We start from the raw sequence: 72,089 nt of genomic DNA on the forward strand, positions 1-72,089 counted from the left end.
AAGTCAAATTTGATCCAAATATTTCCTACAGATCCTCATTTCAGGTGAGGAGGGACAAGTTAATGCCAGAAATTACCTTTAGGTGGCTTTGCAAGAGCTAAAAAACACAACCAAGAGCACTCAGTTTTGCACAATAAGCCCGGTTCTCTGTACTTGAATATTTTCAGCAAGAGAGTTTATTCTTGAAATCCTCAAAATCCTCTTGAAATTCTTACATGTGCAATTTGTCACAACCCATCAAGGTTTTTTCCAATCATTGCTCAACACTTTGTGTTCAAGTTACTGGAGCTGGGCTTGGAGCAGGAAGAAAACTGAAATCTTCCTCATTGCAGGAGAAAACACATTTCAAAGCTCATTTTAAAGGAGAATAATAAAGTTATCCTGGAAAATAGTTCCTGAGAGGCAACAATCCCCACAAGGTTCTTGACCAATCCTCAGCTACCTTGCAACAAAAATCAACTGATCATTTCTTACTGAAATATATCAGTGCCAATTATATGAACCTGAAATGAATGGGTTTAATATAAAATTTAGAGCTTGGAAATTTTGGTTAAAAAAGTGGACATTTTTAGCAAAAGCATATTTTTCACTATTTGATATTGAGGGGGGATCCCTAAACTCCAAGGAAAATTCTTTGCCAAATCTTAACTTTCTAACTTAGAAATGGACTAGGATGAATATTCCAGTATTGGTTCTTGACAAACTTTTCTCCTGCCATAGGAGGAGAAAAAATAGCTGCAAGTATTCCCTTTTCAGCAATGCCTGCCTGGTTTTGTGGAAAGGAAGAGAAATGTCAGCTCACTTCAGGGAATGCTTTTTATACATGTCATCCCTCACCTGTGGAAAAAAAAAAAAAAAAAAAAAGAATGTTTAGGATCTAAGCACCAAGGTTTTTTCTTTCCTTCTCTTTCTAGTTTGTGTATTTTGGGGCTTTTTTTCCTTTGTTGGTTTTGTTGGAATTTTTAGGAAGGAACAGTTCAAAGACCAGAAAAAATATTCCAAGTGTATCATTCTCAGAATATTCAGTTCTTGACTATGTGATCTTTTCCTTGCTCAGAGCTACAGAGGCCATTCAAACATCTTTGGTGGGTCTCAGACACACACTTTAGCGTTATTTAAAATAAAGAGCAAAAAAGCACATGGCTGCAGGCTATAAGAAAAGAATTCCTAGATTTGTCTGGGCTCCTTGACATGTTGATTCATAACTCTCCTAAAAAGGATATTGTGCTAAGTGCATTTGTGCACTAAATGCTTTAATGGGGTGTTTATTGCATTATTAACTTTAATAACTCACTTCTATATGGAATAAATACATAGGCTGGAAAACAAGCAATCCTTCAGTTTTGGAACAGGCTTTGATCTAAGTTCAAGTGCTTCAGATTTTAGGTTGAAGATTGTAATTATGGTGAGGAGTGTTACTGACTAAATGAACCCACCTATCAAATCTAACAGGGGGTTTTAAAAGAAGCAGCATAGAAGTTAAATATAAAAGGTTACAAAATATGTTTGCTATATAATATTATTTAACCTCGTTATTCATAGTTGGAAAATTCATAACTTAATTACGCTTAAACTTTTTTGATAATCCATCCTTGCACATTTCCTGCACCAGCTATGGATGTAGCTGGATGTAGGAGATGTGTGCAGTACATGAACTGGCTTTCTGGTAAAAATTTCATTTATCCAGGCTTTGTCCCTCCATGGGTTTAAGTGGTGTGTTGTAGACCTTGTCCACAAGAAAGAAAAAAGGAAATCATACAGGAAAAATTAACTTTAGTGAAACATGACTCCAAAGCAGAGCAACAGCCACTGCCCACAGACCCAGGATGGGAGGGTTAAAACAAGCTGACGTTTAAGGTCCTTTCCAGCCCAAACCATTCTATGATTCTGTGACTCTGTGTTGGTAAAGTCATCATAAGTCCATTTATTGTACTTGTCATATTGTCATATCACCTGACTTGGTAGCAATATCCATCACTATATCTTGTCATTCTCTAGATTTTGTTTCAGTTTTCCAGCAGTGAATTTCACTAGCATCTTACAGAGCTGGAAAACTCAGCAGCTGGAGTTGAGTCTTATGGGGAATAATTATAGGCAGTGATGTCAGGTTTTTCCACACCTGTCTACCAGTCCTCTTTTGGCTGGACTAGGCCATAATAAAATAAGTATTATGCCCTAATTACATCTGGCCTGTCAAGTGTATGCATGGCTTTGTAATAGGCTTTTAGTTCCAAAAAGTCTGATTTCTTTTCTCATAAATCATTTTTATTTTCTCTGGTATTTCAGATAAAGCTCCTTTTGAATCCCCTTTGGGAACAATAAACTTTTTGCACCATCGTATCCTTGTCTGGAAATTCACAGCCATTAGTGTTGAAGACTGCATGGACTCCTCAGGTAGGCTTCTGCTGTTATTGAACTTATTCTAGTATTTTAAATTCTTTTGCAAAGGAAAGGATCCAGAGATTTGAAATTCAGCCTTTGCTACTTATTAAATATTTATCATATTTGCTGACATTTTTTGTATTACATGCATTTTTATTTACTAAGAACATACTTTGCATTTCAAAATACATTCTGTTTTCTTCAAATATATTTCTGGAATGGAGAATAGCATCAGATATTATTTTTTTCTCTTTTGTTCCTCTAAAGTAACATCTCTGAGTTAGGGATTTTCACCACTCTATTGCTGTTTTCCAGTTCTAAGGGGATTGTTCACCACTACCTTGTGTGACTAAAATAGCTTCTTTTAGAAAAGCATACAAGGGGTTTACAAGCATGTTGAAAAGGCATAAAGTTCATCTGCTTTTGACAGTTGCTTTTGATTGTATATAGAAAAATGAGTAATGGTGGGAAAAGAGTTCTCTGTAGTTTTCCTGCTTTACTCTGCTATAATCAAGTGATGACGTTAGGTGTTGTTCCCATTTGTGTTTCACTGTGAGTCTAGATTGGCCTTTGGACACGAAAGTCAAAAAGAATACCAGCACGTAATGAGAGAGCTACAGCACATTTTTCTCCTCTCATGTAATACCTACTGAACCAGACCACGGTTTAAAAAATGTCTGAATCTGTTTCTTGATCCATTCTGTTAGAAACTGGACTGTTAATTTAGATGCCTTTATTTAGGCAGCATGTAAGCACTCCCTATACTCAAAGGTATGCTTTACGTTAAATCTTCAGCTAAGAAACAAGCAAGCAGGAATCATGCAAGGACTTGATGCTGAACAACTTAATAGATCTAGGAAATACAACATAATTATCTACAAAGCTAGTAAATTTAAATATGGTTACATTCAGCCACCAGTGAAAACAATGTTGCAACATACTTCCATAATTGTGGACTGTCTTCTGCTCTTGTATTCTCAGAAGAGACTTTGTACCTTGCAGCATAAGTCTTAATATGGGAAGAAAAAAAAAAAAAAAAAAAAAAAAAAGAAGAAGAAGCTAAAAAATTTGTTCAAGTAAGAAGTCTAAACTGAGCTGTTGGATGCATCTTGTCTTCCATCTTGGGGTCAGTTTGAAGTAGTGTATGGCCAGACACGGTTATGGCTTCACTGTACACTCACAATCCGAATGTTCTCCCCAGATATTTATTGTATCTACATTAATGGACAAAATGGCATGTCAATGAATTGATTAATTAATGCTTTCACTTTTCATCTCAAGTTACAAAATCTACTGCAGTAGAATTTTCATATGACTCCTTGCATCATAAATGTGAATTTTATGAATTTTGCTTTTTCTCTTTTCGTAGTTCCTTTAGCAGCTTATAAATGGCTGGTTTGCTATCTGCTCCGAGGAAGTGACCTAAAAATGAATAAGGAGAAGCAGGCTGGACGAAGTGATTTTGAGGCAAAAAACAACTGCCAGGTAATACTTACTAATCTTTTATATTTTATTATTTATTTTCATCCAAGTCTGTCAGTTTCTGTTAGTTTTATCTCCTTGTGTCATAAAGTACAATTTCCTGAACCATAAAGCAGCAAGTCGAATAACTAATAAAACTTAATACCTGACAGTGGGCATTGGATAGAACATGATAGCACAAGGACGGTTACCATTAGCAGACATTTTCCAGGATATATTTCCCTTCAGAAAAGTTGCAGGCATGTCCTGTGTGATATCTGCAATTTTGATAGCACAACTTCTGAAGACTAAATCTGTGACTATTAAATACACTGCAGCATCTGATTATTACTTCTCCATCTGTGCTTATGGACAAATACATAGTGTAGGAAAGAATCTTGCTCTGGCAGGTAGGTAAACTAGATGACCTAACAGGTCTTTTTCATCTCTAATTCCTATAGTGCAAGGTATTCATGAAAGATACTAGACTGACAGCATTGGAACCTGAAAAGGAAACATTGACAATTTACATATAGCAGATCCACTGTCTCACCAGAGAGTTTTAACAGCTAGGAATGGCTTCACTCCATATTTCAGTATTTATCCCCAAGCTCACCAGATTCCTCTACTACCTCCATGAGAAAAATCGGCTCACATCCAGAGAATGAACTGTCATCTGTCACTGAGAAAGGTCAGTTCCCTGAAGATGGTCAGTGTCATTTACGTTATCTGCAAAGCTAAAAAACAGCAGGAAGGAATAGTCAGCATTCAACTCTGCACCTAGAGAGACCCAGCCTGGCTTCAACAGGGTATGATTTGTGTGAAACCACTGGTGAAAGGGAGGAAATATTTCCTGCTCTTACCCTAGAAGCAGCTTATTAGACAAACTCCTCATAGTCAAATTCAGAAGAGGAATTGCCAGAAACTCCAGCCTGATTGCCTGTCAGCCAGGTTTTGGTGAAGCTGGTACTAGGGACAGTGCATTAGAGAGAATGGTGAGCTCAGAAGTATGAAGTTTGTCTTATCTATTATATTTAAGATTCAAAGAGGTTCAGGCACACAACTGCTTTTGAGATAGTTGTTGATATACTTTAAGTCATTAGTTTTTCTTTTCTCCTAACAATTCATCTTCAGGACAGCAGGACCTTTTATTTTAAATGCCATGCCTCAAAAACATCTGAAAATGATTTACAAGTTGTGCTTTGAAGACATGTACGTATTTGATTTAAAACTTTCTGGGCATGAAGAAACACTTTTCTGTCAGCCCAGTGGTTGAATAATACAAAATATTTATTCATGCTATGGGGGATCTGGAAGAGATTCCTAGCCTATCCCTAGGTTATTTTCATTTGGGAGCAGCTTGATAGAAACACTACAGCAGTGCAAGCAGTGGTAAAGAGCAAAATGGAATTATAGGGGAGAACAACAGGAAAATAATTCTTAATGTTTCATTTGTGATGTTAAGACTTATTTCAGTCTGACTGGGGAATTATCAGATCTCAAAAATTCATCTAGTAAGGGGGCAGTCCTCCATAATGCTGCAGAGAATAGCTGATGCGTATTTTGCTGTTCATATATGAGTCTGAGTTTGGACATAAGTGTGCCACTGGGCAGCTGCTGTTGAGAGAGATAGTGATCTTTGGAATATGCCTTTTTTATGTGCTGCAGTGGATCTAATTTGCATTTGCAAGGATAACACAAGTATTTAAAAGGAAAGGATTAAAGCTAATCAACTAATTCTACATGAAAAAACTTAAACACCCAAACCTTAACACAACAAACTAAAAATAATACGTCATTGCAACAAGTGAGCCAGGACAGCAATGGCATGATATTCGCCTCCTGTTCAGCAGCAAGAATGTTGTCAGTCAGCAATCTATTCCATGGCAGCAGGCATAGCAAAGTTGAAGTATATAAATGTAGAGACATGTTCCTATGTAAGTACATAGAACCACTTAAGGTTTTACATTCTGCATTAACAGTAAATGGTGATTTGTCATTCTCATCAGGTACTTGGCAAGGACTAGTTCCATAACTCCTTCAAAATATACTGCAATCTATTGCAATCCATCAACAGAATCCACTCATGCTGACATAATCAGATCTTTCTTTATTATTTGAAGGAACGGTAATAATTTTTCAATAGAAAGATTGCATCCTCTGTATAAAACTCTGGGTCATATTAAATAAATATAAACGTACCTTTTTCTTCTTAGATTCGTGAAGGTTTCTTAACAATCCTAAAATCAGCAGACATGATTTTATATTGTCTTGTCTCTGATGTAGCTTCTTGATCCCATAAAGCCTGGGTGCAGCTGCCAAATTACACTGGTAATTGGTGCTCAGTCTTACTTCTAATTGGCATCTCATGAGACTTTTCAGAACTAACCTTTGCATAGACATTGTGGAAAGTGTTTTCTCCTACTGTTTCTTAGAATTTCTGAAGCTAGATCATCACACCTAAACCAGCGGAACTGCACTAACTACACCAGACCAGTGCCATTCTGCACAGGCTGAGGACTTTTTCTTTGTATTTTGTTACTCAGTGTCCTTCTCACTGTCTCCTAAGGTGTATCGCTGCCGTTCTCTGGCTCTTGCTTTCATTGAAGAAACAGCCTTACAGCGCTGCCATGACTACACACACCACCCCGGCATCCCAGCAGCTCTGCAGCCAGTGCTGAGGAATCTCAGTGCTCTCTATGGGCTCTGGTCCTTGAGTAAACACCTGGCTGTGCTCTACCAAGGTGAGATCAGCTCCCTGAATGTGCTGTGCATGCCACTTCTGTGAAGTTCTGACTTGGCCAGGGCAGGGACTCCTAGCAACAATTCACATTACAGCATTTTCTTACTGCTTGTTTAATACAAAACAATCATTCTTGACCAAATTTTCAGGAGCAGGAATCTGCAGTGAAAAATTAACCTAAAAGGCTCTCTCTTACCTCAGAGATGATGGAGAGGTCACGGGTTTTGCTGTGATCCAGTGCTTGTGTGAGAGGATGAGGGATAGACAGCAAGATGCTGTAGTGTAGCTCATCACTGAAAAAGGCTCTACATAGCTTAGATTAAGAGTTTTGCAGTCACCTCATTAATGAAAGACTGTCAGTTCAATTAAACAGGTGCAGCTACTTAGTCTCATGAATTAGCAAAAGTTTGTATCAGTGTAATCTTAACTGGTATTGGGTTCTCTGTGAATGTTTTTAAGGTGGCTATGCTTCAGGTGAACAACCAGGGAAATTTATTCAGGATGCTATTCTGGAGCTCTGCTACACTATGTCCCCTATTGTCCTCCCCAAAAACACTGATGTCTGACAGTCACTCCATTCTTGTGCCACTCTTACTGCCACTGTAGGTTTTGACACAAATTTTGAATCATATAACGTACTGAAAATCCTCCTTTGACTCAAGTGCATTTACAGCCAGAGGCTCCTTTTTTCCTTTCCTGGCTCTGGGGTTTTGCCAGTGGGACAATTAACATTGCCACAGGTGTGGCATTGTCCCCTTGAGTCAGAGGGTATGAGGTAGCTTGTGCCCTTCTCCCCTGCCTGGCAGGTGAGCATTCACCTTTCTGCAGCTCAGTTCCTCCCTGGGCACCATGTTTGAAATGGTTTCCCCAAATCACCAAAGACAATGGTAGAATCACCCTGTACACATAAATAAATAATAATGCAGCCTGTGAAAAAGCCATTGCCATTTTTCTTTCCACTTCCACCCCCTGTGGGCAGCTAGCAAAAGAAGGACCTCCCAAATGTCCCTCTGCAAGCATTGAGCACCCCTTATCCTGTTACAGATCTTCCTGATATTAGAAGTTCTACAAGCACATTTATCTAAATTTTGTGGTCACATTTGAAAAATCTAGGTACTCACAAGTTACATGTCTGTACTGAATTGCAGTGGAAGCATTACCATCATAAGAGGGGTTTTTCAGCATCTTAAAGGAGCTGATGACCTGGGCTAAGAATATATAAATTGATATTTTCTATGGCAAGATGCTTTTTTTTTTTTCCAAGATAAAGGTCAAGAACATCTGGAAGATATAATGGATGTGTTCTATAGAGACTACATCAACTATCTTGCTGCCAAAATCTACTATAAACAGGCACAAAGGGCCAATCTGCTGATTTTCCTAGCTGTCACTGGTTTATTTAAGGGGCTAAATCAGCTTTCAATTATTGTTCAGTTAAGAAAAAATGAAACCTATTGTTTAAGCTCTGTGCCATATTACCATTGCTGCATGCTATGATTCTTGAAGTTTTGAAAAACTCTATTTCTATTCTACTTATCTTCTTGGACTGTACATAATTATTAAATGGCACCTAAAATCTTTTAGCCATTTCACACAACAAATTAAACACCTTTATGAAATAATTATAGCAAGAAATCTGCTTAAAGTTGGACAACCATTCGCTGTCCCAATCCAAAACTGTCCAATGCACCTTTTAAATGTACCAATATTCATTTTTACTTTATTTTCAAAGTGCTAAACAAACTCACTGCAATCACATTACTCAAAACTGGCATAACTATGGGTCAAAAATGCTAGAGCACAAGTATAAGCAGGTGTGTGTATTGTGAACAAGAGAGATGCAGGACCGGGTGATAGGAGGCACAATGCAGACAGGTGCATCTAAAGCCCTGCTTCTCTCTGCAGCTAGTAAGTCCAATTCAGGATGGTGATGAACACCCAAGAGAGTGCAGAGTCCACAGCCCCCCTCTGTGGGTAAGGCTGAGCTTTTATAACCATGCTGCCAGCAAGGAGGTAACTAATTCAGAGAAGGTGAGGACAGCATCGAGCTCCCTTCTCAGCATGACCTGCATGATCTGGGCAGAACATTGCTACAAGTGACAGGAAATTTTCTTATTTATATGGCTAAAAGTTAAATCATTCTTATGGCAAGTGCATTTGAAAAAAAACAGATTACTTCTGTTTGAAGCTGCTCAGAGAAAGTTCCAGTGAGTTCAAAATAGGTAGAACAGGAAGATACAAAATATCAGAAGTAATTGTACAATAAATGACACTTGCCATGTAATTGCAATATCATCCTAATACAAGAAATATATAATTGGTGTTTTTATAAAGACACTAAAATAAGAAGAGTAAGATATCTTTTAGTCTTGAAAATAGATGTATTGCTATGTTCCCATTAATGCATTATGGAGCCAAACTTGATTGCACTGAAGCCAACAGAAGAAAAATCACACAGATTTTAATAAGATAAAGCGTCTGGCCAAAACAAGTCAGACTTAGAAATATCCATTTGAATGCATCTTAGTATGATTTTCTTGCTTTCAGTGCTGTTACAAAGGAGATTAAATTCATCTGTCGTCTCTCAGAGAAAAGATGAATATATTGCTAATGAGCCTAATCTCGTTCAAATTTCTGAAGTGAGGAGCAAATACTGAGCTCACAATGCCACCTGAGTCGCCAGGCCAAGAGCAAGACAATGGGGAGGAAGGCTTTTACATTGCCTCCCCAGAGACTGCTTCAGTGCCACCCCCCTAAACACCAGAATGAAGGAAGTGTGGGGGAACAGGTATGGCAGCAAGGCCTCCAATCTCACCTCCATCACCACCAAGTGCTGTCTTGCCACTGCCTTGTCTCTGAGACAAGGAGCCTTTCGATGTCCTCCCCAGATACTTTCCATTCTGCTGTCACTGAACCAGCTCAGTCCCTGTGACAGACAGAAGCTGTACCTTGACACACATTTCCATGAACAAGCCCTTCAGCCTTCTCTACAGTGATTCAGTAGGTACCAGTTTGTCACACATAGAAAATGCACCATCTCACATTTGCCAAATGCAAGGTCTGAAGAAGGAAGTAACTTTTATTTTAGAAGTTTATGAGAAATACCTCTACCCTAAAAAATGTGGCCACGTTTGGAATTTGCTGAGCTTGGTAATGTTCAGATGGAAAGAAGATGGCAAAATCCACTTTGCTCAACATAATTACATCCTGATTATGGCAAAAGTGAATAGAACATGGCTCAAAATGTACTGAACAGTGATAAATTAACCTTTTAACTATGTGATGTAGTGTTAATATTTGTAATAATTCTTTTAACTGCAGAAAAAAAATGTAGCTATCCAGGCAATCAGGAAGGAATCCCTTCCAACATGTAAATGAGAACTGAAATAAATGTCACTTTAAAATTTTTAAAAATATTGTCTGCTTAGTGCATTTGCCTTAACCTGTCCCCTACTCCTCTCAGAAAAGGGCAGTGGCACTGACCATAAATGGCCTCTCTGTGTGTGACTGTGAGATCAGAGCACTAAAGCTGGCCAGGTTCTGTCAGCTGCTGTGGCTGCAGACACTGGCAACCTGGGAAACAGCCTTGAAGGAGCCCTCACCGGGGGGGCGGGGTTTGCACACTAATGCACCTCCCTCAACATAAGTCAGCAACTTTAGAAGACTCTTCAAGGCTGTCTTGAACACACTGAGAAAGTGGGAAATATTTTTAGAAATCACTTGTGAAGGATGTAGACCATTTCGATTTAGAGCTGAAAGGCTAAATGCTGGGATGCTGCAATTCAGTGTAGTTACACTGGCTTCCAACTCACTGGTTTATACAAGATTTAAAAATATTAATAATCATCTATTGTATGAAAACCACACAAGTAGATAACAACAATGATCCATGGACACTTCAAAAGGTGCAAACCACCAGGATGGATGCCTGTAATTCTGTCCATTTGAGGAACATGGTGTTTCCTATACATTTAAGAAGTCCTGCTTTTCCTGGGAGGTAACTTTTACACCTCATCATAAGTCTGTGCTACACCATTAGCAATGTATTTCCAGGCATTACTGTTTCCAGACTGAAATCTTATCTGACAAATTATCAGCCTGGACAAATTTAGATTATATCAGCTTCCAACAGCAACAAGCTTGGCCTTATGCCTAAAAAACCCAAAAAAACCCCTAAGTTAATCATGAAAGTCTGTCTGTTTTCCTTTCAATTGCTAGGGTTGTGCTAATAAGGAAGGGTGTCAAGTCCTTTAACCTGCTTTTATCTCCCACTGGCATGTAATCAATTCCCAGTACTTGTCCTAAAAGCCACTTGCTTTTGGCAGAGGTGCCCAAACCTGGCTGCGATGAGGGGAGGAGAGCCAGGTCCTGCCGGGGCTGCCCCCTAGGACTGGGTGTGTGGACAGGAGTGGCCTGTCAGGGTGTGTTTGTGTGTGTTTGTGTGCTCTGCCCCTCAAGACCGGTCCCGAGGGTCCGTTTGGCTCTGGCCCCCCAAAATTAGCTGTGGGACCCCCAGCCACCTGCCAATCACAGGATATCCTGATCCCAAAAGTCCCCCACCCGGACAGGGGATACTAACCTGGTGATAATGTGAGGACCAAAACAGATGACGAACGACCCTATAAAAATACTGATTTTCTTGGTAGCCCGCTGCCTCCTCCTTTTCTGCTCCTTCAGACAGCGCTGCTTCACACTACAGAGGGAAAAGAGCAGTGAGGGTGTTAAGGCAAGAAGGAAGGAGGTGAGATGTGAGCCCAAGGCAGAGGGATAGAACCTTCTCCACTGCCCAAAGGCCCTGCGCCCGGGAAAGGAATGGGGAGAGGAAGGCAGCGCCCGGGGGAGAGGAAGGCAATCCCCTCGGGAAGAGGAGGGCAGCCCGGAGAGGAGGAGGATAGCCCCAGCGCCGCCGAGCCTCGGGACGATCGCACACAGCAAAGCAGTGAGTCCCGCTTGAAGGGAGCTCAGGCAAGTGGGATAACTGGAGAGCCCGATTAGCATTTAAACAGAGAAGGCTACAAATGCACAAGCCACCGTTCCTGGCACTGTAAGCAGGGTCTGAAACTAGAGGCAGGAGCGCTCGCCATGCGGCCGGGGCGGGCAGGAAAGGGTGCTGGAGAGGCGGGATATCTTTTCCGCCGGGGGTAACTACCACGAGTGACCGGGGCTGTGAAGCCGAACGCGCAGGCATTACCTGGGGTGGATATCCACCAGCAAAACCAGAGTCTGCATGGTAATAATGTCTATCCGCTTGCAGTGGAACCGGGCAACTTTGAACACCTTCAAATAGGTGAAGCACAAGATCACCAGAGACAGCATGAAACTGATGGAGTGAAAGACAATGGTGAACACCGTAAACCTCCGCTCCTGAGAAGTGTAAGGTGCAAGAGGCATAAACGCTGTTGTAATCTACCCATGAGTAAAACAAGGATACCAAGGGGAACGTGAGGGAGTGGAGCCACGAGTAACCCATCAGTATCACGGCGTCCTTCTACCGCATCTTGCTGGTGTAGCTCAGGGGGAACAGCACGGCAATCCATTTGTCGATGCTGAGCGCTGCCATGCTCAGCATGGTGTTGGAAGTCAGGAAAGTTTCCAGGAAACCCATCGCCTTGCAGACGGAGCCCCCGAGGGGTTGCTGGCTCCTCAGGATGCCCAGCAGGGTAAAAGGCATGTTCAGAACGGTGAGAAGCAGGTTGCAGAAGGATAAGTTCACCAGGAAAACCCCGGCGACCTGCTTGCGGATGTCCGTACTGTAGACGAAGCATAGCGGCACCAGGAGGTTGGAGAGCAGAGAAACAACCAGCACCAGCACGAGGAGCAACGCCAGCAGCACGCCTGCCAAGCCCATCTCTCAGCGGGTTGCCCGGAGCGGGCGAGGGCAGGAGGAAGGGGGCACCCGCTCCGGCCCCGCAGCCTCGCCTGCCGCCCTGCGCACGGTGCCGGGGGCAGCGCCGGGGGCAGCGGCCGGGGGCAGGGGGCGCGCAGAGAAGGGCAGGGCGGGGAGCGGAGTCGAAGGCGCTGAGAGACGGGACAGCGGACCGGGACTGGGCGGCTGGACGGGGCAGAGGGGGGAGGACAGGGACAGCGGGGCCGGGGCTCTCTGACAGCAGTCAGCCAGGGGAGGAGGGGAGCCCGGGAAGAGCGTGGCCGGAGCCGAGGGTAGGGGCTCCGGGGCACCCAGCGACCGGATCGGGAGATGGGGTGGAGATGGAGGTAGCCGAGGATGGGCTGCAGATCGGCGGCCCGAGGCGCCCGGAGCCCGGGGAGCGCGGCCGGGCGCTGTCCGCGGTGCTGAGGCGGGCGCGGCCCCGACGCCGCCCCGGCCGCGCCTTCGAGCCCCGGAGCGCGGCCCCGCAGCGCCCGAGCCCGCGCCCCCTCCGCGCCCCGCCGCGGCTGCGCTCCGCCGGGCCACGGCCCCCGCAGGCTCTGAGCATCTTCCCCCGCCGCCCAGCCCCTCAGACACTCCAGCCGCCGAGCCTCCCGCAGCCACTCATGCGCAGACCAGCGGCTGCGAGGCACAGGCTCAGCCAGGGATCGCGGCGTCGGGCTGATCCACTCCCGGATGGCAGGCGAAAGCAGCAGCAAGCCCAACTTTCCGCTGGTGTGCAGCTCAGGAAGGATCAGACCCCGAGATGAGTTGCTGGTAGTTTGATCCTTGCGCTATGCTCAGGCACACCCTGAGCGCACCAGCTGTACCTGAAGCTACTGAAACCTGTTCAAAATCTGGTGTCTGTGCCCTTTCGCAGGCTTCTCCCCCGTCTATCTAAGGGCTTGCTTGCCCTTTTCTCCCTACAATGCTTGCTATGACTGCCCTCTGGGTACTCAGACCAGCATCCTGCTGGCCAGCATTGAGGGATATTTCTTGGTTAGAGACTCCACTCTGAGTGCTTGGAACTCAGCAGCTGGTCAAAAAGTAGCCACATTAGGGTGCTGCTGGCACACTCTGTGGAAAGCTGAAGTCTCTCTCTCTACCATTTTCCAGTCACACTGATAACGTGATAGTGTTCTGGTCAGAAAGGTTTCTTCTGTTATCACATTCTGGCAAAATCTGAAAAGGCAGACATGAAAGAGAACAGAAATTCCCCATCTGCAGTTGTCAGAAATGTGGATCACATGGCTAATTCCCAAGTTCATCTTTGTCTTAGATTGAAAAAAAAAAAAAAAAAAAAAAAAAAGAGAGAGAGAGTAAGTTTTCGTGCATCAAAATACTGGTATAGAAAAAAGCTGCCGTGTCTAATCACTGTCACATTTTACAGTTGATCACCAGAACTGACACGAAGAAAAAGGAGAAGAAAAGGTATCTTTGCTACTATCCAAAATTACTATTAATATCCTAAGGAAATGCTGTATTGTATATATTGTCCCTACAGTGTAACCTTGTCACACAAATGTGACCACTGTGTGAATAGCTGTACATAAAACTGCTTGAAAGACCCTGAAGGCAATGTAGGTTTGTTGGGCTTTTTTTCCCTCAAGAGTAGTTAAAGTTTTGGATCAGGCCCTAATTGAAAAGCTTGCCATGGTAAATTATATGTCTTAAGGAAAGAGCAAAGCAACAAGACGTGAGATATGTTATTTGGAAGCAAACCAGTACAGTACTGTTCCTCAGGATGGAAAGGAAATGAATGTTTTCTTGGATCAGAGAGCTGTCATTTCCAAAGTTAAAAAAGTGCAGATACATTTGACAGGGCTTATGCTTGACGAACTAAAATCCAATATATATCTGTGTAAATATTTGAGAGAAAAAAAATCTATAAAAGCATGACAATACCAGTTTTCTTAGTGTCAATTGTTGCATTTCTATCTTCAGAGAGCCAGCACTGTTTGGGAAGGGTTGGGAAGAAACAAACCATCATGGGACAACCAGGCTGTAACCTTACAAAGCAAAGGTTCTGCAATTACTCCCTCTCTCACAGCAGCAATTCTTGCAGCTCCTACTAGTCAGAACCCATATATGGCCTACCTTTCATTTAACAGTATCACAGGGTTATGGGGCTTTTATGCTAGACATCTGGGAATAGAGTCTGTCTGTGTCAGGTGTAGTGGGGTCAGGAGGGGAGATGCTATTTTATATCATCACAGAGACAACCTAGATGTGATACAACCTAGATGTGATGTTCCCTTACTGGGATAGCTACCTGAGAAGCTGTTTCCTCTTGGATCCAGAGGACAACTTCTGTCTCTCATTCTCTCCCTCTTCTATGCATACATACATAATTCCTCTCATAAAGCCTTTTCAAATGAAGAATGAATTGTTTCCCAAAACTGATGCAGAAAGGATACATTGAAATAAGACAAGAAAATAGAAAGGTAGCAAAAAGATGGGAGAAAAATTATTCTAATTTTTTTTCACATGTTCAGTGACTTGTACAGTACTTTGCAACAATATTCTGGGCTCAAAGAACCCAGCAGAGATGACTTTGTTGTGTTGCTCCTTTTGCTTTCAGTGGAACTTTGTTAAAGTGACAAGTTAGCCACGCACATAACTTCCTGTGGGATGTGAGTCCTCTGCTGACACTTTCCAATTTACAGGCAGCAACCTCATAACACTTCATACCAGACACCTTTCAGTCTTACTTGAAACTTATGAGACTGGAAACAGTTGATTTGTCACCTGCTTGAGCCCAGAAGGCTCAGACTTGCTTTGGTGGGCTTGCAAATGTGGTAAGTGCCTCCTTAGCCCCTGGAAACACATATACTCCTGCAAACTTTTCACATATAAGCAGACATATGCATATATAATTTCAAATGCTCCCAGCAGTCATATTAAACACATATTTTTTCCCAATCAAGACCCCTTACAGTATTTATCAAGGATGCTGTCTTGGTGGAGACTGGGGGCTGTAGAGACTGCTGCAATATGAAAAGGAAAAATAAAGATCTTCTTGCCAATAATTATGCCTTAATAAACATAGACTATTTAGTTAACAGAGATTAGGTAAGTACTTGAGACTTTTATTCTAACAGCTGCATCATTCATTCAATCTACACATTCATCTGTTCTAAATATTGACCACAACTTATTTGATTTAATAGTGAATGGGCTGTATTTTTTTGGAAGGAATAGGGTAAGATTCAAATTCCTGTTTTAGTTTCACTCCAGGAAAGATGTGTCATGCAAATTTCAGTGTAGATCACAACTGCATGTAATTCAACTCTAATCAAAGTATCCTGCAATGGCTAGGAACACATTTAATTTGATTCTAATTTTAAGAAAGCACAGTGAAAGAAGGAAACCTCAAACAAATTACACCAATTAATTTGAAAGTACAGAGAAAAGCAACTCTTTTCCCTGATTCCCTTATGACAGGTGAAGAGAGGGAAATTAAATTATATTAACCAATATGAGGGGAAATGGAATAACTCATGGAACTGACGTTATGAAAAAAGCTTTTCACTTCTAGGGCTCTTGCTAAAAAGTGACCATTTCAAGAGTGAGTAAGGCTGGTTAATATCCAAGAGATTTTTCAATATGTCCTGTAAATAGATCTGGGACTGACAGATCCTGACAAGTGCAGAGAAATATCTTCTCTCTTCCACAATGACTGCAGGTGTCTTATTGTTTTCACATTACATTTAGCTAATGAAGCTTTAGTGAAGTTAGTCCTTCAAGTCTCAAGCAACAACTTTTTTCTTATTATTCTTTTGTTCTTTCTTTTCCCTTCTTCTTTTCAGAGGCTTATTTTATTAGGGTTTGAACTACAGAGTCTTTGAGCAAGTCGGGCTACTACACAAATATAGATTTTATTCTTTCTAGAACAATAAGACAAATAAGTGAGCAGATAGTTGTGACAACTGACATCCTGTTAGTCTCTAAAGAAAAGATGTGAAGCCTGACTCATCAGTCTAATACAATTCTGAAAGACTGTTCCTGTGGCAGAATTCCAGTTGGCACATTTAGCACCTGTGGAATAACTTTATCCGAAAGATCTTCCTAAAATGGAACAAAGGAAAACTCAACGTTTTTCAGGGCTCTGAAAAAACTCCACGTAAAGCCCACACATTCCTTCACTAGTCCTTTACTTTTCAGGGGAAAAAATTGGAGCAGAAATATGAAGCTCAACCATGCCGCAGTTCTGCAGACTGAAATTGCTTCAAAATTGCCCAAGTACCATAATGAGGAATCTCAAAGTTCAACAGATAATCTTGCAGTTGTATCAAAAGTCTACACTTGAAAAAAATCCTTTGAATCATATTTCTGTTTATGCAAACTAGACATATTCCTACAGTCTGCAAAAACTGATCCCAAAATTATTCCAGAGGACAATATTTTGTTTTGAAAGATGAGGGGCAACAGAGATTATGAGTGGCTGAGGGAGCTGGGGTTGTTTAGCCTGGGAAAACGAGACACGTGGAGAACCTTATCACTCTCTGCAACTACCTGAAAAGAAGTTGTAGACAGGTGGGGGTCAATTACTTGTCCCAGGTAACAAGTGGCAGGATGAGAGGAAATGGCCTCAAGTCATATCAGGGGAGGTTTAGGACTGGACAGTAGGAATAATTCCTTCACCAGAAGGGTTGTCAAGAATTGAAATGGGCTGCCCAGAGAAAGGGTTGACACATCATCCCTGAAGGTATTTAAAAGACCTCTAAATATTTTTTAAATGGAAGTGTGACACTGAGGGACATGGTTTAGTGGGGACTTGGCAGTCCCAGGTCAAGAGCTTTTGGGTCATTTCCAACCTAATTAGTTCTATGATTCTATTCTTGGTATTCTTAATGGAAATGGAAGTCCACAAATACTGGAAGATGACAGGAAAATGAAAATGTTCACAGAAATTCAGCCAGTTTCAGTTGACACCCGAGATTTAGGTGGTTTAAAGTCCTTGGTCCTCTAAAAGCCCCAAGTCACGTCGGTGTAAAAAAGCAGAGTCCTCAAGGTCTGTTTTCAGGTTTCTCGTGTTGTTTATTATTCAATATCTCTGAATTTTCTCTGCTCCCAGCCGAGGTCCAGACAGCAGCTGGGACACGAGGCGACTGCCCGCCTCAGGGGATGTCCCCTAACATTTATACAGATAACTACGTGCTGGTTATTTACTATTTTGTGCCAATGCCCAGTGCCCACACTAAAAGTGACATTTCTACTTTGCTCCAATCCACTCTAACCACTTTGTGCCATCACCACCCCAAAAGATTAGGGATGAGGAAAAAGGAGAAGTACATGAGGTACCACCCAAATTCCACTATCTTGTCCCCATTTACTTCTATTCTATAAATTCTAAAACTACTCAATTCTGTATTGTCTACTGTGCTAAACTACTATTTTCACATCCCGGTGGTTTGTAATTCCTTTTGCAATGCTGGAAGCTTTTCCCATGGATTAAAATCAGACCCGGTGTTTTCCTGGGCTCTGTGACAAGGTCTCCGAGCCCCCTGGACCAGCTCCACACCTCCCTGTCCAGGGCTCAAATTCCCTTCCTCGGGTCACAGGCCATCCAAGGGGATGTCCTGGACTCCAACATCTCAGCCTCCTGTTTGAACCAAAAAGACCTCTTTGGCAGCTTTGTCCATGAGCCGCCGCATGCACTGAAACAGACACGGCATGATCATGAAAAGAATTGCAAACCCCAACAGGATGCATAAACCTGTTTTTTTAAAATTTCTTTCCACAGTGGTGAAAGGTCAAAAAAATTGAAAATGCCATCCAGCCCTGATGCATTGGCCAGAGTTTCCCAAACGTTTTCCTTTGGCTGAGCCATGGGCCAAACTGCCGCATTGCTCAAAGCAATCATCGAGAGAATGAGGCACACGTGTGTCACCAAAGGGAACCATTGAAATACACCACCACCCAAGTCCCAAAGAAACCCCAATGTCTCTTTTGCACGTAGAACAAGGGGACATCTGCTGTCTTGACATCCGCTCACGTCTGCGTGCCTGCGTTCCTGTTTCCAATCTTGGGGTCCACGTCTGCTTGCGCTTGGACTCGGTAGGGCTTCACATTCTTTGCTGCTGCCCATCTCGGTCCGGCTCCTGTGGAGACACAAGCATAACCCTTGCCCCAAGTTACTAATTTGAATGGATGCCACATGCTGTGGTGTTCCTACTCTGCTGCATGCTTCTAAAATTTCTGCTATGGAAGGTTGACCTGGCATCGCACTGATGATACGTTTGCACTCTGTGTTGGCATTTGCAAATGCAAGACTTCGAAGCAGATGTGGCTTCGCTCCCTCATCATTGACTTGCCTATCTATTGCTTGTGTGAGACAATCAATGAATGAGGAGAAAGATTCTGATGTGCTTTTCTTTATTTCTATATAAATACTTTCTGGAACTCCTGCTGGTGAAATTTGCAGGATTGCTTTTCTTGCTGCTTCTTTTATATCTGTTAACACTTCTCGTGGTAAATCTCTTGCTTGACAACGTGGCTCATCATTTGGTGGATCACCTGCCATTTCTGTCACAGTGATACCTGCATTTGGTCCTCTTTGATATCTTCTCCTGAGGTCTTCAAGAACTTTTCTCCATTTTGCTTCCCAGATAAGGATTGCGAATCTGTAAAAAGCATCGAAGCAATGGATCTGAGGTCAAAAGGTGTTAAGTTATATGTATTAAATGGTGCCTTCAAAAGCTGCTTGAAGTATGGGGATCCCAATCCATTATCACGGATGGCTTTCACCAAGTCTTTGATCACATCATGATCCAATCTCTCCCATCTTGCGTTTTGACCTTGCGCATCATATGCCACTGGCAATACTAAACTTCTTCTGCCTGCTGAACTAAATTCTTTTAATACTTCTTTCTTTGTCTCAGTCCAGTCTGTTGCACTGGATACCTGTGCATCAGACATCTGTGAATTTTCAGAAAAAGGAATTAATTGTTGTGATTTTGATTGTGACACTGCTCCTCCTATTCCGGAGTCTGCCTTTATTTGTTGTTTGTTCCATCTTCTTGAGACGTGATCCCTTCATCCTTGAGGGATATTTCTCTTTTTGACATTTCTCTCCCTTCTAGTTGAGGAGTAAAAAGCTGAGACTGTTGTGCAGCACGTGATCCTTGTGCAGCATTACCAAGACAAAAGGTTGAGCCATCAGATAGTTGGAAAGTAACTGAAGAAAGCGTCTGTGGAGTTAACTGAAGAGGAGCTTGATTGCCTTTTGGTGGAAGGAGCAATTGAGGAAATTGAATGTTTGAATCTGGGTTGAATTCCAAAGCTGTCTCTTTAAATTGTGGAAAAATTTGTTTCATAAAATCTTGAGATAATAAAATTGAAGAAGCTTGAGATGAAGGACATGCAGTTGATCTGAAAGGAATGCCTTGTGAAGCAGTAATATGAATCATGTTGTCGTCTGTGGCGAATGCTTGTTGTTGCAGTTAAGTTTCTGCATGGTCCTCTGAAGTTGACAACGGCTCCATTTGTTCTTGTTGAAGCTGTTGTTTGGAGAATAAATCTGTTTTTTATATGTAACTGGGAAAAAATGCTGCAATGTGGGTGTTCCGCCACTAGGGGCGCTGTTGCTCCCATGGCCGGGTGTGGCGGTCGCTTTGGCCGCTGTAATTGTGCAGTTCCGCCACTAGGTGGCGCTGGCATCGCGACAACCGGATCCTGTCGATCGACCGATATTCTGTCCGGGATCTCTTCAGCTATTTCTGACAAAAGACGCTGCGCTTGTAACAAACTCTCCGTTTCTGGATCTCTGGGACACACTGCAGTGATGTTTGGATGTGCACCCATGCGCCTGAACGAGCTAGCTGATATTGAATCACTGAGTGGCTGCCGAGTTGATATTGAGGCGCCGCTCGTGGGCGGGGTTATGGTTTGTGGCGTCTGCTGTGAGGAGGCGGCCCCTTGGAGAAATTCTCCGCCCTGGCCCCACCCCATCAACACTTGCAGTGCCCCCGCCTGCTCCGATCCTGCTTGCATCGTCCCGGCACCGCCCTGGGAGGCGTTCCCTCTCGATCCGCCCCCGGGGGCCGCCCCGTCCCGCTGGCCATCGGGGTTACCCCGCCCGCAGCGAGACTGCGGCTTGGGATACATCCCACCCCCACTGCGCCTGCGCCAACGTGAGCCGCGGGCGTCTCTGGGGTTTGCAGTGCACGGCTCTGCGCCTGCGCCGCCCCTCCTGGCTCTCCGCCCAAGCTTTGCGATGCGGACACAATTTTGTCCATTTCGCTTCCCGTAGCCTCCATCATCACCCTACGCCGAACTACCGGCACGGGCTTTTCCTCCCCGTTCGTCCCGGTCTCGCGGTCCGCGAAATCCCGACGGTCGCCCGCGAGTTGTTTTTCCCCGCGATCCGCGCCCCCCTGACACGGTGTGTTTTCCTGCTGCCCCCGTCACGTTCCGCGTCCGCGCCAAGTGATTGTTCCCGGCGCAATTGACTCGCATCGCCTTGGCGTCCTTGTGCCGCGGTGTTATCTCCCGCCGCCGGGCGATTTGGAGTTGTTTCCCTGCTGCTCTGGGGTTTGGCACACTCCCCCTCCCCCCTGTTGTGTCTGTCCCTGCTCGGGTGGAGGAAGGGATGGCGAAGCGATTTCGCGCGGTGTCTGGGGAGGGGTAAACGCACTTCTAGGTGGAATCCGATCTAAATCTTCCCGTTCCTCCCCTGGGGCAATTGTCCCATGTCCAGGGGACATGCCTCAAAAGAAAGCATGTCTCTATCCTGATCGCTGGGATGAAGTACAGTTTTTTTCTTTCCGGGAGTGGCATCGGGGAATCAGGTTTCAGAATTTGAGGGCTCCGAGATAGGCTGTCGTGATTTATGTGCCTCATCTCGGGGAAGCTGCTGGCTCTCTCCTGCTGCTATAACTTGGGGAAGCTGCTGGCTATCCCCTCCTCCCACATTCTCACTAGGAGACATGGGATCTGCCTGCTGCTGGGAAGCAGCTGGCTGCTGTTCAACAGAAGAAACATCGCTCTGTTCCTCCTGCGCAGCCCTCCGCTGCTGTAAAGAAGGAGGAACTGCCTTTTTATTACGTGAAATTGCCTCTAGCATGATTCTCCCTGCGGGCAATAGCTTCGGAGCCGTTTTATCCCTTTTAGTTGCCCTGTGCTACAACTCCCTATTTGCCTCTTGCCAAAATGCTGGCTCAAATAGGACGTGGGTCTCGCAATGGGGAAAGTTACACCCAACCCACAAAAGCAGAGCTTGAAGCTCCTTTTCAGTAAGGCCTGCAGGATGTGCAGACAAAAACTACCCGTAAAGCGGATAGGATCTTAAGTTGTTCCTGGGAGACTCCCGCCCCCATGTTTCTGGATTTGACCGGTCTCAGGAAAACAGAAGAACAGGTGCAGATGTTCTCAAATCCGTCCGGAGGTGTCCTGATCACGGACCAGCAGATCTCAGGGTGACGAGTCCAGGGCCCTTGGAGTTCGTCTGTCCGAGGCGAAGTTGAAGTCAGCTGCTGTGGCCACAAATCTTCCCCTGTCTTCTCTGGATTCCTTCCTGGCTTAGAGGGCTTTGTGCATTCACTGGAAAACACCCAGTGAAGCCAATTCTCGGTGAGGTGCCCACTCGGTGCCCACTCGTGCCCACCCAGGGACGCCAGTTGTCGGGGGAGTTTTCCCTCACCCGAGCTTTAGGTGGTTTAAAGTCCTTGGCCCTCTAAAAGCCCAGAGTCGCGTTGGTGTAAAAAAGCAGAGTCCTCAAGGTTTGTTTTCAGGTTTCTCGTGTTGTTTATTATTCAATATCTCTGAATTTTCTCTGCTCCCAGCCGAGGTCCAGACAGCAGCTGGGACACGAGGCGACTGCCCGCCTCAGGGGATGTCCCCTAACATTTATACAGATAACTGCGTATTGGTTATTTACTATTTTGTGCCAATGCCCAGTGCCCACACTAAAAGTGACATTTCTACTTTGCTCCAATCCACTCTAACCACTTTGTGCCATCACCACCCCAAAAGATGGAGGACGAGGAAAAAGGAGAAGTACATGAGGGTACCACCCAAATTCCACTATCTTGTCCCCATTTACTTCTATTCTATAAATTCTAAAACTACTCAATTCTGTATTGTCTACTGTGCTAAACTACTATTTTCACATCCCGGTGTTTGTAATTCCTTTTGCAATGTTGGAAGCTTTTCCCATGGATTAAAATCAGACCCGGTGTTTTCCTGGGCTCTGTGCCAAGGTCTCCGAGCCCCCTGGACCGTCTCCACACCTCCCTGTCCAGGGCTCAAATTCCCTTCCTCGGGTCCCAGGCCATCCAAGGGGATGTCCTGGACTCCAACAGTTTATGAAGGGACATATCTAGTAAAAAGGCCCCAAGAGCAGCTATTATGTTCATTTTGTAAAAATTCTCTATGTTCTTTGAAATTATGTATATGCTATTCCTTTCCAATTATATTGTATAATTGTATTCAAAAGCAAGGTGTCTGTTAACTTTAAATGGGTTTATGCATAGCCTTGAAAGTTGTGTGGTTATGTTTTTAATTAGAATATTCAAAATCATAATCAAGTATATTAAGAGGATTTATAGGTCATCAAACCAAAGAAAGGGAAGAGCTGTGATAATTTCTTTTGATATTCTTTCAGAAACAGGTATGCAGTTATCTTGTTTGTACTACAGCATGAGTAAAAATTCAAACTTGATGACAATAAAAGGGAATTCTGGAGGGAATCTGTTGCAGAGGACCTACCACATTTGTCCTGGCTAACTTCTCTCACTGCTAACAAAGATGTGGCTCATATTTGAGCTAATGTGTTCAGAATTAACTTCAGCTAGGGGGATGGCTTATACATTTCTCCACTGGTTAAAGAGCTAGTAATCTAAATTCTATTACTCTAAGTAGAGAGAATAAGTCCACCAATTTCCAGTACTTAATCTGAGTACTTAATCTTAAACCCTCCAGTTCAGCATATCTTTAACAGGGGAAATCACAATCAAGCTCAGCCTTCCAGATGCACTCACAGGTAATACCCACCAGACTGATTATGGAGCAAAAAAAATCTGCTATAAACTGAAGGTTTATATTAAGTAGCATTTATTTGCATCTCTGGTATCTGATTCAGCTGATTTCAAAGTTACCTAGAAATTCATGTTGCAGCCCTTTTTTCCTGGATTCAGAGAGGTCTTCTTTATAATATAAGGTAAACTAAATGTTCTACAGGTGTGGTTTTACACTGGCTTTTTTAAAGCACACACTCCACAGTTCTTTTTATTTAGCTGACTGATCTTCACGACTGTAGGCCGTAGACCACCCTTCTTTATTGTTACTGGTCTCCATTTTCTTTTTGAGATGAGGCTTTTGTCAATGATCTTATGTTATCTCCCAAGTCTCTGATCAAAGTATTAAATGTAACAGACCAAACCAAACTTTTCATGGCACTCTCTAAGAAACATAATAATTTGATGGTGTTTGTCAATTTAAAATTGCCTTTTATGTAAACTGACTTCTGGGGCAACTGGCTTGTTTGTTCCCATCATATAAACCACCAGCAACATTTCATCAAACATACCTCTCTGAGGTATGGGGGTGATGCGGCCACAGCTATCCCTTGTCAGGGAATATGAGCTGGGAAATGACCTGTATGATGTTTTGGATGACCCAGGACAGAGAAGGATGCTGCCTCTCCAAGCTCACAGCTCAGTGGTGGCACTCAGGCTCTGCCTGGGGCACCAGGGTCATGCAGAAACAGCCTGCCTGGAGCAAACATGCTGTTGTTTTGGTGACCCTGGTAAAGTGCTGATTCTACGAAATGGAGATTGCTGGAGCAGTTCAGCATGTCCCTTCCTCTGGATCCCACACTGCTTTGGACAGGTATCTGGCATTTCAGGTGTGTGAAAAAAAGAAGTTCAACATGAGAGTGAAATGGGCAATTTTCAGTGCTCCATGGGAATTTTGTTCATTGGCTTTTCCATGGGGTTTCCTCATGCTGCAGCCCAGGGGAAGAGGAGGCAGCCCAACCTGCTGATCTGTGGCCTCCCCTGGTTAGTCAAGATGGTCACGCTCTGACTCACATGCTGGCTCTCATGTGAGCCCTCAGCAGACAGGAGTGTTCCAGGAGGTTTTTGACTAAGGTTGTGCAATCCAGCCAAGGCCTCTTCAAACACTCATTTGCAGAGAAACGTTGTGCAATGATCACTTATTGACTCACAAGGATCCCAGTGTGAAAGAGGAACAGGGAGACCTGCTGAACCCAGCAACTTCTGCAGAGAAACAACCAGCCTGTGTCCTCTGCATGCACAGAGCTGATTTAACACCAGTTTGCACCCATTACACAATCTGTCAATAATTCACTGAAATAATTATACTGGCAAGTCAAGTTTATCCTAAAATAAAAGCCATTGAGATCAAAAGGAGTTTCCATGCTGAATTCAAGAGCTTTTGGTCCTCATGCTCCAGTCACAGTACTTTGAAACCTGGCATGAGACTGGCTTTTTACTATGGGCTTGTAGAATGATTGAGGCTGGCAGGGACCCCTGGGGGTCACCAGTGCCTGTTCAAATGGGCTGCCTCCCAAGGTTGTTCAGAGCCTCATCCATTCAGTGCTGCAGTTTCCAGGGTCATGCAGCCTTCCTGGGGCCCTAGTCCAGCGTTTTAACAACTTGCAGTGTGAAAATATTTTCATCCTATCCAGCTACTGTGCAGGCCCTGCCTGTCCTACCAGAATCCCTCCTTGCATGGGTACTGCAAGTGTGGGATACTGGCCAGCTCTGCCTGTGGTGCAAGGCTTACAGAATTGTAGGGCTTTTGTTGTCTTCCACATCATTTGGTGTATCGTGCCTCTAGGAAGGAAACAGCTTCTGATTCAGAATTGCCTGAGCTCTTGGCACAAAATGCTGCTTTAAGTCAGCACTTTAGCTTAACCTTCTTTTCCTCTGTTGCCCCTCTGTCCCTGTTCTCACAAGAGAGGCTGAGCACAGGACGAGAGGCCTTCAGCCTCCTGCCCTGAGATGGCCACAGTGCTCAGCATTTACCCTAAACTGTCCTGATGAGATAAGATGCAACTTGGTTTGAAGAGAGCTAAAACAATACTGGAATATCTAAGAAGTACACTATCTCCAAACTCAGGTGAACTGCTTTCTGCTTCATTGCTGGTAAGAGAGGGAGGGTGGTTACCAGTACTCTGAATAAAGCTGTGTCCATCTAAGTTTGCATTATACAGAAGTAGCCAACACACAGTGTACTGTGGAGGCTGATCACGGACCTGGCCTCCAGGTCCTCTCCATGGAAAGGTGGTGAACTCCTCTCCTGTGCAACAGGATGTTGGATAGAAACACAGTGGATTTGGCACACGATCGGCCTTGGACTCCATTCCTAGCAACAAGGAGGAAGACAGGAAACCTTGGCTGCATGAATGACACTCTTCCCTGGGGCTATGGATATACAATTCTTCTGCTGTTTTGTAAATAACACAGCCTCAACTTTGCCCTGTTTTGCCCTGGTGGTGACAATTTGTAAAACCAACGTTTTTCCATATTTGCATTCCAGCATCCAAACATTCTAGGAATGATAGGCTGAACAGCTGCATGCCTGCAGGAAGAGTGAGGGTGTCTGTACTTGCCCAATTCACCACAAGATACTCTGATGTAAGACTGAGCTTGCACAAGCCTGAAATTGTTTCCTCATTAGATTCTATTACCATCACAAAATAAACAGCCTGCCATGCAGGTCTGTGATGCTATTTGGAGGCCTTAAAACAAATGTATTGATCAGTGCAGGCGAAGGTTATTGATTTTTTTCTTCTGTGGGGCTATTCCTGAGTGACTGAAAAGGAAATGGGTCTCTGGCTAGGAACTAAAAATTCAGAGCATGGATGAGAACCTGCTCCATCTCAGACAGCACTGAGGGTGCAGTGACATCTTCAGTGTCTGTCTTTCAGTTTGCCACATACCTGAGGGAAGGGGTGCCAATGCCATTTAGGATGGTGAAGCTATGGAAATCACTTGCAAGAGGAAAACAGAACAAAATCCCACTTGCACGTTTCGGCTTTGCATCCTCAGAGCTGCAAGAGTCTGCAGGAGGGTTAGGGCACATGATGATAACAAGTGCCACCTGGGTGTCAGTGATATGTGAAAATAAAAACGTGCTAGCAGCTGATTTCTCATCTGATAATTACTTTTTGAGGTCTACTTACTATGGCTGGAGACTCTGGGTCATAACATGACACCATCTATGAGGAACATGGAGGCCTCTTTTTTAACCTCTGCATTCTAGACATGAAAATGCAAAAGAACAAAAGCCTCTTCTGAATACTTCAGCAGAAAAATGGGCATATATAAAGGATGAAAAAATGTTAAGCCTATGAACTGATAATGCTAATTGCTTGAGAAGCAGCCTGGATTTCTAGGGTAGAGAACAGCTCTAAAAGCAGAAATGAGTAAAACAGCAGACGAATGTATACATTCAAACAGGGCTTTGAAGGAGTAATTTCTCCTGCTCTTTCCAAGTGTTTGGAAGCTCTTAACGTGCTCTTTCATGATAGCAGGCAGAATGACTAAGAGCTGTCTGTTCCTCCTGCCATCAGGGAAACAACTGCAACACATTCAGGCAGTCATGAATTTTATATGCTTATTTTTAGATTTCTGCTAAAAAAACCCCAACTTTACAGCTGAGAAGAAACAAGAAGCAACTCAAAAGCAGCACATAACTGAACTTTCAATAACCCCCAAGGTACAAACTTCCATCATTCAGTAAAGCCTAATTCCACAGGGTTTTACCTTTTCAATTAATCCTGACACTAGCTGTGCTCTGGGATCAATCTCTTGCAGCAGACAGTGTTCATGAAGCTGTTCATGTTCCTCCTGGCTTTACCTAGCTCTTCTTTATATAAAAGTAGCAGTTAAATCTCTACAACTCCTTTCCTCCATGTGGAATGACACAGAACTCTCTCCATCCTGGTGATACTGGATCAGTTTTTGTCAAACTTCATTCTTTTTGTGTGGAGATGAGGTAATTTCACCTATGTTAGCATACTGTTAGAAAATAACTCTGAAATATTTCCATATCCTGTCTCCACATGTAAAAAGGTGAGGACAACCTGAAACTTTTGTGGATCACTTCACAGCCTCTAATTTTGCCATGCTTGTCCTTTACTGAGTCACCTCTAAGGAGTGTCACCTTCAAGTGTGATCTGGGGCTTTACATACTTTGTTGTTGCATTTAGGCTGGAGTTTTGGGGGTTGATTTGGGTTTTGTTGGTTTGCTTGCGCTGCTTTTTTTTTTTTGCCTTTTTTTTTTTTTTTGAGATGACCTGCCTTATGAAAATCTTACAGAGACAGATTAACTTCATAATCCATATCACAGAACTAATTAGCTCTCCTTCATTTTCAAGACACAACATGTCGAACACTGCATTGCACTGTGGATGGATAAAACTGTCAACTTTATTTTTATTCACAGGACATTCTGGTACTCTGTGACTTCCCATAGGTTTGTGAGTATATACAATTAATTAGAGCATACTGGTGCTAATTTACAGCATGAGTATTTCTGTTTTTCTTTGGGAAACAGAGATTTCTTCTCACAAAGATATTTACTGTTCAACATTTAACTGTGCTGTCCACACAAATAGCTCCCAAATGCAACTCATTTCTTTAAACTGTTAAGGAGTTAAAGAACAAACTTCGGTTTCTTCACTCTTCAACCAATTTGCAAATTAGTCACTGTAATGGAATTCATTAACTTTTTTTTAAAGTTAAGAGTTAGCAAGGGTATTAAAAAAAAAACCAGAATTAATGACTCAATGTTTAGATTTAGGATGGACTTAGCAATCACATAGATGGCTTGTAGTGTTCATCCAGAGATTTGTAAGAGCATTGTGCTTTGAAAAGAATTATCCATCTTGAAAGCTGCAGGTGGTCTGCCAAAACGTCTCTCTCAAAGCAGCAGGCTGTCAGCAGGCAGGGATGCAGGAGAGAGCATTGACAAGTGCTGCACTGCTCATGGTCTGGTGCCTCAGCTCCCAGCACAGTTCCAGTACAGTGGCTGACTCTCTCCAGGCTGCATGCACATAAAGTCTGGATTATGACAGCTATGAAAAGTTATCACTTGTAGTAAGGGTTACATTCAGGAGTGTTGTTTCCATCAATACCCAAGGCACACTTGATTCATGGCCAGGTATATTCTGCAATAGAGAACAGTAATGATGAATAACTTTTCAGGTACTCTGCTCTCAAACTATTTCCCAAACTGACTGCAGTGGGCTGCCAGCAGGAGTGGAGGCAGCAGTTCTTCACTTTCTGAGTTGCATGTGCACACTGTCTGAACTACCAGTCCATGCTCATGTTCCCTGCCCTTTTGCTTTCTTCTCTCCCTTTTACTTCTCTTGCATGACTCACAAGCTGGGATCCCAACCTCTACCACAAACTCCTAAGACAGAATTCCATCACTGTGCTGCCCTTGGCTCTACTGCACCACCACAGGCGTCAGCCTGGACCATTACATTCCTGCTTTTCTACCCCACACGTGAAAGACATAGCACCATATTCCCTTTCATCACCAGAACCCAGCAGTGCTGTGGTGTTTTGAGCCAGCAGCTGAGGGGGTAGCACAGAAGACACAGCAGTTCCCAACGTAGCTTCAGTCTAAGCTCATACAGGAGTTACAGGGCAACGCCCTTGCACCAGTCATGCTGTTTTGTTTGATGTTGTGTGGTGCAGTGTGATCCTCTGACTGGCTGTCATTTCCCCTGAGGCTCAGTATGGAAATTAAAGGGTTATGAGGACATGGATCATTACGAGTGCGAGGGAACTAATAATGATGTTTGTCAAAATAAACATTTCTAACTTTAGAGTGATTTACTGACAAAATTATAACAAGAGCAGAACAAGTGAGAAGCTTTTAGGATTAAGTTTTATCTACCTATTAGCTTTTGTTCTTTTAGCTTGAGTTAAAACTACAGGGCGTATTTGGGAACCTCATTACCTGTCAATGGGGTATCCTCCTTCACAAAGGTTGACCAAGGCATACAGCTGTCTCAGTGCATACTCATACTGAAATAAACCAACATTGTTAATCATTTCAGTGATGACAAGCAGGTATCGTTTATCCAGACTAAATGGTGGAAATAATTTAGAGATGCTATAATATCCAAGGTGTTCAACTGATAATCTAGTACTGGGCTAAATGGATATTTGTTCTGCACACTTTGCTCTTTGAACTTCATGCAATCCAGCAATTCAACTTCTTTGTACTTAGGCAAATTCAGCTGTGCTGTACACTGGCCTCGTATGCAGGACCATCTAATCCACTACATTTTTAGAATCCCACAGAACAAAACCGAAAATCCACTCAAGAGGCTATCTTGCCTGACATCACAACTTTCTTATTATTATCTAAACAGTCTAACAACAGGACTTGATCCTCAGCTGTGATCCCAGGAAGAGCAAACAGTAATAAAGCCCCTAAACTAAAAGTGGTCCTCAAGAATTCAGCAAGATGATGAAAACAGCAGTGAGGCTACTGCAAGGAATTATAAATAATATTATATCATAACACAGAAATCTCAAGGCACCAAGATTATGAATTCAACAGCACTAACTAGTAAAAATTACAGATTTTTTGGGGAGTTGTTTTTAGTAACCTTCTTGCTTACCTCAAGGTAGTAAATGGTTTCCTGCTTCCAAAAGCATTACTTAATCTTCCTCCAAATCTAATCTGTATGACTGCCCCAAGGTAGCTTTTTAATAAAAGCTGGTTTTTGCAGATGTGCCTACGACTCTGCTAGTTTTTCTGGCCTGTTTATCAGGTTATACCAATGAGTGACTTACCACAGGTAAGTGCCAGTTGAAGCAATGAGCTTTGAAGTGGTTCACTGCTGACTGATAACAGTCATAATTGCTGATGGTTAGTCTGTCTGACAGAATCTGCTTGGTCTGTTCTGTTGATCCTGTTACTACGGTGACTATCTTCTGCATGGACTCTTGGTATGAATTCTTTCACCTGTACATAAAAAAAAGAACTTAAAACATGCTTTTCTAAATCTAATTAAAGACTTTGAACGAAATTTCTCTTTCTTTAAACCTCCTTAACTTTTAGGCTCTTTAGGGAACCAAATTTTGCCATTTATTTTTAGCATAGTCTCTTGACTTGCCTCTTAACACTCAAATGAAAACTGCCAGAAAGTCAAGATTCCTGGAACCCAAATCACTTACTGTCCTTCTACTGTTAGCAGGGAAAAGAAAGCATCACCAACACCCATACTGACTTCCATTCTGCAGGAGCTATTTGATTTGGGATGTTTCAGTTCTACTGAGACATGAGTTTCTCTAACACCTAAGATTAAGTCTTCCCCACAAGAATCCCAATGGATGCATATGAGGAATTTCCCGTTAATAAAAGCTGTGATACTGACTTTTGCATTTGCTTACCTTTGGCTAGATAATCACTACTGAATGTGCCTTGTGGAACAGATCACTTTATTTTAAAGGAAGAATAAACCATTAGCTAGAGGTTACCAGTCTGAAGAGCAATTTTATTGACTTCCAGGGATTTTCCTTCTGCCATTGCTTAGGACAGAAATTAATCTGACCTGATGAGCAATTATTTTTTTTTTCTTACCTCCAGGTACACTTTCATCTCTGCAGCAATCTTCTTAGCCTCAGTAATGTCATTGGTAGCCATCAGCTTCGTTTCATGATTGCAAAGGGCACATCAGGACTAGGTGTCAGGTCATAGTGTTCCACAGGTGGCAGAGAAATGGGCATAGCTTTCTTCCCCATGCCCTGAAACTGCATCACCTTCATGGTGGAGATGCTCTGAAGGATAAAAAGTAAGCAGATGGAAACTGTTAATCACTCTCAATAGTTCTGTCTTTGCCATGCAAACCTAACTCCCTAAACTTGTTTTATTAGAGAAAATAAAGGAGATCACAGGGCTGTAAGTGTGTGTGTCTGTGTGGATGCATATGTTGGGTTTTTTAATACAATGAGGCAAAGGCTGCCAAAAATCAGGCAACTTTTATTTCCAAAACTCACTGGGAGGAAAAAGTGAGTTTTCCCCCAGGTAATGTAAATGCACCTTTTTTTAACAAGTATATAATCTGTTGCATAATGGGACTATTGTAAATACTGTATCACCTCTTAGCTCTACCCATTTGAGGGATGATTGTATTTTTTAACATTTCACTAATATTCATAATATGCCTGGAAGTGGTAAATACCTTTCTTATACTTTACTGAAGTGTCAAATCACTGTCAGAGCTTGGAGGACAACTTGTATCCTGATTTCTTGGATTAAAGCATATGCAAGGCTGATTTCCTTAGCATCAGGATCATCACCTTTTAAATGCTAAGAGGTCTTCTAAGAGACATAGCTCATGACTAAAAATTACTAAATCAACCTTGCCAGTTTACAGCTGGTTTTTGTTTGTGCTTGTTTGGTTTAAGGCATGAAAGTACAGGGTACAAAAGGCCTGAAGATCTGTTTGAGCAGGAAGCCCTCTCAAATACATACTCTGTTTCCATACTGCATCACATGGCTGGTGTTGGTGCGTTTCTTCACCAGCTGAAACTGCTTGTGCAGTGTTTCTTTTCTCAGATCCTCCTGCATGAAGAAAGTTCCATGAGGTTAAAGATAGTTAAACTCAGCTATTCTAAAAAATGCAAGCGAAGCTGAAAAGGGTCTTAGCTGCCAGTGGGTAGAAGGAAGTATAGGGTAAGAGCTATACAACCTTTGAAAGATGTAGAAACAAAAACTGAAAAGAAGATTTGACAGCATATTTTCATATTGCATTTAGTATTCTCATCTCCCAGCAATGGGCAAGAAGGGAGTTGACTAGCATACAAATCCCAGATTTGTTTCATTAACACTATTCTCTATTATACTAACAAGTGGGTTAGCCACAGTTCTGTATTTAAGCACCCCTGAAGAAGACATACAACTTACTGAATTGCCAAATTTGTTTAACACATTTGGAGATGTGGTCTTAGATTAGAAACAAAAAATATGTGAATTTGGAACTAGAAGTTAGATATTTTCTATCCTAAAAATAACAAAAGACAACAATATTTCTGAAAGTTGGTATTGGAAGTAAATTCAGTGGCCCAAACAAATAAAGATTATATATGGTTCTGGATAGTAGATAAATACTTTTACCAACTTAATTTGTTGATTTTGGTCTCACATAAAGCCAAATATTTTCATAAATCTTGTAAAAGAGCTATGTTTAAAAATCCTAGTGATCTTTTTCACACATGAAATGAAGAAAATTTGTTTAAGTAGCTTACCATATCTGAATCTTCCATCCAATTCACACTGTACCAGTCCCCAAGATAAGTCTGCCTTTCATCATCATAGTAACATGCATAAGAGGACTCTCTGGGATTGGCAGCTGTTGTTGCATAAACTGTAATACAAATAGTAAGGGTTTTTTTTGAATCTTGTTTTTATTTTATTCTCCCCTCCTCCCTCCATGACTTAATGACTAGCTGCACATGATATATTTGTCTAAATGTGCAGCAAAACTGCCTGGCAGTGGCATCTCGCAGCTGCTTTGCTACTCAAAGAAACTGAGAGCAGGAATTTCACACCTATTAGCAGTTCTGAGGCTGAGAAATGTCTGCATAAACAGGGCAACCACCTGGTTCCTGAAAAGAAATACTTTTTCAACTTCTCATTTCCAAGAAACTGCAAGTCTCTTCAGTCTTTTGTAGACTATTAAAATGAACTTCCTGTACACAGAAGGTATTAGGTTCTTGTGCTCCCCTGCTAAAATGCTACATAAACATACCTTGAATCTACTCTTGTCACAGTCAATACTTGTTTAGGTCAGTGACAAGTTGTGATACTTAAGGGCAGTAAGTTAATTGATTGCTCACCATTGATATTATCAGCCAAATGATTCATCATAGATCCAGACTCACATGCTTCAATGTAGAACACCATCTATAAAATAAAAAATGAATCAGAGACCATAAGAAATTCCATGAGGAAATGGAGAAAAGTAGTTTGGTGCTTCTTAGCTATAGCTAGTTGGCCTATACTGCTATTCCTGAAACAAAAACTATGCATATAATGCTACAAAACAAAAGACAATTTTTCATTTTCAGGAATCAAACTCTATAGAAAGAATCAGAATGAAAAGGTGTTATTAATCTCTACAGAATCCACAGGGATCTACTGGCTATTGTACAAAGCACAGATCAAATACACAGTCACTCTACAGGCTCAGCAATGTGTTAGTATTGAATGCAGTATCTCTGGAACTGATGCCAGCTGTGTGTTCCTAAACACAGCCAGCCATAGCAGATATTGCCACAAAGAACTGCTCAATAAAAAACACTAATAAAATGTTCTAAATATTATTTTTTCAGCTTAACAGCACATGTGATTAAATAAATTCACAGAACTTTCTGACAAGAGGTAGTCTCTTAAACTATGTAAGTAACTGTAAGAAAAACATGAGTTATATACAAACTTCCTGTAATAACAGTGAAGTCTGAAGTGAACAAAGCACAGGAAGAAACAGTCAGGTACAAATTATGAGGGAGCAGCAGTTACAGATGTTGTTTTTCTAGTCAGAATATGCAGCATTTACACTACAAACAGCAGTTACACTCCATATCAACATTGACTGCAAAACCAGGTAAACTATTTATGGAAAATTTTGACCAGATCAATCCTTTTAACTGCAAAATCCTAATGCAAATTAAACTGCGTGTAACAGATTCTTCCTACTTTGAGTCAACTCTCAAAATAAAAAACTATCTCTCATCCATGCCAGCTGCTCTTTTAATTTCAGAACTTCTTGTTATGCTTGGAATGCTTGTTTACCTTCCGGTATTTCTTGTGATGATACATGTACCAAATAGTCTTATTCAAGTCCTTCACATGAAGCTGTAAAATAAGAAGGCTTGTATTAAAACCACTTATGTTCAACAGACACAAAATTCAGTTAAGAATAAATACTAACTGTTGTGAATATGTACACTACTTTCCCAATAAATTTATCCAGTCCTTAGCCCTTCTGAAGTATAACATTCTAGCATTTACCACTCTGGAAAAGATGAATAATACTCCCAGAGGATATGTATGGTGCACCAGAAAGCCAAGTCACACCTGTGTGAAACAGTCTGCTTGGACGAGCAAAGTCCAGTGAACTATGGAATGATATAACTTAAGTCTCAACGAAATGTTACAGAATCTAAATGGAAAATTTCCAAAATACAGTGATGAAAAGAATAATGCTCTTTTTTTGCCTTTCCCCTCAATAAAGCAGTGCACTAAATATTATCTTTTTTTACATTTATTAGTTATTATTTTAGTATGTCACTAAAATGATGGGCTTTATGTTATTCCCAAAATGCTTACATCATCATCGGGAAAAGCCAGAAGTCCTGGAGCTCCATGGTCAGTGAAATAAACAAACACATTATCTTTGGGACCACTGTAATGAAAAAATTGCAAACAAAGTATTTTTAACTACTCCAAGCTAATCTTCATTACAACAACAATCATCTGCTTCTCAGTGCCAAGACATGTCAATATTTGAAAATAATAGAGCTGAAGCACCTCCTCCTCTTGGTAATACTTTTTTTCTCCCAAGCACATTAGCTTGGATCCTTATTAGAGGAGATGAGTGCCTGCAAAAGGAATGTGAACAGGGATATAGGCTAGTCCCTCAAATGTGGAGAATATGGCAATCACACTTCATGTTCCAAACTGTAAACTGATTGTGAGACACAGGCTGTTATGTAGGGTATAGTGGAAATAGAATTGGGTTTTAATGGCTCTGTGAAGAATTTGTTATACTGCGGGCATCTGTAGAAGTTTGGTAAAAAAGGAATGCTTTCATAAGTAAGCTATACCAAGGCACCAATAACACAGGGATGAATCATAAAGTCCTCTATGCTAAGACCCTTAGGTATGTGTAAGGACTACTATGGCCATCATCAACCACACAGATCACCAAGCAGTGTCAGCCTATAGCTCCCTGACAAGCAGGTGCACACACATCCATGAGGCCAGACTGGCTCTGCAATTAGCTGAGCACTGAATGCTCACAGACTTTGACACCCTCATCTCTGTGTAGTACAGTTTGCTGATTCCACTCTAAATCAAACAGATCATGTTTGGGTGACAGAAAGGTCTTGCCTAACAGCCAGATCTACAAAGGAATTTTCCTTTTAAACAGTATTCAGGGACAAATATAAAATGTGTAAAAAGATCAGGAGTGTCCAGGCCCTCCTCTTTTCCTCTGTACCAGAGTCCAGAAGTCTTTACTTCCTTTTGCTCTTTCCTCAGAGCAAACAAGTACAACTGCAGCTGCTCAATGGAACATTGTCCAGCCTTCTGTTTGGTCAGTAACCGACTGATTAGGGGGACCACCTGAAAGTCCATCTGGAAGCCTCCCAGGGAGTGGGTAATTAAGCTCTTGTCCCACCCAATAGCAAAAGTCAGGCCACTTAAAAAATTCAAACACAGCCTAATAAAGAAAGGTTAGGTGTCACTTTTTGGGTTTCTGCTCTTGATCTTAAGCGCAAAAAATTTTACCAAGGTGGAATGTAAACAATTAAGATTTTTATTTGTGAGTTCAAGTTGTCTTCCTGAGTACATCAGAGACTTTGGCCCTCTGCATGGCTACTCCCTTATTTGAATGGGAACATCAAGTTTTCTCAGGTGAGGTGTGTTCAGACGTACATTTTTTTAAAACAAAAATTGCTTCATAGTCACCTCATGACTCATTCCAGATACCAGAAGAGCACAATCTGGGAATGTGCAGTAATTTATTAACATTTTGCTTATATGTGTTGCATATATCATTTTCAACCTCAGCTTTAAAGGATGAAGTTTAAACAATTCAGAGCAATAACTTATTTAACTATTGTCCTGCTCTTTCTTCTTTATTTTTCTCCTCAGTGCCAGAGTGGGATTCTTCTGTTCTGTTTCATTGCTATGCCTCTAAAATCAACTGTCAGTTGAAGACAGACTTTACAGCTTTTCTTTAACAAGGTTAGTCCTTTCAAGTGGTCAAATTTAAGTTCTTAAAGGCTTTACAGTAATTCCTGTACATAGAAAAATATATTATATAGCTCTTTACCAATAGTCAGAAATACAGTACAACTTAGTAAGAAGGTATCATACTTTCACATCTCAAACTCTGTAGAAGCAAGAAGAATAATTGACATCAGGTATCCTTCCAAGAAGACTTCTTATTAGGCCTTGAAATATATTAACTACATTCTTGAATGATCTAAATTATATAGGTCTTTATAACCTACCATGAACTATAAATCTTACATTCCACTTTGCCAATCTATAATTTATTATTCTTCATATATTAGAATATTGCCAAACTTAAAATAATTTGTGTAATTTAGTTTACAAATAATTTAAGCATAATACATCACTCACAAGTTTAATTGCTCATATTATTTTTCAGTCACAAAGGTTTTTTTTGTATTAATTATAAACCGTAATTCCATTTCATTAGGAATGGAATTATGGTTTATATTCAGCCTCACTAACTGTACATGTGCTACAAAGACCAAGGCTGGGATTAGACATGCAATTCTTCCACATGATAAGCTGGTTAAGGTCTCTTTGTCACTCTGCCACTCACTGCTAAGTCTGGCCTGAGTTTGACCTAAATCTTCAGCTGATCAATAAAACTGTTTGTGTATATTGAAACAAGCCTTGGAAAATCCTTTCCAGAGGTCTTCAAAGTTTGGCCACACTCTCTTAGATTTGCCACTCTTGCAAAAGACAATAGTCTAAATAACAAATACCTTAATACAGTTAATAGTATCCTCTAGAACTTTTATACCCTAATCAGTCAAATACCAGCAGTTGCTTTCCTGTAATGCATAGATTAGGAAACTAGAACCACTGTATTTGTAATGTGAAGGACCTGGAATCGCCATCAATAATTTTGCTGGATTCTTCAGTTGCTATTTTACTCTATTCTTTGGTTGAAACCAGTGTCCATTTACAACTGCACATGCAATTATTTTCTAAATTAAACTTCTCTTACCTTTTTAATACTTTTCCTGATCCCACCCCCTTCACTGCTTCCTCATCTCCTCTGAGAACCGCAAGAAAATTCTTAGGAGTAACATCCTAAGGATTTGAGAAGATTAAAGTTAGATCTGACCACAAAAACAACAGCAAAATCTTCATTTAGAAAGATAGCTTCTTAGAGTCCATACACAGGTGACAAATTTAGCTGGCCATCCTTTTCAGTGCAACTTTATCTAATGACTCCCTTGGCTGCTGAATCATGAATTCACCGAGCGACTGGATTACTGTATTGATTTAATGAAACAATTAGTTTTACATAGTTGCTTTTTAGATTGAGTTACAACTTTCACAATCCAAGACTTTTCTTCCTTTTGTTTCATATGTCAGCTTGGAAACATTGTAAAGGTTCCCTTTTATGGCCAATGCTTTACTTCAAAGACTCTATTGTCAATATTCATCTTACGAACACCAAAAACCATGCCAAACCATGCAGGTGAATAAACATGATGCTTTATACTATGTGCATTTTGGAGTGTAAGTTACAGGGTGAAAGAATTTATTCAGACATTGGATAATGCTGAACCTTCCCCAGGGAAAGGAGTTTTGTTCCTACCTCCTTTGTATAGTCCTTGGGCACTCCAGCATACACATCTGAGCCATTAGGTCTATTGATGACAATGCCTTTGGTTGGATTTCTTAAAGGTAAATGGAATGTAAATAGAAATAATTAGCCACATGTTACGCAATGACCATAGGGCACCTAGGGGCCAGCTAACCTGAGACTACAGGAATTTGCACCGTATGTCATTAAGGGATTTCAGCATATGAAGGGCTTTGCACCTCACTCAGTTATGCATGTTTGTCTCAGGTGTCCTTACCCTCAGAGTACATTCAAGTATTGTATCTCAGATCATGCCAGTTAATCTGAAGATGGAGGTGGATGGTCTCTCTCTCCTGGCAGTCTTGCCTTTATTCCCCTTAACACTTTGCTCCCAGTGCTGCAGTGCCTGTAATGTCTGCTGATTTTGGGGGAAGTTGTTTCAGAATTAGAGACTGTATAAATCAACTATTTCATACAGAAAGCAATGATATGCTCTAGACAGTCACCCATGATGGGACCTGTACCCATCTTCATTGAAAGTACATGCTAGGAATTAATCTGATAATATCCTCCCCAAAAAGCCCTGGAAGTCATACACAGACCTCCCCTGTGTTCAGGAGTTTAGGTTATTTATCTGCAGCACACTGTTATGCCTGGGAGTTAAGATCCCTTACTCTCATAACAAAGCTCTGCAGTTCTCAGTGCCACAGCTGATGCTGAGCTGTGCACTAAGGCTTAGAAAGCTCATGAGCACATTTCAAAACAGAATTATGGTGCTGATGGCTGATGTCTCTATGTACATCACAGGTGGTTTTAAGGGCTTTTCTTTCAAAACTACTACAAACTCAAAACACCCTGGTGAATGTGGTATGCTGGTAGAAACCATATAGTTTGTGACCAGTGTACATTCGTCACTTACTCCTCATTATCAGCAATGTCATCATACATCATGACAATGATCTGCTCGTCTGGAATTCCATTTCGGTGTACAATCTGGTATGCATGGCACACATCTGCCTGAAATTAAGAACATTTTCATTACTAGTTTTAACAGAAATTTTACCTTTGATACGAGAAGCAAAAGAGCTTTTCAGAACTAAGAGCAGGCTATTGTCCAAAACAAACTGCATTTCAGTATAAGAGACTGAGGGTTGCTAGAGAGCTGAAATGCACAGGTTAAACCAGAGCTCATTGCCTTTCTCTAATTAGGAGCAGTTGCATTAACAGTAGAGACTATGATTAATATTGCTCCCTCATTACCTGTTTTGATTTCTTATTTAGATGGAAACCAGAAGTGACTTCAGACTTGGTAGAGATAACAAACTTTACATTAAGTTCTCAGCAATATTCTGCATTGTATGAGAAAATCAAAATAAAAACCATTTGCAGAGACAGATAAATCCAAAGTGTGCCAAACAGACAAAAGGAGTTTGATTTCCACCAGTTTTACTTAGTTCTGCACCAAGGCTGCACAACTAAGCATTGAAAACTGTCCTTCACTTAAGCAAGTATTGTTTACCAATCTCATCTGTGCAAAGATTTTATTAAATCTTGCTTTACTATGAGATGAGAATTTGGGTTAAGGAATATTTTCTTTTTAATTATGTATTTCCTACTCTGCAGAGCAACAACTTCAGGGCATAACAGATTTCAGAGGAAAACAGAATTGCAGATTTTCTATTCAGGCTCTTTTCCTGATTTGTACAGGATATGAATAAGCACATTTTCTTTGCACAACCGTCTTCCCGTGATGCAGAAATAACAATACCCGTTAAAGTGATATTACAGTAAATGCAGAACTCTATCAGAATGATGACTTCTTAGTAAACCCAGCCCAAATGACCCTTTTCTTTAAAACTTACAGTCCCTGAACTTAATGCCCTAATGAGACATTAACAATCATTCCTAAATTTGAGAACTACAACCCACCACATGCTAGAAAAAGCTGTGCAGGTTTAAGGGAAGAGACCTCCTCTAACAAATGCACACTCCAAATGCAGGCAAGAAGCAAGCTTTAAATCTTACTTGTGTAGAACTAATCTAATCTGCTGATTTGGAAACCAAATTGACGTGGTTTAAGTGGACCAATGTCTGCTCAGATTACTTAAGAGTAATAGTGATTTTGATTAGTTTAACCAAAAGGACACTGTAAAATACTGTAACTTATAATCCTTGGTCTTCTAAGTGCAGATGAAACTGAAAAGAGAAGATAGTTGTACAAGATTCTGTGAAGGGTGAGGCACATTCAATGCTAATGAACTCTCCAACAATAAAATCTCTTCATGTGACTGAATGTGACACTGTTCTAACTAAAGCAGTTCCATTTCCTGCTTCACAGGTCAGCAGCTTATGTTCTCTTCCACCTATCCCAGACAATCTCCAGTTAGTTTTCCATTTCCTTATATGTCATTATATCAGCTGCTGCCTCAACAAGTCAAAACATTGAGGTTAAACAGAGTTAGGAAGGTATTGTATATCATATGAAACCGAAGAGCACAAGTTTGACCAAGAACATATTTGATTTTCACAAGCAACGCAAGCAGAAGTAGAAGAAAACACTGATCAGGGCTTCTCTACACTGACTGATGACTAGATCATAGATCTCTTCTCAAAATATCCCACACCTCTGTGATGCTGACAGGAACCTTTACAGGCTGGCAACACACAGAAATGCTTAGACATGCAGTGATACAGCATCACCATAGTCAATCACCCAGAGTCTGTGCTCCCACAGACATGTGGGTGGCCAGTAGGGACTTTAGAGGTGTTTTTAGCTGATGCCAAGTACCCAAAATTAGTTAAAACTTGGTAAATGCATATTATCAGCTTTTTTGGTTTCCTCTCCTTCTTTCTGATTCATCTGCTGTTTGCTCAGTACGTCCTGTCTTAGCAAATAGTAGTCATCAGTAAAATCCTTACTGTAAAGGAAGACAGATCAATGTAGACCATTCCCTTCAATCTTAACTTATGCCTGTTTGGGGGTTGTCCCAGCCTTTTAAGGCTTTTGCTAAGGGAACTGTACCTGCTGGTAGCATAATGGTACCACCAGCGAAGGCTAGAGCAGTAAAAACATGTTTTCCTGCTAAAACTCCATTGACTAAAGCAGGACAGTTGTGAGTAAACAGTTAGGGTTTATTGCATAGAATTAGCTGACCTAATTAGTCACCTTTGATATTGTTCATGACTGGTCCTTATGTGCACATAAAAAAAATAAAAAATCTCTATAAAATCAGAGTAAAAAGTTTGCAGCTAGAGCAGGGAGGTGTATGTGAAACTAGGGTATTTCCTGTTAATGTGCAATTGCCTCTAAATACTGCTATTTCAGCCTGTTTCTCTCAGAAATATTTCTGGCATATCTATACCTGTAAAACACTCTAAAAGGACAGCTGTTCACTTGTTCCAGATATCTTATTGTACTATTCTTGCTGGGTTAATATGTGAAATGTATGCTATAAGCATTTACTGCATAAATTGTCCCTACATCATGTTTGTGTGACTATTAATGCAACTAATTTGGGGTAGGGCATCAGCTGCCCCACACAGCACAGGTAAAGGTGCAGCTGTACACCTCCTGCTGCACAACTGACCTTATGGGCAGCTGCAAAATGTACATGGTTAAGGACATGGTTTAGACCTTTCACCCCCTGGTTAGTCTAAACCTTCTGCCACATCAGCAAATTTCAATGGAAGATCTGCTTAAATAATTAACTGCTAGATTTTGAAAGCATGGAGATCAGAGAGTGAATTACCCTGTCTTCCTGGCACCGCGCCTATTTTCCTCTGCCACACAGCTGTTTACATTTGAATGACACCTTTTAAGCAAATTGCTTGGGGGGGATTTTTGGAAAAATCAAGTTGTTTCTGACAGAAGCTTGCATAAACAGTTCCTAAAGGGAAAAGCTGGTACTTGTGTGAAATTGGTTGACTGCCAGGTTCATGGCTGAAAGGAGCATGATTCCCACTACAGCTGTGCTGAAATGTCACAGCCTAAACAAGAACGAACTCTAATATATAAAGTAGAAGAAACGTCTGAAACGCCAGCCACATCTTACTCCTTTGCTTAAACATACATCACTGAATCTGCCCAAAGCTATAACTCTATCAAGAATTGAGGAAAGGTTTCCTGAGAGTTCAGTTTAAATTTTGTAAGCACAGTGAGGAAATGTTAATGAAGCCATGCAGCCAAGGCATCCTTAGTGTCTGTTACCTACAAGACAGGAGAATTTACAGCTGTCCTGGAAAAAGATACTGCTCTGGCTGGTAGTGTCTAGAACCCTGAATAAATATAGTCTCTGACCCACAAAGCTCAATAAGTATAAGACTAAAAACAACAACTGAAAACAGACCCATGTATACAAATTCGTATTTTTTTAATTTTAATTTTGCCAGACTTTTTCAGTCTGGAATTTCTCTTGAGGATGCACTCCAATTTTAATAAGACTCTTGTTTCACATCAGGCTTTTCCAGAGACTATGTGGTTTTGAGCATCCAGGAAGCACAGGTCGGTCTCTATTCCTGATCTGATGTGAAGTCAGCTTTAGATTTGACTTAGCTGGTATGTCCATCTCACAGAAGAGCCAGACTATTTCTTCTAAAGAGAACTAGTTTGTTGAGTCATTCTCTAAATCTGTCAGAAGCATTTAGTACTGCATTTGACACTAAGCCACTGCATATGCCACTAAGCTTTCCAGAGGTATTTTATCCAGCCTTTTGTGCACTAGAGAGCTGAGCCACATTCCCTAGGAACAGGGGGAATACTCTTGAAGAGCAGCAAGTCTGATAATAGAAAAGCTGCTACAGAGAATTCAGAGTAACTCCTGAGGAGCAGAGAGGAGCACACTGATAGCCCTTCCACAGCCCAAGCAACTCTAATCAAAACCCCTAAAATAAGGATAAAAACACCAAAGAACTAAGAAGCCACAAGGATATAGCAATATGTAAGTTAGCCCTTCAATGACAGTAAGCCTATCACACTGGGCTCTACATTAAAAAAAATATTTTAGATTTATTTTAGAAACTTGATGAGATAAATGTGTAAGACAAGTTTAGATCATCCTGATTAGGAAGACATCCCAGTTCAGCCATGACAGTGGAAGCAACTGCTTGCAAGGTGTGAATCTTGCTCACATTAAATGTAAATTAGGTTTTTTCTTATATTCTCTATCCTTGATTTGTACTGATAGTGGATCCTGACCACTGACAGCTAAATAACCAGTCTTAGGCAGAGTTTCAGATTCCTTGAGGTTACAGGTGCAAACACAAGTGTTTCCTGGGTCTGCAAAGTCTTTATAAATTTATTATTCCTGGAGTCTGTACAGCATTTCATACATGAAATGAGACATTTTTGCAAATGTAATCTCTTTCTTCTGCTTTTGTGGTTGCTTAGTTGGATGAACACAATCACCACCAGACAATTACTGTGGCAGACAATACAGTACATTTTGACCGTGTTGAAGCAGGCAGCATGCAAAACAACTGGAGCTCAAAAAATAAAAATGTAATACAAACATGCAACATCATGTATTAAGTGTACCCTGGATGGCTGAACTGTGCAACTGAAACCCAGAGATGTGGCTGCTGAGTTCTCAAATTACAAAGGGACATTATGAGTGCTTAGTTGCATGTAGGGAATAGCAACAAGTCCAGTAGTAAAAAAAAGCCACATTGAATAACTACTTACTGGAACACATCTACAAATCCACCTGTACACAGGCTACATCAGAGAAGTTCTGGGGAAGAAGGGTGATGGCAGGAGTGAAGTGAATTAGAGTACAATGTATTTTCCTCTGCAGTTTCTCCCATAGAAAGCAAAAGATCACACTAATGTGCAATCCTGGAGTGCTGCTTTGATTTCTTGTAGTACAGGTATGATTCTACTGAACAATACCATGTGTGTTCACTGTGTGTTCTGAAGCACAGAAGTGAAAGACCAAGTCCTATTCCTGGTTCCACTGTATGTGACTTTGGCAAATAATTTAATTCCTTAAAATGTTTTGATTCCACCTCTGGAAGCTAGGGAACACTAACACACAAAGACCTGGTGATCAGTCTGCATAATGTTTTCAAAAATCTGTTACAACTCCTCAGATTTCTGTGGGATCTTTCCTCCTCTGAATAACTCTCCTAAAAGTCTATCATTTTGCTTGTTTTGCTGGGAACAAATTTCTCCAATTTTTTATACGCAAGGCACCTTTGTGTGGATGACACTTCATGCCATACACAGAGGATTTCCAGTGACTAACTGCTGGGTCTGTCTCACCACATTGCACTCTACCACATGTGCTCACTCCCACCAGGCCCTGAAGACTGGCCACAAAAGGCCACTAGGCAGAACAGCACAAGCTGCTGATGTGATGCATCTTATGGGAATTCAGTTTTTTCATAACAAATTAAGATTTTACTTGTCTGTCCTGAGCAAGATACTGTAGATCTCAGCCTCATTCTGAAGGATCCTTCATACAGACTCTTTTACAACGCTGCTTATATAACTTTAATGAGATTATTATTGGTGTTCTAATTTTCTTATTTCCAAATGTTAACACCTGAAGCAAGTAGTAGTTTAAAACACAGAGATTTCTAGTATTTAAATTCAGAACAGTCCAACATGGCAGATACTTCACATTGTTAGTTGCCATTATCTTCAAAATTAAGGTATTTAAAGAAATCCTGTTCTCATTGTTCTAGGATTGAAAAGGAATTACTTAATAACTATCTGCAAAGCAGAAGACGCTCAAAGGTTAATTGGCTTCTGTGAAACTGGCATGTTCTGAAAGGCTCACTCACTGTTGGACACAAATTTGTAGGTGTGAATCTTGTGTTCTTCATAACCCTATTTTACCTGGCAGATACACTTGTCATTGAAGGCTCACTTGACAGAGAGATAAAAAACTGTGCCCAGGCAACTGAGAAAAGGAATTCTCATGAGCCACAGCTTCAAATTTGTAGTTTTATTTTAAGAATGAATGCTGTGGTATTAATTCCTGGAATGAAAGGGAGCCAGCTAGACTGGTTATACAGCAATAGCAACAAAAAGAGCACAACTCAGTAATTAAATTTAGACACCCCAAGACAGGCAGTAATCAAGTACAGCAGTAGTATTTTCATTATTGTTTCCCACTTTCAAATTTAAAACTCTTATTTAAGATTAATTTTGAAATAAGAATAGTTTATATTAAGGCTGTAATATTCCAACTATGGTTATCAGCTGATATTCACAGTGCAAGGAGCTGCCAAAATCTCTAAAACCTGTTTGTCAAAGTGTTGAGTTAGCACTTGCCAGTAACAGGTTGTTCTTCAGATGCAACAAGATTGTCAGTCTGATTCATTTATTTTTAAGCTCATCATTGTGCTGGAAGATCCAAACTGATTGTAAGCTGAGAAGGAGCAGAAACATACACAAAACCCAGGGTGCCCAACACACAGAAGGCTTATTTGTTCCTCAGCTGACCAAGAGGATGAAGCCTCTCTATATTTTACAGGCAGTTACATTAAAAATAATAAATACTTTAAAAGTTCCAGCATTCAGCAGATCAGCCAGTACATTTCATCCAACTCAGTTTTTAAAATGTTGGTTTTGTACACTAGTATTTCACCAACAATACTATAATAACCTATTCTCTAACATTTAGAAATATATAAACGTACACATAAATCAGAATCAAACTGATCCTGTTCTCCAGGGAAGCCAAGTTGCAAATTTAGAGCAAAGATAGCATTTGCATAGATTAATCTATTTAAGGGATTGTTCAGCAATTCCCCAATGGGAAAATGCTGCAGAAGTTTCCTGAGTGCTGACTATAAATCTTGAAATTAATCAGAGTTAAGTCACTTGGATTTATTCCTGTCCATAGTGACACCCACACTCAGCCCACAATTTCACAACACACTGGCTTTCCCAGCAGTGTTAGACTCAGGAGTTCTGGTTCCTTTGCTCCTGTTTTTGCCACTCACTTTGTTCCCTACACCCTGGTGCACCATATTTTTGTTGTGCCAACATAATTCTGAGGTCACGCTGTTGAACACAGTCTGCAAACTGGTTCAGGTCAAAAAGAACCCCCTTCCACGTGTCCTCCACTCCTCAAAACATATAGTGCATTTGCAGCCTTCAGAGATTTTTTTTAACTAGAAAGAAAGGAAGCTTTTCATAGCATAATAAAGAGAGGAAAAAAAAAATAAAAGAAACATGCAGGTATCTCAAAATTAGGTTTACCTCTAGATATCATTTGTACAACTGCAAGGGGTTAGATCCTCTAGCCAACTTAGTAACAGAGTACCCTAAAACCACAGGTCTCCCAGGATGCAGAAGTGTGATTAAAGGAAGAATATTTCTCCTGTAATGATGGCTTTTTCAATAGGTTAGAGGCTGGGAAAAGTTGTATGCAAAAAAAAAAAAAAAAAAAAAAAAAAATCACATAGTAAAAGAGAGCAGTGGAAGGAAATTCTTGGGGCAGTAACAAGAAGAACTAAGAGCAGGTTCTGAATGAATCTTGCTGCTCTGCTGTTTGCTCTGAAAACTTCACACACACCTGGGAGTCCAGAAGTACTTGCTCAAAAACTAGTCTGGATAATAGGCAGCTATCACCTTCCAGCAAGTCTGGGAGCTGGCATTTTCTGGAGCATGGACAGCATCAACAAGTGGAACCAGTGGTCCTTACCTGGTGGCGGTAGTTGTACCAGCCATTCGAACCTGCAACAATCACCACCCAGTGCTTGCCTCCATCTTCAGGTTCTTCCATGGGGAATGTGCTGATGCCCAGAGCACAGCCCAGCAGCACAACTGCTTTCAGTATCATCTCTCTTCTTTATTGGCTCCACAAATGGGAGAAAATTTTCCTAATGAAGAATTTTGAAAGAAGGAAATGAGAAGACATCAGTCAATAAACAAACGCAAAACAAACATCAGAAGTATCACAACTAGAAGCTTTTCTTGCTTGTGCAGTTTTCATATTTGTTTTACAGACCATTTAACCCACAGTTCAATTTCTGGTTATATCTTCCCTTAGCACCAAGCTGCTACTAGTTAGAATAGTTTTTGTCAGCTTTCAAATCTGACTGAAAGTAATTCTGAATAGGACAACCAAGTTGTTCAGCTCCCTCTGGTTGTTTTGCTCTATAATAGCTGGTAATGAATAAGTGTCAAATACAAAGCAAGCCTCACTATCAATTACTTCACAGATAAAACTCTTTCAGATTAAAACTATTCTCTTGGTCTCTGCTTATGTGATTCCCTGGTTTCCACTCGCTGGCAATTAGGCCATTATTACTGAGTCAAATCCCAGGTGATGTGGGACACTAAAACCATAGAGAAGTGCTGGGGAGTGAGAAGGTCAGAGTGTCACAAACGCTCTCTGTGCCCACAATACCAAAGAGGCCATGCCACTGCTCTGCACAAGATACAGCCCTAACTGCTGGGGCTGGGGGGAAGTGCAGGCTGTGAGAGCCTCACACTATTTGTGCAAACTGTTACGCTAGGGGAGAGCAAATGTTAACCAGTACCACATGAAAGAGCAGCATTTTTGCCTCTTTTGCTCAATGGTTAAGTGTTTGCACAAGGTGCACAGTGAGAAAATTGCATCTGAGCCTGTGAATGTCAAATTTAGAAAAGCAGAACAAAGGGGAGGTTTGAGCCCACGTAGAAATGGTTTCTACTTTCATGAGAGAACTAGAAGTAGGGTCCTTGGTAGTGAATGTCCTGAGCACCTTGATTGTCTGATAAAGCATTTACTCTACAAACTCTCTGGCCATATCTAATCACAGGTTTAAGGTCTGCTTTTTGAATTGAGGTTAGGGGGGCAGGCAGGTTCCACTTATTGGTCACAGTCTCAGGTCTGCTGCATCCAATGTGAAACTCTTAAAGTAAACTCCCTTGAAGAATTGCATGCTCCTGGCACATGCATGAAGATTATACATTTCCTCATGCACTGAGAGATGGAATTTTACACCCACCTACTCACAGAAATGAGACCCTGGAAGTTAATAATTGCTGCTGAGTATGGAAGAGGTGTTGTAGTAAGAGGCAGAGGAGACCACTTAAACACAGCTTTCTCTGGATTAAAAGCTGGAAACGCCCAAGGCATTTAACATGGTCGCAAGGCAAAATGTCAAGACTATCACTAAACCAAGTAAGGTATCTAAGTCAGTCTCAGCACCCCAGTCAAAACCACCCATCTGCAGCCACTCAAATAAGGCTGGAACAGAGAAACAGCCAATTCCTCTTCAAAGCAGCTGTGCTAACCTAACACATAGCACGGGTTCACTGGTCACTAAGATTTAGTCTTGCAGGCAGTAGTATGAAATATATATATGCATATATTATGATATATATTTATATACACACATATTTAAAAGTTGGGGGGTTTTATCCTTTTTAGTAGAGCTAGTACAAAGTAAAGGAAGTCATGACAGTCAAGACAGAACCAAACATTAACTGTTATGAAATTGCTTCTTCCAAAAACTTATCTTTCAGGAAGAAGCCACTCCTGTCACTGCCTGTAACTCTTGGAGCAAGGATAATACAGAGTAACTTAACAATTTAGGGTTTATTGAATTATTAGCTTCTTCAGCACTCAGGCAGATATGGAGGAATAAGCAGATTTTTTTCATTAGATGATTATACTCTCCCATGTTGAGCTGGAATTGTAAAGCTTTGTCATTGTTGCCAGAGAATGTGGCTTTGTATGGCAACTCTGCCTGATCTACCTTGTCACTTCTTCAGATGATAAAATAACATACTGTGCTGAAGATGCTCTGTGTGTACAACATCCACAAAACCTGCCTATTCTGTTGCCTACAGCCTGGGGCTAAAATTCAGAGCAACCTGTTCAGAACTTTTGTAAAGTGCCACAATATGACACAGGCCAATGAGCCTATTCATTTCCAATAATCAATTTCATGTATACCTAACTCCTGAAATATTAGGCAAGAAAAGAAAACTGCCTATTGTTTAGACAATCTGCTTATAAATCTTAACTGAGTCTGACACACTGAAATATTGAGCTGAATTTCCTGCAAACAGATCCCTCAGAGCTCAGTGTCTGCCTCATAACATTTCTCCAAGTATAACATGAACTATATTCACATTAAAAAAAGTTAATGGTTCAAATAATTGCTGGAGATCCTTTCACATGATGCTTAGCTCTTTGAGATGCCATTCATTAGAATCCAGGGCATATCAGTAGAAACTGTATTGGTGCCAGCTGTTCACTGGGCCATGTAACATGACGGCTAATTTCAAGGGAGGTCCTGGCATACTGACATCCATCACATGGAAACACTCACTGCCATTATCAGTTACTGATACACCAGGGAACTGGAAACAGTGTGATGGGATTGTCTTTCCTGCTGAGTTCACACCCCTGACTATACTAACAAGGATCTACAGTTCTCAGTACCCCAGCCAGGACCTGTGAGCAGCCCACGCTGTGCCACACACACATACCACAGATGTACCACACACCAGCACTGCACTCTGCCTGCAAAAAGCCCCACGACAGAAAATCCCTGGGCCAGATCAGGAACAGAGACTTAAGCTACCAGCCTCTCAGGCAGTCTCTCCATGAGGGATTCAAGAGACTTCTGGTAGTACAAGGGTATCTATGTCCTCATCTTTCTCTGATCTGCTGAGACAAAAGTTGTGACCGACGCAGAACACCCAGGAATAAAAAAACAAAACAAAACAAACAAAAAAAAACCACCAAGAAACACTGCATTTACTAGCAAATCATGCATATTTTGTCATGGATTATTTAGACTAGAAAAGAACCTCTTCTTTGGCACAAATTAATGACATATAATCTCTCTTATCTGTGTTTTCCTATACTATAATTAAATCAAATTAATACCAGAATGAAGGGTGGAAATTAAAAAAAAAAACCCAGACATACCACAATGAACTAATAAACCGTAACTAATAAATGCTCAGCTCCCCGAAGTTCTCTAAGCAGCACTTGAAATAGGTTTAAACACAGGTGCAGTGGAGATAGGTCTTCATTGTTTGTTTCTAACTACTGCTTTAAAAAAAACCCAAACCAAACCCAACAAAGTAGAAAAAATCAAACACACTCAGGCACACACATATTTCTACTTGTTTTAATAAAGGCCTCTGAGTGCAAGTGGGCAATTTAAAAGGCTGTGTTCAGGGTTGTGTTGCATGAATTCTTGACCTACAGTTGAGAAGAGAAAGTTGCCCATCACATGCTTTGTCTTCAAGTCATATTAAGAGAGAGAGGGTCAGCTGATCAGCTTACCACAGGTACAGAAAAAGCCTTTCTCTGAAGATCCGTCACATGCAATCAATCCTAAATCACATGCAGATGAAGACTATGTGGAAAAACCAAAAATTCACTACAAGATTATCTTAGACCTTTGGTCGATGCACAAAATATCGTAAGATTTGATCAGCTCCGCCTAGTCTTTCTGACAGAAAAGTTAATTAACTCTGCCTTAGGACCATGCCAGGATAAAGGCCCATCTCAGACACAGTGGGTTCAGCATCAGACCACCACATACACATGCAGGTAAGGCTGCTGCACAGTCTGCTTGCACAATCTGTGGAAGAAGCATATCCAGAACTGGGTGGCAATTCACTCTTAAAACCAGTCTGTCCTGAAAGAGGTACTTTGACCACTTCCCACTAGACAGCTAGCATACATCTCTGACTTGATAAGAGAGGGATGCTTAAGAAAGACCACATCTGGAAATGGCCAGCTGCTGCTAGAACAATTTTTCTGGCCAACTGCCTGTTCCCTGAGTTCATAACTTTCCTTTGGGAAACAGTGCTTTAAAATCAATAATCTTAGAACAGGATAGCACTCTAAAGAAAGGGCTTTAAGTTGATCAAAGTATTTTCCGCTAGCTTTTAAAGCAATATTGACACTTCAGTAGCTGGCACTCCAAATACCTTCAGCACATTCTCCAAGAGCTATATAAACAGAAACCATATCTCTATTCTACTTGCATGAGAAGTACCCTAACAGTAACCTTGCTGAAAAATAATAGCCTTAAGCTGATCAGATGACCATTAAAGCTTTTCTATGAAGTCTTTCTTAACAGCTCACTTCTTATAACTACTAGTCCTTCAGACTGCTGAATCAAGCCACAGTTTCTTTCTCCAGAGTGCTTCCCTATTGCCTGCCACTGTAATACTTAGATGCTGATTTCCACAAAATACGTGACAGTCTTCCTCACAGGAAACTGGTGTCCACAGTTCTGTCAGCAATGTTCCCAGCTACGTGCTGTGCTGGCTGCTACACAAACAGAAGCACCTAAACCTGTGATTAGGCCCCTGCATAAATAATCTGATTTTCTTTCTGCGCTTGTGTCGTAGAAAGAAAAAAATCTTTATCACTGTAAATTCTGACAAGACGCATTTTGGAGGAGATTACGGTCCCTGTTGCAAAACATTTCCTTACAAAGTGTGCTAGTAACCATTCTATGAACTGGCTTAGTATGATTAGAACTTGCAATAAAATTTCTATTTAACTCCTGAAGAAGTATAACCCATTTTTACTGTAAAAACCCATGAATTTGTAGTTAACTCAGAATGATTCTTGAGGTTTTAAATGCATTTAAAAGTAATTATAAATAAAGTTCACTCTCTTGTTTGCAGATTTACTTTTCTCAGCAGCAGAGATGATACAATTTACCTGAGGGTAAAAAAAACCTCAAAATCATTGCTAGAATGGTGATAAGATAATACTCCTGGTTTAGGGGATTTTTTTCTCTACCCATTTCAAAAAAATCCAGACTCAAATCCTGCAAACCTTAAGGCTTCGATAAAACTGTTCCTGCTATTTACTTTCTTATCTGTCTGCAGATGTACAAAGCCTCTGCCATCACCTTCTGAGAGTAAGAAAAAATAGATACTGCAAAACCGCATGAGTAACTTTGCTACATTGTTTGAATTAGCACGGGGGGTATAAGGGTAAAAGAGTAAGTTAGGTAAGGGTAAGAATGTCTGCTCAGCAAACATGGAAAAGTTGGGAGCACGGAGAGAACGAAATTCTGGAGAAGTTATTACACAGAAATTCCACTGTGAGATTACACAAGATTCCTGCACTTCACGTGGCTTTTACTATGGTTTATCTTAGCATTTCAGATCTTGGCTACAACATTTATGTTAACCTCCAGGTACAGACACCCAACGCAGTGCTGTTCCATCCTAACTGGGCACTAGTGGTGCTGCTACCTCCCAGCACGACCTCACGTTACGGCAAGGCTGTCTGCCGCCTATAAATAACCAGCCACAGCGCAGCACCTTTCAGGCATTACCAGCTCTCTGCAAAAATCCCGTAGTTACTCCATCCTGTTCTCCCTTAAAAATCCATGACGGGTGATTAAATCTAAGCTGTTGTCACTACATCCTCCCCCACTCCCCCCGATCCTCTCCTCTGCCCGCCCTGGGCAATGCCCCTCGGAAGGAGCCGCTCTGACTCCTGTCTCTCTTCCAGCACGGAAGGATCAAACACAGTTCCCGGGCTAACCCCGAGGCCAGACGGGGTCTCGGCAGCGCTTGGAGCCCGGGAACGAAACCGGCACCCTCGGCCGCTCCCCTGGAGGCGGCGGGGCCGCTCCCCCGCCTCTGCGGCCGGGCAGCGGAGAGGGCCGTCCCCTGCTCACAGCTCCCTTCGTTTACCCGTACCCCGCGTCCTACCCCTCAGCCGGAGCCCCCGGACAGCGCAGCCCGGCCGCCCTCACCGCGCCGTGCCGAGGAGCCGCCGCCGCGGCCGCTGTGATTGCGGCGAGCGCCGTGCGGAGCCGGGCGACCGGGGGCGGGCCCGGGCCCGGCCAATCGCGGCCGGGCGGGGGCGGGGCCGGACATCCGCCCGGCCGCACTACGAGTCCCAGCGAGCCCGGCGCCCAAATGGCTGGGGCGGTCGCGGGCTATTCGCGCAAAGCTTTTTGGGACTTGTAGTTCCGTGCTTGCGGGGTTAGTCGCGTGGTCCCGCGTGTCCCAGGAGTCCCGGGAAGCTCCTCTCGCGTGGCCCGGGACCGCGCTGTGGGCGCGCCGGGAGCCGCCGGGAGCATCGCGGGCCGTGGCGTTTGCCGAGGTTGTTCACGGGACACCAACAGCGGCGGCTGCGCCTTCCCGTGGGAACTGCCGGGTGTTTTCGGGATAGGATGGAGACCGGAGGCCCAGAACGGGATGTGCCAGAGGGATCCATGAAGTGACGGAAGAAGACGGAGGGCCGCACATGATCCTTGCTGCCCGCCGCGGGCTGTGCGCTGCCCGTTCCTGCTGCCGGCGGGGCTGTGGGTGTGCGCTGATGCCCCTGCCAGGTCTTCTCCGTTTTTAACGAGAGAAGGAAAAGCAAAAATCCTTTGTGAAAAATAGAGGCACGTTTCTTCGCCTAGTAAACCGCATAGAAAGAAGCACACCAGCTTCCTCATTGCATACTATAAAAACCACTTGCATATCTGTTAAAAAACCCCAACAACTAACTTTGCATTTTGTGACCAGCTGACTGGTTTTGAGTGTCTGCAGAAAGTCCAGGTTTTGCTCTGACTCTGGCATTTGCGTTGTCTGCACCGGCTCAGCTTTGCTTATGATCATAAATGTGAAAGGCCATTACAGGTTAATCATCAATACTTCTCTGGAGCCGGCGTGCCCAGCGACATGACATGTCTGCTGACACATCTCCTGACACGGTCGAGCTGTAAGGATTCGGGTCACTTAAGGAATCACCTCTTTGAACTGACAAAGATCACCATGCTGATTATTCAGCAAGATAAAAAACAAACCACGAATCTTAAGTTCACCTCATTTAATTCCAGCCTAGTAGCCAAGTGGGTTATGCTTATGTTTCATTATCCTCCCGCCCGAAAAGATATCTAGTATCACTTAAAAGCATTCCTGACCCATCGTCCAAGTCCAAAGGTGTTTCTCATAGCCAGGCTATATGAGAGAAGTACACCTTGTGTCAGCTGTCACTTCTGAGAAACCTGATACAGTCAATGCCAAGTAACTTGTCTATAACTTCTGCATTAATAAACATCAGCAGGATGTTCCTTTTTGCGAGATAGATGGGAAGACTGCTACAAGAATCCTAAATCTCTGTTGAAACATATCAGGCAGGTACTAAAGGCACTAGAGTAATACACAGATTTTTACTGCAGAATTCAATTATTTCTTTGTGCTGGAAATTTAGGAAGCCATCCTGGATTGAGAGGGAAGTTTGTCTAAGGGAAAAATATGAATGGTGTAGCTGGGTATATGGGCTGACATAAGCAGAGAGATTGCTCAGGTACAGTTGTGAGGCTCAAGCAGAAGCAGCTGCATCACCTGCAGCAGGAATCCAGCATGATCCTTGTAACTGCTGCTATCATGGAAGAGAGGAAATGGACTATGACTCTGTAAACAAATGTACATATCTTTTTCAAAACAGAAGAGCATGTAAGTAGGTGAAACCGTGATGGATTTATGAAATTGGAATGAAATTTTGTTCAGCCTGCAGAAGACAAGGCTCTTTGGAGACCTCATAGCAGCCTTCCAGTACTTAAATGGGGGCTACAAGAGAACAGGGAGACAGACTTTTTTACAAGGATATGTAGTGACAGACAAGGGAGAATGACTTTAAACTGAAAGAGGGCAGGCTTAGATTAGTTATTAGCAAGAAATGTTTTGCTGTGAGGGTGGGGAGGCCCTGGAACAGATTGTCCAGAGCAGCTTTAGATCCCTGCAAGTGTCCAAGGCCAGGTTGGATGGGACTTTTAGCAAGCTAGTCTATCATGGCGGGGGGGGACTGGAACAAGATGATCTCTTAAAGCCTGAACCATTATGTGATGCTATGAAACAATTGGCTCTGGCTCTGACGGTGCTAAAAAGCAAAAGTAACCACCACCCATGTCTCATAACAAAACTTTGATGCTGTGGAAGGCAGTTCCAGCAACCCACCAAAGCCACATGCTACAAATGGTATCTAAGATGCTACCAAATTCTGAAAGTGTTTACTAAATGAGAACCAAAAAAAAAAAAAAAAAGGAAAGAAGACCCAAATGTGAAACTTCAAAACTGCAGATAATGTACTTTCTTTCTTAATAGCTTTCCTACAAACCAGAAGGCTGCCATATGGTGAGGGTGAGTAGTTTAGCCCAAATTCTGTTTTACTAAGAGCACTCTGAGAGGATTGTAACTCCTACATCCAGCATTGCTAACACCAGGCTGGATTGGTAGTGCTGGCATTGCAGTAATAGTTCTGGTAACACACAGGTTTCCCCAAAAGAGGTTTTTGAGACTTTTGGCACAACTCTGGAGATGTCTTAACACAAGTATTTACGGTTCCATGCCACTGTCTTAGCAGCTGACAAAATTTGGACTGCAAAGTTGATTTTGCGTTTAATCTAGCAGAACAGATGCTTCAAAAAATGTACAGGCAGCCATTCTGGACAGCACCTACACTTTCCTGTAAGAGCAGCTGAATAGATCAAGAATTTTTTTAATGATTCAAGGATATTTTTTATCTGGGAAAAAAATGGACTGGCATCATAAATTGGTCATATTTAGGATGTGTACCTTCTAAGCTTCCTTAGCCTATTTTAAACATTTTAACAAATGCTTATTCTTTGTAGTTGCACTAACTTGATAACTAATCACCAAACAAAATAAGAAATTCTAGAAAGAAAAAGCTAATATTTAAGGGGAAGAGTGGAATATGTTTATGATAAATGAAAATGTGTGCTGAGCCTGGCCTTTCCACATCTTCAATAGCAGTGAGATTAGATTTGTCAGTCTGGCATTGACAGATGACTAGCTGCCTTGTGAAGGCAAACATCAGACATGGTAACTCTATGTTTGAAACAGGGGGAGATTCTCATTTTAGCAAAATAAATAGACTAACAATGGGGTGATCTTAGCTATCAAATGATTAGAGGAAAAAGCAATGTTCATCTTTATTTCGGGAGAAAAATCAGAAGAGACTTAGTTAAAGTCACCTTAATCAGAAAGAAAGAAAGAGAGAAAAAGAAAGAAAAAGAAAGAAAAAGAAAAAGTTAATGTCTGGAAAAAAGAGGTATTCAGAGATTCAGTTCACTTACTTCACTTGGGGAATATATACACATACATTTTGAAAGTGAATGGGGGAAAATCTTATCCTTACAGATTTGTACATGATTTCTTCAACTGTTCTGACAGTTTTAAGTACATTTGGCCATGTTCAATATAGTGGGTTCCTATATTTTTGTTGAAAGTAGTGGAAAAGTAGAAGGAAAGACTTCAGACAGCACCAAAGAAAACATTGTTTCTTTCAAGACCAAAAGAAGTTAGGTATTTTTTGTTGTTCCTTTCTGCTATGGGCTTTATGAGGAAAGACAACAATGTCCCAGGAAATGTAATATTTCTATCAGGTTGTTTCTCTGGGCAGAAATCTGCTGGGGAAGGAGAAGCTGGAATTTACTCTGTGAATGGGGGAATAGGAACATGTACAGACATGGATGCTGAAGACAGGGCTTAGAGACATCCTCATCCAGGAGCTGTCTGCATGTAACAGTTTTATATTTGTATCTGGGGAAGTCTGAATAAGTATTCCAGAAAGTTTAAGTGCAGGGTTGTGTGGTCAGTACATGCAAAACTGTGTCAGTTGCAAATGAAGAAATGCTTCCTTGAACAGAAGCTTGCATGGAGAGCTGAGAAAAGGCTCGTCAGGAAAGCTAAATGCACTCAGCTTAGGTTTCTATTTTCAACCTACAGATAAAATGAAAAGGACTTCTAACCTTGTGCACCTCTTCTGCAGATGACACTTTCCTACTTTTTTAGTGAGGTGTAGTGAAGAGAGTTGCATGGAAAAAAAACTAAGTTTGATGTAGGGTAAGGTAGGTGTGAGGTGATATCCTCAAAAATCCCTATGATCAGGAAATTCAAGGGAATGACAATATGTACTACAGAAAACAAGCAGGGAGGAGGAAAGGGGAAGAATCTAAAGGTTAAAATACTACTACAAACAAGCCCTTACTGGGAGTGGCTTCCAAATAACCTGTGTGACTATGTCATGGGGAATGTATTTTAAAAATTGTGAAAGAAGATAATGGCCACCAACACTTAATGTCGTTATTTATCACAACTCTAGTTCATCAGCATTTCATACCTATAGAATATCCACTGAAAACTGGGGGTGGGGGGTGGGGGATGCCAATTATAAATAGGATAGCCAGAACAGGAATCTCTGAAATTGAGTTCTGTTGTCTATTTAGTTCATTGCAGACAGTTGTGGATATCTTCATATCTGACTGACATATTTCCTAAACCTCACTGCAGGCATCCTCTTGGTAATGACATTTTTCCTCCACACAATTAATGCCTAAATATATGATACGTTTGCAGTATCACTGTGGATATCTGCACTTGGATTCCATACAGTTGCATTACCCATTGCCACTATCAGGAATAATGCTCTTTTCTCTCTCTGTTGGTTAAACTACACTTCCCTCTATTATGGTCAAGGTTGCCCTGGCAATCTATACATTTGCAACCCTAGGATTAATCCATATTATCCACAATTAATCCAGGAAGTTGCCAAACTGGCCCAGTGAAGATCTTTCACCCAGCATTCACATCATGAACTCATCTTCCATTCTTTACATCAAATTGCTTCTTCTTGTTAGAAGCCACCCTCTACCCTTTCAAAGACTTATTCTGAGTACCTTGCGGTCATGAAAATGCATGAAGAAAGGCATATGACATAATACAAATAACCCTCTGAATCCTTAAAAGGCATTTTCCTATCCAGACTTGGTATTCCTTAAGCTGCTATTTTTTAAACATCACTAGACACTTTTGATGTCCTAGCTTTGATAATTCTGGCAGTGTCCAGGAGGGCTGGCTTTGTTTCCTGTCATTCTTATATAGAGGAAGGAAAAAAGGTAGTGAGGACACTGTAGAAAAAGTGTCACTGTGATTTATTACAGGAAAATAAAGAAATAGGGATAACAAAAGAAAATACAAGCAGTAGCAACAGAAAGATTGAAAGAATGTATGAGTGTGTGTGTTCCTAATACAGCTGAGTTACACAGAGGAAGAAGGAATACAAGCACATCATAACTTCTTGTCTTTCATTTTGACACAAAAGTGAGGATGCAACAGTGGAGATGGAGCGCCTCTCCAGGGCAAAAATGAGGAGTAATCTCACTCCAGCTATTCCAGCCATGAGTCAGCTGCATGTCCTAGCCAGGGTCTACTGCATTGCACCCCTGCACCTTGTGTAAACTCCTGTGCCAACAGTTACAGCCCCTACGCAGAGTTAAGAGTTTCCATCATTTCATATTAAAATGGAGTTCTTATAAAAGTCCCCCTCAAACTGCTGTCAGTTTACCCTAACGTTTTCCATGCTGGATGTTTATGGAAGGACTGCTTTCTGATAATTTTCAATTTAGAAATCATTCAGCAGTACTAAGGAAAATAAAGAGGGAAGGGGGTGGGGATGGGGTGTGGGGGTCTGGAGGATCCAGCAAAAGAAAACAGAATTGTGCCTCTGTTTACAAGTTCTCTAGCTGAGATGCTTTTGCACCTGTATGCTTTGAAAAGTTCTATTAATTATTAAATAAATAAAAATTTTAAAAATCTTTGAAGGCCTTTTAAGTGCAGATACCCCCTTTGGCTTTGGAAGTCCCAAAAGTCTGAAGAGAGTGTAGCTGAGAAATAGCTCCAGTCCTGTTACTATACCTTCCCTCGCTACTTGCAGTTGGCCACTTTCAGAGAGGGATTTGTGCTTTGACTGGCATTTCTAACCAAGATTAGAAATTATTATATTCAAATCACGGCTGTGACTTTTTGCCTTGTTTGTGAGAGGCCAGTCCCATCTGGACAGGTTCCATCGCTTCAGATCCCAGAAGTGCATTGAAGGCTGATGATTGAAATTCTTACACGTTCATTAGCACTGAACATGATCCATCCCCAGGGTTTGTACATTTTGACGGGACCAAACCTGCTTTGCTCTCTTCAGGCATGGATGAGGATTTCATGTGTAATTCCTCCTCACTATACCTCAGTTCCCCCCTAGAATGTGAAGATAGTGGCAGCAGTTGCCTCAGAGGCTGTGGGTGTGTGAGCTGTGTGCTGTGACACCCGGAAGGTAGACTCACCTGGGGACTGTGGGTGAGGCCATGCCAGGCAGCTAAAGGAGGAGACTGTGCACCCTCCTTTACCACGGGGACATGAGCCAGCACAGACCTGTTTCACAGTAGCTTTTCGGGCAGGACCTGATTTCTCTGCCCTCACACAGTCAGGCAAAATCATAGACAATAGTATGAACTTATGAACAAGTTTATACCATTTTCTCCAGTGCTGCATTGAAGTGATGAATGGCATGAGGCCACACAGTGAATGTGAGAATGAAATAAAAGTTGTTGTAAATGCATATTATAAAGTTGGCTTTTCGCAAGATGTGTGCTATATGATTAATAACTTTATGGTAAGGATGTAAGTTTTTATTTCTGCTGTTAGAAAAGAAAATTAGGCATAGTGGTAGTAGTTGATGTAGCACTTGCTTAAACTGTCTGTTTGGCTGGAATAACATCCAGTGAACATGTAAAGAAGACTCTGCTATTGATACACCAACTATCAGCATCTCCCATCTGAAGGAAGCATGGACCAAGGCCCAATCTGGAGGTGATAATGAAGATACAGCCCAGAAACACAAATGCTCTAAAAAGGCAGACCCAAGGAGGGGCCATGCAAAACAGTCCCTGGAATATGGAAACTAGTTTATGGAAAAATATGAATATTCAACAGATTGATACAATAGAAAGGGTATTTAAAGAAAGCCTTTGAAATAGCAGGGTGTTGACTAAATGCCAAGTCACCTGGCCAGCCGTAGTTTGCTTTTTTATCTCCTAATTGTCTTATCTTTTGTTAAACCTATTTCATAAAATTTACCTAAAGAGTGAATCTCATTTTTCACAAAGTTTAAGTAACAACTCATCCAGTGACCATCACCTTATTTTGCAATACTTGATGTTTGGCACATTTCCAATACAGTGCAATAATCAAAGACCTTAGACCAGATAGGTGGTTGTGTATTAATATGTGATGACACATGAAAAAGAAGGCTGAACGAGGTTGACATAACCCGTCTTTATTTTTTGATGCTATATTTTTTGCAATTTTTATGGTTTTCAGCATAGTCTTTTACAGAAGCTAACCACCTGAGCCCTGTTTCAGTATACTTAGAGAAGAGATTAACTTAGTACAAGTCACATGACTACATATCTGTTTTACCTCTTCTACCTAAAAAATTACCTTAATGAGCAATGAAGAACCTGTGAATCAGCTCAAAGTGGGAAATAGTAATTAATTTTTTTCAACTGCAGAGTCTACCTTTTTTTAATGGAAAAAAAAAATCAAACCTAAAGCCCCAAATGTTTTCTTGCAAAGAGTTTTGAGGGAGTGAGTTAATCTTGCTGTGATATGATTATTTGGGCAGATATTTTCTAGCTTCATTACTTAAATTTCCTTACAATGAGAGCTCTAATAGGCAAAAATAATGCCTGTAAATTATAGCTTAAAATTACTTCTACTTTGAGTATGAATAAGGATCTAAAGGCTTTGTACAGAAAGTTTAATTTTTTGTCTACAGCTAGATATGAATCTCTCCCTTTCCATGCTTGCAGACAGAGAATTGCAGCCAGAACCTGTCAAACTATGCAGCAAGATGCGTAGCATCTCAGATCAAGGCCTGGACCCTGGGGAAGGCACCTGTAAACTGAAAAGACACCTGTAAAGTTTTCAGTGGTAGTTAATGAAGCTGTATGCCCCTTGTGACAGAATTAAATATTCTCACCACTCAGCCCAGCAGTCATATGATTCTTAGGAGTAACTGTTGATACAGCAGACATAAGGGACTTTATAAATAGGTCAGTGGAACAAGCAGCAGGTTCTCTTTCCTTCTTCTGTCTTCCTCACCACCCTGCAAAACCTGAGAACATTAGTTATGGGAATAAAAATATGGAACTTAAAAAAGCACCAGGGAAAGAGATATCACTACTTATTCAGGGTCTCAGCCAGTAAATTTTCTGCTATTTTTTTTCTAATTTTAGAAACGGAAACATTATTCTTGGAGACTGTCAGTGACTGTAAAAATGTAAATGGAACAAATTTTAATAGTGTTGCTGTAATCTTTATGTCTTCTAGAAATCAGGCAATTGCAAAGATTACACACCACATGTGGGATGCTAAATGGGAGGAATGTAGTGGAGTTACTATATTTTATCAGAGAATTCAGAGGGAGTAACTGTTTCCCAGTTATTATAAAGTATGATTTCTCTTATGGAATAATTCTGTAACTGGACAATTCAATACAAAATCTATCAAAGACTTAAAGGATTTGTTTTCCCTCACTCTTAGCCAATTCCTTTATCAATACAGGATCCCTGTTTTAAAGATTTTGTATGAATAGGGAAAGGGAATTGCCATGGAATTTACTTTGAGGTAAATAATGATGTCCTCTGCAAGAACTGGAAATTCTTAGGCAGTGAACACCTCAGATGTGATCCTAGGAGTCTGCCTATGTAATCTTGAATAAAAAGCACTTCTGTCCAACCATTTACTTATCTAAACTGGTTTACATTTGTAAGATGATTCAGTCAAACAAGGACCATGCTATGGCTCTAGAGTAGGATGGGGCATGTTAAAATGTGAATTTAACTCCTCTTGTTGGTTATGCATCTCTGCTGTGGGTATATTTCCTAAACAGGTTTTGAGGCTCTAATGCAGAGAAGGGTTTGTTAGATGCAGTGGTGCAATCAAATATTTTCTGGATTGAAACATCTTTGTTTCCATCCCCTCTGTAAAAGACAGAGGTAATCTAGGACATTGACTTTGGCTCTTCATGTTTCTTTTGAACATTGTCCATGTCACATTGATGTGCAATGATCAAATTCCTCGAACATTCACAATCATATGTGAATTTTCCATTGAAAGGATTTGTAACATGTTTTTAAGACTGAACAAGTTGAGTAAAACAAGTGTAAACTCGCAATTAATAAAATCTCTTTAAAATCTCTCCTTTTCTTAGCGCTGAGAAGGTGATACATTCACATTAATTGAAATGATGCTCACGTGCAGCTGATTCACATAATGCAAAAGCTGAAGGTTATGAATTCATTTGGTTTATTACTATTATTTCCAAGGTGTTGCTTAAAGGCAGGATGGATTTTCCATTAACTCATGCCAGCATTATTTCCATTAGTATGTTCTCAATAGGCAGCAGGGCTGATGTCTCCTGCTTGGGCTTAATTCCTAAGGATGCCCAATGATAATTGATAATTCATATCTGTAGACAAACATTTTGAAGCCTTTGACCTACTCAGGAAGCCTTCATAATCTTTCCAGACATTGTATGTTTCCCATTGGAAGAGGATTACCATCATAAGATGTAAGGAAACCTCCATAAACCAGGTAACAACATTCGGATAACTTGATAACAGCAAACCAGTGAATTTAACCAGAGAATACTTGTAAGATGTGATCTGACAAGATAACTGGAGCTCTGGGGAAGCATGAATCACCAGCCACAGATTCAGCACTATAATCAGGAGGACAACAGGTACTCAAAAGAGGATCTGAAGTGGCAGGAGGTGTAAGTGTTGTCTTCATTCACATTCTTGCTAATACTTCAGGCGTGAGTAGAAATTCTGTGAAGGAAGTATGGTGGTTAACTGTGATATATTGCTATAGAAGGTTGAGGAAATAAATAAAGGGAATGAGAGGATGAACAACAACAAAACCTTACGTAGTGCTTTAAGTGTATCTTAAGTGTAGTTCATGTACACTTTAACAGCTGTCTTTACTAAGAATAAGCGTTTAAAGAAGAGAGTTAACAGCCATAAAGCTTGAAATGGTTGGAGTACTGCAGATTGCAGACACCAGGTCACAGACGACAGGGAAGGACGTTACCGTCAGAAGTATGGAAATGTGGTTTTGCTGGTGGATTTGGCACTGCTGGGCTCACTGGTCTGTGAGGGTTTTTCCAATACAGATAATTCTGTGATCCTGCAGCATTCGCAATTCCAGGTAAGTCCCACCTCAAAGGCTACCGAAATCACCGCCAGGGGGCGCGCGCCCGGCGGGAGGGGCGGGGCCTGAGGGCGGAGTGGGCGGGGCTAACCGTGAGGGGCGGTGTCTGGGCGGCCCGGGGGCGGGGTCTGGGCTGCCCGGGGGCGGGGCCTGGGCGGCCCGGGGGCGGGGTCTGGGCGGCCCGGGGGCGGGGTCTGGGCGGCCCGCGGGCGGGGCGGCGCCCCCTGCGCCTGTGCGCGGCGCCGCCGGAAAGGCGGCCACGTCTGCCGGAAGCGATGGCGCTGAGCCGCCCGGCCCGGCCTCCGGCCCCGCGCTGACCGCCCGCCCCTCACGGCTCCCCGCGGGCCGGGGCGTCCCCCGTGCTTGCAGGAGGTGAGGCCGGGCCGTGCTCACGCTCCCGCCGCTCCTGAGTGGGGCCGGGCCTGGGGAGGGCTGCGGACGGCGGTGCTGGGGGTGGGGGGCAGCGGCCACTCTGAACGTCGCCTTCCCGGGAGCTGGGGTAGAGGCACCCGCCGCCGCTGTGGTGTCGCAGGCCCGTGGTGAAGGCACGCACGTGTCCGCCGTGTTGGTGTCACGGGAGAGGCAGCGGCTGCAGAGTTTGTGAGGGAGAAGATCTGCCTGAGCCAGGTTGGGAATTTGCAGGCCAAACATAGTTGTTTTCTCTGTAGCAGCTGGTGGTACCAGGTACTGGTGCATAGTCTGATTTTAATAACCTTGATTTAAAAACCTAGGTTTTGTCTGTTTTTCTCAGAAGGTGATTTGGTGTATTTCCATTAGTTACCAGAACAGCGTAATACCAAATGAGTAGAAGTATTATAATAACCACAGCACTAATAGCTTAACACAACAGTTCTTTAGGTAAACAATACATCTTGCCTTATCAGCAGCAATCTGATTTGTAATCCTTCTGTCTTTCACAGTATATGGTCTTGAAATTTTAGTTGTGCCGAGTTCATCAACAGGCACTCATCATGTCTTGGCTTGCTGATCTCGCTGGAAAGGCAGAGGATCTGCTCAACAGAGTTGATCAAGGAGCTGCATCAGCTCTGAGCAAAAAAGACACATCAAGCAGTGCAGTTTATGATAACAAGACATTGGACTCTACCAATGAATATTCTGAAGTGCGCCAGCATACTGGAGAACTGAAATACCAGACATCATCCAAAGCAGCCTACATCTCCTCAGCAGCTGAAAATATTAAACACCAAAAGGCCACAATCCTGGCAGGAACAGCAAATGTTAAAACAGCACGTAGGACATCCTCAGAGGCAACTTCTCCAGTAGAAAATGCTTCCACACCCAGAGCTGCCTCACATTTTGTGAGAAGAAAAAAGTCAGAACCTGATGATGAGTTGCTATTTGATTTTCTCAACAGTTCAGAAAAAGAACCTAATGGAAGGATAGATCCTAAAAAGGAGAAGAGCAAGGCACCTGTTCTTCAGAATCACTCTCGGACTTCAAGCATTAGTTCTGTGTCTACCAGTACACAGAGTACAAAAACTACTGAAGATAATTCCATCAGGAGCCAAGGCAATGGTAGTTAAATACTATTGAACCTAGAGATATTTAAAGCCCAAGTATGTCTAGGGTAAGGCTAGGTAATGCATGAAACACCATGTCACTCCATGAAACATTTAATGGTGGTAGTATGTCAAATGGGTGAGGTACAGCTTTCACATTTTTTCCTCACTGGGATAATACTAGATGCTAAATGCTAATTTGACAAACTGCATGATTGATAGCTAAATATTTTGTGCACTGGATCTCCCTACTTGATACTGCTCACCCTGACCTCTCTGAGCTGTGGTCTAACCTTGTGTCAGCCCTCTATGTCCCCGTGTAGAAGCACAGGTTCTGCTGCTTTTGTTTGGTCACTTGGGCCCTTAGGTGTTGTTGCCACGGGGGAGGGGGAGTGACTTTCACCCAGGGAGTGATGGTGTTGGCTATTGCCCAGTGCAGCACGTGGGGTGAGGTATTCCTTGTTCCACCATGCAGGAAGGATGAGCTGGCAAAGTTGCTTGTCCTGCAGGAAGCTGGATGTGGACAGGCTGATGTAGAGCTACAGGCATGAGAGAACCAGAGAGGTAAAGCCTCTGGGTTTGCCAGGAGTTCATGACTGCAGTCTAAATCCAAAGGCCTGAATAAGCCTCGAGGCCAGACAGTCAAAAGCTGGGGCTGGGCTCAAGTCAGTCACACAAAAGAGCATATGGCTGAGGAGGGTCAGGAACTTGTATTCTCTACCAGACTATCCACTCTACCCCATCCTAGGGGCTGTGCTACTTTTCTGTTAGTTAGTTTAGAAAATTGAAGCAAGTGGTTCTGTTATTAGTAATGTAGTTAGAACACTTTATTATTTGTTTAGTACTCCGAGCATGTAAAGTATTGTAAATGCAAATTTTTACATCAAGTGTGCTGAAAAGCTTTAGACATAAAAAGGGATAATTTCCAAACATATGAATATTTTTCTGTTTCTGAGTCCGTGACTTTTTAGTAAGATTTCCTAATAATAATAAATAATACAGATATGTTAGACCTGGCTCTATGGCCTTGCTGATTGGTGCTTAAGAAACATTTGTTCTGCTCAGTGTGGCTTGTTGAATTTTCTTCTGAGGATTTTTGAGCAGAGTTTGCATTGTGGAGCTGCTAAATAAGAAAGACTGCAGTTACAATACAGGATTTGAACATGCTGTTGTCTAAAGTTGATTGTACAGATATATCTGTGTCATTTAAATATTCAGCACAGAATCTGTTGAAATAGCTTATGATACATTAGTTATAGACAAAACCAATTAACATTATACTTTGTATATTGCCATGGTTATAATCTAATCTATGCTATAAATGGCTCATTTATTGCTTCATTAGCTTAATTAATCTACTGAGTTTTCCAGACAAAAAAATGAGCCTAAATTATTTCATAAATTGAAAACTGTAAATAAATCAGAGGAAAGATAACGATACTTCTTAGGATCGCCTTAATCGGAAAAAGGCTTGAGAAAATGTGGAGGAAATCTTCCTGTCACTGCTGCTAGTTGTCAGTGTGATATTGCTCAGAATTAATAGTGTGCCCCATTCTCTGGGCTTGGGGTGTTAGGGGCTGCTGCAGTGGTAAGAAGAAAGGTGAAACAGCTTGGTTAGTGATCATGAGGGCAAGTAAATAATGTTTTAACAATTGCACTACAGTCTTAGAATTAGTTGCTGTCTGGCCCCGTGGATTTTCAGCAGTTATTCCCCTGAGATACTCTAAATTCAACAGTAATATATTTGGATTGCCTGCTTGTTTGTTCATTGCTTGCTATGTCATTTTATCTTAATGTTGCTTCAAAGCTTCCAAATATCTGCATGATGGAATCAAGACTCTTACAGTGGATTTGTAGCTTTTACAGCATTCATCAATGATACTCTGTGCATGCATGATGGGAGAAGGCTGCTGGTTCCTCCTTCCCTCCAGGGGACTGTTGTTCAGAATAGCACTAGGAGTTCTTTTATTGTTCTCTCTTTTAAAATAGAATTGGCGTTTGCAGAATCTGAATGGAAACCCGGAATGAGTTTGTTCTAAAAATTCCTGCAGTTAGTTGCTGTGTACATCTCATGTTTTCTGTTATTCAGCTTTTGAGGACTTCTCTGAGCAGCAAAGTTATAATAGTGTTAATGTTTTGAAATCCTTAAGTTGCTATTTATGTAATAAGGAATCTTGTAACTTCTATGTCTTGTCTTGCAGTATTAACAAAAATGCTGCATGATGCATGTAAATAATCCTGTTTTGTGCAGTCCCTTGTGAGAAGGAGCTCCATATTCCATTTCAGCATAAACTGTTTTGATATATTATCGTTGTTGTTCCTTAACCATCGTTGCAGAATGTGAAACTACTATTTATAGAAAAGCAGTTTACAAGTACATGCATTTGTTCTAAGTTTCATCTCTCTGTCCAGAAACTCCAGACAGTTCGGACTCCGGGCTGGGAGCACAAGGGAATGGCCTGAGGGATTCATCACTGGGTGCAGTAACCAGCCCCAGCCTTTCAGCTAATGATGATTCCAAATCACACGAGCTGTCCAATCTTCGCCTGGAGAACCAGCTGCTGCGAAATGAAGTTCAGTCTTTAAATCAAGAAGTGGCTTCATTAATACAGAGATCCAAAGAAACACAAGAAGGTACTTCACCTATAACATTAGTAAAATGTTAGTGAACTAGCAAACGATGCTCTGTGTATTTATAATAAAAACTTTCCAGATACATTTGCATATATGACTTCCCATGTAATGAGATGGGAGAAATTAAAAGGCTTGTTCAACTGCAAAGATAAAACAAATGTTGATTAAGATGTTGTGTTCAAGTTAGTTATAAAGCTTACATCTTAATAAAACACTGGCAGCAAATACCATGTTTCAAATACTTTTCTTGCATTTTAATGGTTTTTGGAAAATACTTATATTTAAATGAACAAATTCCTTTGAATACTTCAAACTGACTTTCTGGCTGTAGTACACTATAGTCTCTGATGCCTAGATAATGACAGTAAAAATGCAAAATTAGTAATTTTAACATGAGATCACTGCCTTTTTCAAAGCCAAGTGAAATGACAAATGTAAAAAATATGAGTACAGATTAAACGATAAAACAGAGAGCAAACTCCTGCTGTTAAGAGTAAAATCGAGGTACCACATTTTTTTCACAGTAACTGCATAAGCCAGATAACTTTAATACCCAGTGAAATTTAATGTGTGATGTTAGATTAAAAACAGAAGCTTCTAAGTGTTCAGGCATTATTCACGACTGGTGTATTTTTCAATTGTTTTTTATGTGACAATAAAATCAAACTGGACTTAAACTAGAGGCTTTATGCAAACGTTTCTCTTGGCACAGGGGTATTTGACAGTAGGCCATAGCAGGGGATGGGATGGGTGAAATCTGTCATCTGCAGTGTGACTCAGAAGGAAGTGTCTATTTTGAGATCACCTCCAAAATGTTCTGGGTTGTGCTTTGACCGCCAATCTGGCTTTTGTTACTTCTCAGTAGCTCATAAATTTTCAGTGTTACTTCAACTTGGTTGTATTTAATTATTTTCTTTAAGAAATAAGTTAGTTGCATCCTGACTACTTACAAGACCTTGCAATATCTACTTTTGTGAACTTCAAAGAAACTTCTTATTTTGTAGAACTGAGCAAATCCCGGGAGAAGGTGGAGAAGTGGAATGCTGACCATTCAAAGAGTGACAGGGTGGTTAGAGAGCTTCAGGCTCGAGTGGATGATCTGACAGAAGCTGTTGGTGCCAAAGATTCACAGCTAGCTGTACTGAAAGTACGGCTGCAAGAAGCTGATCAGCTCCTAAGTACTCGGACAGAAGCTTTGGAAGCACTGCAGAGTGAAAAATCACGGTACTTCCTAATTTCGTACTTTGGAATTCTGCAAATAGTAGTAAGTTTGAAAAAAGGTAGAGAATTTAGTGTCTTCAAGAATAAAAAATAATAAACTGATGAGGAAAGATTTGAAATACGAGGATTAAAGTTTGCACTAAAACTGCTCTGTCATAGTTGGTAGTGGGAACAGAACAAATGAGTATTAAATAGGGCATCTGTTGGTATCTGATTATTGAAATCCATTTTGTGTAAAGTATTTATGTTTGTATCAGAGGTGTGAAGCTAAAGGTCCCATTTTTTTTTTTGAAAAATGGACTTGCTTATCCACAAATACGAAGATTATTCTGGACTTACCTCACTGCTAGGAGGTGGGTATTTCGGAATATAGGCCAGAGAGAAGTGTGAGTCATTAATTCCAGGCCTCACACTTGTAGTCTGTATGCAGTAATCTACTGGGCAAATTTTCAAAGCTGGTCTGGAAGCCAGGAGGTTATATTTCCACATGAAAAATCACACTAGCTTGCTTCTTTTCCAATTAATGTGCGTCTCTATTTCAGGATAATACAAGACCACAGTGAAGGAAGTAGTTTACAAAATCAAGCCCTTCAAACCCTTCAGGAGAGGCTGCGTGATGCAGACTCTGCACTCAAGCGAGAACAAGAGAGTTACAAGCAAATGCAGGTTAGACATGAAGAGTAAGGAAGACTTTAAGACTCTGCTTTTGAGATCAGATCCATGAGATTCCATGTGCTCTCTTCCCTTTGACTTCAGTTCATATTCAGGGTACTAATTGCTTGCAAGGTTGTGCTGTCTGCTGCACTAAATTCCCTTGAGATGATAATTTATTTCTTATATGCTATTTTGAAAGCTTCTTGAGTAAAAGTTTTTGAGGATTAATATTGACAATTTTTACTGGGTTTTTTCATGTTAACTTTATTGTTAATACATGTTTTAAAAGTAAATCAGTAATCAGTTTAGTTTTCCATGGTGTGTTGTAACACAACATATTGTTACACAATTTTACTGTGAGATCTTAAGATGAAGGATCACTTCTGTGGTAAAGATGTGAGTACATTATTGATAGAGAATGTTTTCTACACTTAATTTGGCCTTTGTTATATATAGTAGCATCTCTGAAAATCTTCATCAGTGTCTGGTTTGGGTTTTTTTACAGTACTGCAAAATATGTCATACTACAATCGATAATAGTTTTTGAGAGACAAGCCTGCTTTTAGTTTGCTAAATAAATGCGAATAATTAGGAAGATTGTTATTCCCTCACTGTTTGTGGGGAGAGAAAGAAAAGCATATTCTTACTAGGATTATTTTCCACTTGCTTAAGCAAGCAGAGTTTCTTTCCACGTAGCAGTAATGTGTCTTTAGGTTGGAGATGGTAGATTGGAGGTGATGTGCTGTGTGTAGTTGCTTTTAAACTTTCTTTTTTCCTTCCTAGGTGAAAGTTGAGACTGTGTTTAAACACAAAGTATTGTTTCTTTATTGCTAATAGAATGAGTTTGCTGCTCGTCTCAGTAAAGTGGAAGCTGAACGTCAGAACCTGGCAGAAGGGATAACTGTAGCAGAGAGAAAGTATTTAGATGAGAAGAGGCGAGCTGATGAGCTTCAGCAGCAAGTCAGAGTAACTAAAAGCCACCTAGAATCTGCAAAACAGGAACTGACAGACTATAAACAGAAAGCTACTCGCATTCTCCAGGTAAGCATTGTTGTGAAGAAATACTGTGTGATCTGTATGCTTGGACTGTTTTAAGGTGTTATGGTTCAAATAATCTCACTTGTGGTATTTTTTCCTTTTCACATGACCTGTAATGTGTTTTGGGGCATGTCTTTAATGATACATATATAGAACAGGTACCAGTCTGCTTTTTGTACACTTAAGTTTATAGATGAAGTTATGGAATTGTAATGGTAATTCAAGTCCTGACCCTGAAAAAAAATCCAAGCGAACTGTTGCATTTATTGTGCATCATCTGTCAGCATGTTCCACATCCAAGAGTACAGATAGTTAAGTAAATGAAGCCTACAATTTGTTCCATATCCAGTATTCTTGATTCAAGAATATTGCTCTGTTCTGCTTGAGGCTGAAGCATAGCATAGAATGGATATTTAACATGTAACCAGAGAATAGTTTTCCATGTGCTGAAAGGTTGCTTGTGATTAATGTTACATGAATAGTGGCAAAATCAGGTATTTTGTGCCAACTCCTGTGCTATATAAATTGTCAAAGATAGCATGTCCAGATGTGGTTGGTCTGAGTCTTGTTTATAAATGTTAGCAAGATGTTGAAGATAGAGATCTCTTTTTAGAATAGTTAATTTAGTAAAGTGTTCAAGGACAGGTTTTAAATCGTCTTGGTAAATATGAAAAGCCTAAAATCACAAGTCAGTGTCAAGGCAACACTAGACTGACTCTGAATAAAATGGTTTGTCCTCTTTCCTGGAAGAGTCGTTGCTATATTTGGTTCTTGATTTTCTTGGCAGGAGAAAAAGAGAATCTGTTTTGTCTGTATTGTCTGTTGGTGTGCATCTTGTCTGTTTCAGTACTGAGAGGGCCAAAATTGTTTTCCATGACAAGTTTAACATTCCAGGCACTTGTAAAGAACAAAGCTGTAGTCTTTCACAGATAGCACAGGCTTTCAGTAAAATTAGTCTTATGGCATACAGGAAGTCAGAAAAATTATCGATATGGAAACATTTTCATTTTCAAATGTCTAGGGTCATTACTGGATGAAAGAACAGATAAACTAGTCATTATAGAATATTCTGGTTGAGCACTTCTCCAGTACTGCTAGAAACAATATATTGACTTTTTTTTTTCAGTCTAAAGAAAAGTTGATAAACAGCTTAAAAGAAGGCTCTGGTATTGAAGGCCTGGACAGCAATACAGCAAGCACAGTGGAACTGGAGGAACTGAGACATGAGCGAGACACTCAGAGGGAAGAAATACAAAAACTAATGGGGCAAATACAACAGATGAGAACAGAGCTGCAGGTAGCTGTGCCTATGTACACCTATATTTGCAGTTAGCTATGACAGAGGACTGTTCTCTTGTATACTGTGGGTCTGTTGTTTCTAGTATTTATTGCCTTACTTCTCTCTTCCCTCACTACTGTGTACTCCTTTTGAGGGAAGCATTTCTTTCCTAACAATCACAGTGATTTCTCTAGCCATCACCTGTATTGTTTCTTGCAAGAGCTACTAATCCTTGAAGCACTGTAATCCAGGTCATCTGCTAGTATAATGGGCTCAACACAGCAGCTGCATGCAAAGCCCATTTTATGCAGTTTCAGCCTGTAGACAGTAGAAAGGAAGAAGTAGAGGCTTTTCGTGTTCACAAAATGCATTTGTTTTATTACTGTGTTACTAAAAATACTCTGTATAAAATGACCAAATGTAAATTATCCAATTCACCCACACCTTCCTTTTTCTTTCAAGAAATATTGCATATACTACTTCTTTTGCTGTTACCTGTGACTGATATGCAGTAACATCTGAATGTTAGTGAAATGGTTGCATTTGTGTTCATTTCAGGATATGGAGACGCAGCAGGTAAGCGAAGCTGAGTCAGTGAGAGAGCAGCTTCAAGACCTACAAGAGCAAATATCAGCCCATAAAATGGCCAAGCAAGAGGCAGAAGCTGAACTAGAACGGCAAAAACAGGTAAGGAATCCTTGAAAGCTGGATCTGT

At 41.4% G+C, this 72,089-nt stretch overlaps 3 protein-coding genes and 1 pseudogene across 4 annotated transcripts in view; 2 read left to right on the top strand and 2 right to left on the bottom strand.

Annotated features, from left to right (window-relative positions):
• The first annotated feature begins 1,614 nt into the window (after positions 1-1,614).
• Positions 1,615-7,152, top strand: LOC136363112 (peroxisomal acyl-coenzyme A oxidase 3-like). The gene is made up of 5 exons (XM_066322201.1): positions 1,615-1,630; positions 2,287-2,394; positions 3,752-3,867; positions 6,413-6,587; positions 7,046-7,152. Exons 1-5 carry the CDS (start codon positions 1,615-1,617, stop codon positions 7,150-7,152), a joined length of 522 nt encoding a protein of 173 aa, XP_066178298.1.
• A 3,961-nt stretch (positions 7,153-11,113) lies between these two features.
• On the bottom strand, positions 11,114-12,434 carry LOC136363113 (G-protein coupled receptor 26-like; annotated as a pseudogene).
• Positions 12,435-27,835: 15,401 nt separating this feature from the next.
• Positions 27,836-52,805, bottom strand: LGMN (legumain). Its single transcript, XM_066321794.1, is given in 16 exon segments — positions 27,836-28,593; positions 29,394-29,461; positions 30,239-30,394; positions 30,396-30,410; positions 31,029-31,099; positions 31,102-31,225; positions 31,923-32,012; positions 32,696-32,814; positions 33,287-33,353; positions 34,242-34,304; positions 34,779-34,854; positions 37,441-37,526; positions 38,041-38,122; positions 38,948-39,045; positions 46,683-46,860; positions 52,679-52,805. Coding segments are annotated over 15 exon segments (1,293 nt in total). The 5' UTR covers positions 46,821-46,860; positions 52,679-52,805; the 3' UTR covers positions 27,836-28,553.
• Positions 52,806-63,248: 10,443 nt separating this feature from the next.
• The window catches only part of GOLGA5 (golgin A5), a 17,132-nt gene continuing 8,291 nt past the window's right edge, over positions 63,249-72,089 (top strand). Inside the window, exons 1-8 of one of the 2 annotated variants that reach the window (XM_066321782.1) lie at positions 63,249-63,400; positions 63,949-64,564; positions 66,961-67,182; positions 68,187-68,406; positions 68,946-69,069; positions 69,895-70,098; positions 71,222-71,392; positions 71,933-72,061. In XM_066321782.1, the coding sequence (XP_066177879.1) occupies positions 64,000-64,564; positions 66,961-67,182; positions 68,187-68,406; positions 68,946-69,069; positions 69,895-70,098; positions 71,222-71,392; positions 71,933-72,061 (1,635 nt within the window). In that variant the 5' untranslated portion in view covers positions 63,249-63,400; positions 63,949-63,999. Of the gene's footprint in view, positions 63,401-63,435; positions 63,656-63,948; positions 64,565-66,960; positions 67,183-68,186; positions 68,407-68,945; positions 69,070-69,894; positions 70,099-71,221; positions 71,393-71,932; positions 72,062-72,089 lie in introns of those variants that run through there. The other variant, XM_066321783.1, reaches the window with a different exon arrangement.

The sequence above is a fragment of the Sylvia atricapilla genome, chromosome 6, assembly GCF_009819655.1.
Source record: "Sylvia atricapilla isolate bSylAtr1 chromosome 6, bSylAtr1.pri, whole genome shotgun sequence".
Lineage (NCBI taxonomy): Eukaryota > Metazoa > Chordata > Aves > Passeriformes > Sylviidae > Sylvia > Sylvia atricapilla.

Coding starts and splice junctions, on each gene's coding strand:
- LOC136363112 (XM_066322201.1), top strand. Junction 2,395..3,751: donor AGACTGCATGGACTCCTCAG/GTAGGCTTCTGC, acceptor CTCTTTTCGTAG/TTCCTTTAGCAGCTTATAAA. Junction 3,868..6,412: donor AGGCAAAAAACAACTGCCAG/GTAATACTTACT, acceptor CTGTCTCCTAAG/GTGTATCGCTGCCGTTCTCT.